General features: G+C 28.2%; 4 protein-coding genes across 5 annotated transcripts; 1 reads left to right on the top strand and 3 right to left on the bottom strand.

Moving 5' to 3' along the window:
- Window positions 1–1,285: 1,285 nt before the first annotated feature.
- On the bottom strand, window positions 1,286–27,876 carry LOC132933489 (CCR4-NOT transcription complex subunit 1-like). Its single transcript, XM_060999795.1, has 42 exons — window positions 27,312–27,876; window positions 25,146–25,361; window positions 24,906–25,080; window positions 24,736–24,840; window positions 24,211–24,371; window positions 23,834–24,130; window positions 23,581–23,766; window positions 23,395–23,522; window positions 22,720–22,960; window positions 22,376–22,486; window positions 22,145–22,303; window positions 21,919–22,034; window positions 21,329–21,594; window positions 21,040–21,255; window positions 20,804–20,982; window positions 20,607–20,731; window positions 20,338–20,530; window positions 14,200–14,412; window positions 13,983–14,126; window positions 13,719–13,898; window positions 13,391–13,618; window positions 12,900–13,034; window positions 12,667–12,823; window positions 11,847–12,106; window positions 11,379–11,519; window positions 11,166–11,321; window positions 10,957–11,097; window positions 10,653–10,868; window positions 10,379–10,576; window positions 9,528–9,679; window positions 9,190–9,465; window positions 9,002–9,107; window positions 4,756–4,884; window positions 4,458–4,694; window positions 4,231–4,377; window positions 4,039–4,173; window positions 3,690–3,929; window positions 3,461–3,616; window positions 3,145–3,397; window positions 2,727–2,859; window positions 2,327–2,461; window positions 1,286–2,226 (listed from the first exon to the last, which is right to left on the bottom strand). Exons 1-42 carry the CDS (start codon window positions 27,411–27,413, stop codon window positions 2,142–2,144), a joined length of 7,329 nt encoding a protein of 2,442 aa, XP_060855778.1. The 5' UTR covers window positions 27,414–27,876; the 3' UTR covers window positions 1,286–2,141.
- A 153-nt stretch (window positions 27,877–28,029) lies between these two features.
- LOC132933584 (uncharacterized) lies at window positions 28,030–32,920 on the top strand. The gene is made up of 4 exons (XM_060999883.1): window positions 28,030–28,367; window positions 28,440–28,655; window positions 32,500–32,635; window positions 32,698–32,920. The coding sequence occupies exons 1-4, from the start codon at window positions 28,313–28,315 to the stop codon at window positions 32,816–32,818; spliced, it is 528 nt and encodes a 175-aa protein (XP_060855866.1). The 5' UTR covers window positions 28,030–28,312; the 3' UTR covers window positions 32,819–32,920.
- A 2,149-nt stretch (window positions 32,921–35,069) lies between these two features.
- Window positions 35,070–41,507, bottom strand: LOC132936574 (uncharacterized). The gene is made up of 3 exons (XM_061003315.1): window positions 41,150–41,507; window positions 37,342–38,709; window positions 35,070–36,578 (listed from the first exon to the last, which is right to left on the bottom strand). Exons 2-3 carry the CDS (start codon window positions 38,563–38,565, stop codon window positions 35,745–35,747), a joined length of 2,058 nt encoding a protein of 685 aa, XP_060859298.1. The 5' UTR covers window positions 38,566–38,709; window positions 41,150–41,507; the 3' UTR covers window positions 35,070–35,744.
- Window positions 41,508–51,084: 9,577 nt separating this feature from the next.
- On the bottom strand, window positions 51,085–59,192 carry LOC132934325 (E3 ubiquitin-protein ligase COP1-like). 2 transcript variants are annotated; one of them, XM_061000619.1, is made up of 11 exons: window positions 58,455–59,192; window positions 57,412–57,527; window positions 53,386–53,549; window positions 53,151–53,319; window positions 52,963–53,065; window positions 52,452–52,632; window positions 52,238–52,384; window positions 51,911–52,102; window positions 51,663–51,812; window positions 51,418–51,494; window positions 51,085–51,335 (listed from the first exon to the last, which is right to left on the bottom strand). In XM_061000619.1, exons 1-11 carry the CDS (start codon window positions 58,563–58,565, stop codon window positions 51,183–51,185), a joined length of 1,563 nt encoding a protein of 520 aa, XP_060856602.1. In that variant the 5' UTR covers window positions 58,566–59,192; the 3' UTR covers window positions 51,085–51,182. The 2 variants fall into 2 exon arrangements, with proteins under 2 accessions (XP_060856602.1, XP_060856601.1); XM_061000618.1 differs by lacking the exons at window positions 51,085–51,335; window positions 51,418–51,494; window positions 51,663–51,812; ... (4 more) ...; window positions 53,151–53,319; window positions 53,386–53,549 and adding an exon at window positions 53,645–55,990 and having other exon boundaries at window positions 58,455–58,480.
- Window positions 59,193–60,234: the final 1,042 nt, after the last annotated feature.

A 60,234-nucleotide genomic window follows, 5' to 3' on the forward strand; every position in this document is an offset into this window, starting at 1 on the left:
TTTAATAGTGTAGACAAAAATAACACTTAAATAAATTATATTATGAATTTACCATACTGCTGCTGCAGTAAACGTGTGTAATATTGTTTTGACGATCGTAACATCGTGTACGAATTTCTGACTGATTATCATAACCATAAAGATATTTATTACTCTAATACGACGATAAGACTATATTGTTATGAAAAATAAACATCGATAAAATCTTATATAATTATAAATAAAATCATAGCAGTAATCATATGAGTAATTAGTGACAATTGACACTATAATTATGACAGTGGTGTATTATAATATAATTGCTATTATTTCATTAATATTGAACCAAAATTCAATATAATTATACGAATAGAAAGATTATGAGGTACTCTTAAATACATATGGTTAGGTTATTCGAAAAAATATAAGTTTATTAGCAGTTACTTTACGTTAAACCAAAAACGGATAAACATTGCTGTGTATTGTTTATGGCCGCCGCCGCGACGAACGAATCCGTGACGTCACGCTCAATCGCTTAACTAGCGAACGGACAGTCACAAACGAATTTTAGTGGTATCATTTTTTTCGTCAAAGTTTGTACTTTAATTTAAGCCTGAGAAAATTTTTTGAGTTGGATGGTCCTTTAAGGGGGATAGAAGAACGTATTATTTATAGAGTATTCTATGGACAATTTTTTCCTAACACATATGGAAGCGCACTGTTATCACTTGTGTGTCTCCACAGATTATATATTTCACATAATCAGTGCTGTCTCCATCACACCACCTATATTAAGCATTCCCATGTTATTGCTTTAAATAATGAATAAAACAAAATATTTTGTTCCTAAAAGGAACTAATTTTAACCAATTTAGATTTGAAATAATGACAAAACTACTAACTAGAATGATCAAATTGAATTTTCGTAAGAAATTGTGGAGCTCATTCCTCATTGTCCGTTAATATGGTAATCAATTTTTCAATAACTATTTAATTTTTTAAAAGAAAACCATGTATAAATACTTTAAATTAAAAAATAAATCAAGACTTGAACAAAATTTAAATCTAAAAAACTAATGCCCGCACTGAACTAAAGACTAGAAAATAGGTAGGTAAATTATTTTTAAAGAATTAAAAGCACTTTCTGAACTGGTATAATTTTATCAGGATTTTAAGTATATATTACTAAATAAATATTATGTTGTTGCCAACTGCTTTAAAGCTAAGAAGATAATATAGTAGCAACAAACACAAAATTGTATAATTATTAATTTTATTCACATCAATCATAATATTAAGAGAGTGACACGGAGTAAAATTGTTCTACTAATAAACTGAAATCAATGATTATGTTACATGACTACTAAATATAATATATCTATTTTTAATTAACATGTCACAATAATGAATAAATAAAAAAATCTAAAAAAAAAAAACAATCTAATAAATGATTTTTATTTAACACTAATAGTAAAAAAAAAAAGTAAATTGATAAAGTAATTTTATTTTAAGAACACAAATTATGAAATTTACCAAAGTGATTTAAAAACAAATATTACCCACGATTCAACTAGTTAATATTTATATTTTTAGTCTGTGTATCAAAGTAATACTTGATGTAAAAAAAAGTATTTCAAACCAGTTATATAGAAATCTATGACAAAACAAAACTAAACAATTACAATTCTGTATTAAATATTAATAATTGTCATTATAATTATTTTAAAGCCAGTTAAATATAAATATGTGTATGAATTCTATTTAAATAATAGAAGTTTAGAAATGCTATAAATATTATACTAGAAATGGGTTTAATATTTGTTCTTATTACTTTCTTTTAATAATTATAATAATGTATGGTAATTATTATTGTACTAATCAGTTGTCACAATGATTATATTTTAATTCAATTAGTAGTCTATGATTGGTAATCCCTTAATATAAACCTTAAAAATAGGGAAATTGATTTCAGTGCCAATAAATATATATCATTAAGTATAATTAATAATTAAATCAAATATATTCATGGACCTTAACACTAAAATATAATTTTTTTCTTTAAACACTGAATTTGAAAAAACCACGATTTTGGTTCAGTGTTATCTTTAAAAACTAACAATATACTTATGCTAAATATTTCAATGTATATATTTGATTTATGTTCATATGTTTGGTAAGTTTTCATCGTCCATTGCAGTAGTAGGTTGTTTGGGAACCATACATGATCGGGCCACAGATTCAAAAAGTCTATAAAATCATGTTTTATGATAAATTTTAAACATAAAAGAGAAATAAAAAAATTCAGAAAAACTATCTTGATATTCAATATTTTTCTGTAATAGCTTACTTCTCAATTTCAGGTGCACAATGTACAAATTCATGAGTCCAAAACTTGTAGGCTGGATTTTTAATCAATTCAATGAATGTTATTAATAAACCCCAAGGATGTGGTCGGTTCACGATTAATCTCTCCAAAAGAACTCTAGAAATATATATTAAAAACATTTAATAATGTATAAACATTAGTGATGATTGACAATAGAATAAACAATTCATAAATTAACTGTTGGTTCAATACAAAAAGATGCAGTATACAAATTAAAACTGAAAAAAATAACACGTTAACAGAATATTTTGAATGACAAAATTGTAATAAAATGGTTATTAGAACAAATAGATTACCTATTTAAATAAAATAAAACTATGCGCTACTGAAAAACTAAATTAAACAATTACATAATACTAACCTTGTTATTTGTTCTTGAATAACTTCACTATTGGCCTCAGCAAATAGGTATAAAAGAGTACAGCTAAAATAATGAGTATGGCTATTTGGGTAACGCAATTGATTAGCAATTGCATTCAAAAACAAGTAACGACCTAAATTAAAAATATTTAGATCAGTTGTTATTTGGATAACATTTAAAGCCCAGATTTAGTTGACAATTAAACATTTTAAATTCAGAAAACCTTCTTTATATTTCAATTGAATGTTAAACAATATTTATTATGTTTTTAAAATAAGAATTTGATTAAAGTTCATGGGTTTTGAATAACAATTTTTAAGTATTTTTTATTATTATTTAGACTAAGTAGATTCTCTTATAATAATTTTAATTATCCACTGGGCAATTATTAATAGGTATGTGATCAAAGTAAATTAACCTTCTGTATCAAGATCAACAGATAAATTTTGAAATATATCCATGTGAGCGGAATGAGTAATTGTTGAAGTATTTGGTACTAAGCCTTTGCTGCGTATTTGCTGTATCGCTTGAGTTCCAACATACAAAACAATGGCATTTAAAAGAGACAGATCATAGCGCATGCCTGGTTCACAACAACTTTGTTGCATAGTTGTCCGGATTTCAGATAAAAATGTGACTGGTGATCGAGTTTTCAAATACAAATCCAAATCCTATGCAAAGTTAACATTTTAAATAAAGATTGATTATTTGTTTTTTTTTTAATATTCAATTACTTTTTTAAAACTAATAGGCTGAATAAAACTCTGGAAGTCTGGACTGATTTTTGGTGCCACAGATATTTCTTGAAGAACATCAACTTTCAAATTTGGTGTAAATGGGTCTGGAAGACGCATGTTACGTGGAAAAGCTGATAATATTAAGTTTCTCATCTATAAAAAAATAATTATTGTTACTATATAATAAATTATTAGTATCTATAAAATTGAAAGTATTATAACTTACTTGAATACAATTAGGAGGTATTACATCACAAAAACCATAATGATACTCGCACAAGAATTCTGGAAAGTCATGTAGTAAAATGAGAAGCACTCTCAATGTTCCTTTGTACAACAGATGAACAGGTTTAGCAAGTTCAGCATTACGTAAAAATGGTGCCAGATATTTAAACAGGTCAACCAATAGTTGAGCATAGAAATTCCAGCCTTGAAGATCGTTAGTTGATGTTTGCTCATAAGAACGCTAGTAATAGTTTAATATTAATCTTACATATATGTACAATAATACAGGAAAATATAATAGCTGTTCACTCATTATTATTATTTTTTTGATTCTTTTATTTAATATTTACTTTTTGTTGAGAATTTAACCCTAAAAGACGACCAATAAATATACGATGAGATATAAGCTCCAGCCATGCATATGTGAAACCTGGAACTTTTCTTGGTCGGAGAAGATGAAAAGTATGGCAAAAAACAGCAAGTATCTAATAATAAACATAATTATTAGCTTAATATTTTGTTTAGCAATCTTTAAAACTTACTGGGTAGTTGATTGATTCAAGTACCGGATCAGGAGCATTCAAGTCAAGAAATAGAGTAATCAAAATTCTATGATATGGTAATTGATGGAAATCAGTTGCTTGAACATCATGATCTTGAAGTAAGACACCCACAACAATCCCTAGGACCTGTTAATTGTTAAAATAGGCAAAATAAAATAATCTTGTAACTTTAAAAACTAACAAAATATGGAAAAAAATGTTCATACCTTGTTCAAAAGGTTAGTTTTTGTAGTAACAGCGTTTGCATCACCCGAGTGTTTAATTAACAGTACTATGAGCTTAACATAGGCATCGATAGTATGAAAAAGTTTAGCTCGTATAGTAGAAGGAGATTGTGTTTGATCCGGTATTTGTCTATAACATAATTCTACCATCATCTGAGTACTGAGGCGGAAGAAACGAGTTATAATGTCATCGGATTTCAAAATTCCTTGAACATTCATCTATGAACATAATTAAATTAAATTAATAACAATTAAATTAATTGTTTGAAAATTAACAAACTTGTTGAATATAACTGCTAAATGTTTTGCTTGGATCTCTATTAGGAGCTGCATTGTAAATTGTCAACCATTCTTTCAGTAAAAATTCAGTTTTTTCTAATAAACCTGGTGGATCATCATAGTCTCTGCCCTAAAATTGATAATCATAATGTTAATTCTTCAAAATAACAATAAGTAATCAGAAACTAAGGCCATAAGAAATATAAATAGGTGTAAAAAGTATGAAACATAAAAAAATTGCTTGAAAAAATCAAATTTTAAACTATTGTTGGCATTAAGGGGGCTGGAGCAAGTACAAATTATCACGTAAAACAGGCCAAAAGCTAGACAAAACTGTGGGACTTGGGTTTGACGGATTTTAATTTTGAAAACCAATTGAAAATCTTCAACAACTCTTCTAAAGCATGGCCGTGAAAATTTATCATTATTACAAAAAATAATGGCGTACTTAAATATATAAAATACAAAAATTCTTATTTTTTTAAATTGTCAATATTTTATCGAAGAATTTTTATTAAGAAAATCCCCTCGACCATTCCCTTACTGACATAATGACTAATTAATATCCATTTTCAAAATTAAAATCCGTCTAATCCAACTCCCACAATTTTGTCTAGCTTTTTGGCATTTTTGTCATTTAAATAGTGTGGTGTTTATTTGACAAAATCTATAGCATTGACATGTGCCTGCGAGTGCGGAAATGTATCGGCTCGGCGAATTTGGCGATAGGTACTAATTGAAAATAAACTGCCATCATATTCCTGGAATATAATGTAAGATAAGAAAACGTGCGCCGGCGGCGGTGGGCACAATATAATAATAATTAATATCGTCTGGCTCAACTGTTTCGGTCCGCCACCGGTCGTTGGTACTTATTATTCTACGGGGAGTAAAAGTAATATTCTAATTTTGATTTTCGAATTTCGAATTTCGATTAGTCAGACGTCTGCTGTTGTTTGAAACTAATGTGCAGTCCTTATAGTGAGAGATTTTTTTTGTGAGATAAATATTTGACATCTTCGATACTATGGACAGTAAAAAAGACTGGCGTTATGGAAAAAAAAATAAAACTTTTTTATACAAAAGAAAGAAGAACAAAGGAAATATTAACTCCCTAAATAGATTTAAAAAAGTAAGTATAAAATATAATACAAATCTATTGTATTAATTAACTATTGGATGATATTATAATCATACTGAAAATTCTAAATATTAATTCAAAATATATGGTGATATTTGTATTTGGATTTTATATTTGAGTAATTAAATATTGATATAACTCCTGAGATGATGAACATGCTCTAATAATATTAGTTAATTCAGTTTTAGTATGTATTGATTTTACTATGTTGTGTGTTTTTTTTTTATAAATGAAAATAAAATTTTATTCGTTGGGTAAAAAAGCTTCAAAATTTGATACACGACTTCTAATATATTGTCACAATAGTAGTTAAAAAATATTAAAAATACATAGTCATAATTTTTTTTAAGAAGTATTGAAAGGTCGAATTTTGACAAAATACGTAAAAATCACGAAAATTTGCAATTTATTTTGAGTTAGAAATTCATAAAAATTTTTCTTTTTAAATCTAAGGTTTGAAAATTCTATACGAAATTCTTCATGAGTTTGTCTACTTAGAGTATAGAAAATGTCAGTATAAACAGTCAGTGAAAATTGCATGTAACTACGATAATTTTTTAGTCTTACACCGACACCCAAAATCGATTTTTCGTAAAAATTACCGTTTTTCCTTATTTTATTTTTTATTTTTTCTGGCGCTTTTGAAAACTACTGGAAAATTGAGATATTGACCTCTCAAATGCACCAATTATTACTTTAGGACATGTTTTACCTATTTCTCGTATCATGACTAAACAATTGACCTCATTGAATATAAGTACTACCTACATAGTAGTATAAAGTAGGTAGGTACTACGTACGTAATATAAATTTTCATTACAGTGCAATGCAAATGTAATTTAATTTGTAACTAATTTTTTTATTTAAACATTTTTTTGCACAGTATATAACAAATATAACTTCGTTTTTAATAATAATTTAAATTTATTTAATAATGAATTTTTTGAAAGGCTTTTTTTTATACTTTTACTTCATTTTTTAGAGTTCTTAGGTCATAAACGCATTTTTTTTAAAGAGATTTTTTTTATATTTTTAGAGCATTTAAATCTGAGCCCTATTTATTTCTTATACAGACATAGCCTAATAGTAAAATAAATAGGTAAAAATTGGTAATACAAATTGGCCGACAAACCGTCTTCGCTCAGAATTGTTTTAATATACAATGATATTATATCATTGAATTAAAATTGAATACCTTTCACTAAAATAACTAACTTATAACCTACTGTACAGCAGAACTATAGCCACGTATCGACATTTTTTATTCAATCAATATTTTATAAAGTTATAAATTGTTGTAGGTAAATTGTATTGGTCAAACGCCATCAACTTCTTCGAATACAACAAATTCACAAATTATACCGGAAGATAATTCAAAAAATAATGTGACATCAGTACTCTTAACTCCTCAAAAACAGCATGAAAATGACGAGTTGTGTAATGATGACCAATGGGCAAAATTAGAGGGCAGACGTATTGTAGATCTCAAACATATTTTTCAATCTTTACAGTCTATACAACACTTGGGATTTGATTGTTCATTTAGAGATTTAGAGTTTGTGAGAGAAAATAGAAAGGGATACTACAGTACATTTCAGTTTAATTGTAAAGTGTGTGGTTTAAAAGAACAAATAGATAGTGAAAATGTTAAAGGCGAAAATGTTAACATTAACATGGCAATAGTAAGTGCTACTGTAAATGCTGGTCAAGGGTACAGCCAACTCGACGAATTTTCTGCAACATTAAATATGCCAAATATGTCTAACCGATTATATCAAGAACTTCATTCGAAAATTTTTATGTATGTTCATGACATAGCCTGGAAAGAAATGGAATTAGCAGGGCAAGAAGAAAAAAGATTAGCGATCGAAAAAAAATGCCCAGCAAGTGCCAAAGATATGAATCCAGAAGAAGGAATAAATAGTAAAAAAATAAAGAGTTGTAAAATATTAGATGACAAATTGCATTTGAAAAGAACAGATAATTACTATTATCAAGTGCAGGGTCAACTTCACATTACTCGCAGAATGTATTCTTATTTTTGTATTTGGACACCGAAAGGTATATAAGATATTTATTTACTAATTTATATAAATTACTTTATACTACTTAATTATATTTATTATTTTATAGGATTTTTATTCGAGATAATTAAAAGAGACGATAGTTTTTGGAATGAAAATATGGCAACTCAGCTTACCACATTTTTTATGGACTTTCTGTTAAAACAGTTAATAAAAGATGAATATTAAAGTAAAATACTATTATAGTTTTAGTTTTAGAGGTAGGTACATTTATTTAAAAATGTCTTACCAATGATAAAATTACAATAATACCTATATTTAATCTATTGTCTTACAAAAATATAAGTGTAACGAGTTATGAAAGTTTATACCTAATAGATGTATAGAAATTAAATTTTTATAATTATTTTATAGTAATACATAAAATAATTTTATATTTTTTATAACGATAAATATTTTGTAAACCCGTTACTACTATATTGTATTTTATCAGTTTTGTAAACATTAACTAAAAACAATCATATTGTATCCCTACTATAATATGCAAAATCAGTGAATCACTAATTGTAATCACAGATACCTGAAAAGTATCAGAATATAGAATATAGATTCTATATTCTATACTATTATCAGAGTAGGCCGTTAGTTCCGGGAATACGTAATGTGGTCGATATGCGGGCGGTGAGCCGCCCGGTGAAACGAGAACGCGATTATGAATTTTACGAATTACACACTAATATTTATTTACTTCTCACACAGCAACACAGCTTAAATATAAACGCTATATGAAATGCCTAAATATTACTCCTTAAAACATATCACGCTCCAGCCACCTTCATCAAATTAGATTAATCTTAAAAAATTGCCCAAAGAGGGAATTTATTAGAACAGAGTATTAATAATAAATTAGTAAAACTCAAAGCTACATATGGGTAGTATTAAATGCATTTATCATTCAGTGTTTTTATACATGTTCAAGTTGTAGGTACTTAAAATATACTTTTAGTCAGTAATAAAATGTATACAAATCATTATTAAATTAATTATTTTAATTAAGCTCTTATTTGTATCTAATAACTCACTTGTAATAAACTATGCGGTGTATTAGTAGATGTACTACCTACCAATTGGTTTACAAGACTATTATCTGTCTGTGATGGTCTAATCATTTCCAAAAGAACTGTCAATCTAAAACATATATTTAAAACTTAGAAGCAATCAAAACATACAACTAAAATTAGAAAAAAAACAACCAAATATGAAAGTATACCCATCTGGAATAGGACGTCCAGTAAGCACAATAGTATTTAATGCTTCAATTGTAGCTTGAAAATGACTTTCATTTATTGGCGAATTAGATCTGTTATCTATTAAATAGTGTTGTAAAAATTGTTTTACATAAACTATGGATACATAATTGTTGCCATTCTCCATTGACATAGCTAAATGCATATCATATATGCCAATATTTAACATTCCGGCACGAATAAATACATCAATTGCTTCAATATTAAAACGTATTTCTTCTCTAGATTCCACAACGGCCCTAAAAATAACATAAACAAATTGTAATACATTTATTATCTTGAATGACTTAAATTAAAATACTTGGTTAGTATTTTATTAGTCCATTGCATATTGTAAGCCCGTGGATCTTGGAAAGCTCTAATTATATTAAGATGCACATCACGGAATCTAATACTCATATCCAAATCTTGGTTAGCAGGTGGACAAAGTCCTTCTAGGTAACTTTCAACGATCTAATAAAAAATATTAGGTACTATTAATATTAAGAATATATTAGGTTACATAAAATGTTTCAGCCAAAACATAAAAAGTTGCAATCTCATATCTGGGATTGGTTTTCAATAATTTTTCAGTTATTTACAATGCTTTTAAACAGGTAAAAAAACAAAATGACTAATTTAGTAGTATTATTTTCAATTTTAGGTAGTAATTAACCAGTTAAATTTAACTGAACAGATTTTTATTTAAAAAAATAAAACTGATTATTGAACTATTATCTACCAAATTCTACTTAGAACCTAAAAAAAATAAAATACTTACAATTACAATACAATAAGTGCACAAAAGAATACCAGCCATAATAATCAACTAAAGTAACCAAAAAGTTATAAGTCTCATACAAAACTAACTGATTGATTTATTTATTATCTAAATACTGATGAGTCATACTAATAATAAACACTTATTAAAATTTTAATTATTGTAATTATTCTACAACTCTAAAGAATGATCTTTAATAAAGAAATGGTTCATCAAATGTATTTGTATTTTTTTTGGCAAAAACAAGATGAAATAATTGTTGTGTTAAAAATAGTTTATGATAAATAAGGTTAAATATTTCTTTTAACGTAACTATTAAAGTTTATATTGTAGAAAAAATTCTGTATACAATATATTTGTACTATGTGTAATGTAAAATGTTTATACTTTACTTTGTGGATAATATTTGTTGCATTAACAATATCACGGGACCTTCTTAAAGAAGTCATGGCTTCTAACACACTATGAAGATTTGCTGGTTGTGTTGTATTGGTCATGAGTCTTTGATTGTTCATATACAACTGTAGAAGCACTTCAATTTCATTTATAATTTTTTCATACAAAACTGTCATATCATCAAGTTGGATTGTCTAATTTAAACCAAGATAACAATAAGTTAAAATAATACAATCAAATTAACACTTTATATTTGAATAAAAAAGTTACAGTTTTTGGCATAAATAATGATACAGCTTCTCGATCAAGTGGTAAGAATCCGGGGATGTTCCTAGCAAAATCTTCATATATTCCAATCATTTGAGGTAATGGCAATCCTATTTTGTTACGAAGAGAATCTGGTAAATATTCAGCTTGGCCACTCATTACCATTGGATCACAATAGCGACGTCCTTCCATTCTTGACACATTACGTCTTTCAAATTCCTATAGAAATAATAAAAAAAAAACTATTAATATCATTATTTAAAATGTAAATTATCATAATTTGGAAAAAAATATAAATGGTACTTACAGTTTTCAAATATTTATCAATTTCAATCACTGCCTTTTCAGTAGCAGTTTTCTGTACAAAAGCACAAGCTAACTCTAAATTATCATTTGCACACATTGTACAAGCTTGATCAATCATTTCTTTTTGATTTGGGGTTGGTGTCTAAATTAAATATGAAACAAAAATTAAAAGAATTCAAAAATTGCTTTAGATATTATTATTATGTATACCATTAAGACACTTAGAAAATGTTGTTTCAAATTGGATGTTAATAATTGCACAACTTGTTCTCGGCAGGTTATCATTGCTAAACCAGAAGTCAAATTTCTAACCATACAATGAGCTGCTTTTCGTAAATGAGATTCATCAGGGTCCATACCAAAATCCTAAGAATTAATTTTGTAATAAGTTGTTTATGTTATAATATTCATAGAGGCACATACTTTTTTGACAATATTTTCCGTCGTAGTGGCTGCTACTTTTACAGATCTATCCACAACAGGATTTAGCCAATCTTGAATTGAACGTTCAATGACAGCTTGCACATAATTCTTAAGTGCTGGTTGACTAACAAATAATGGAATCTAAACAATACAATTACCACATAGAACATTTCAAATCTTGTAATTAGTTCATGGTTAAGTTAACTAACAAATATATATTAATTGTATGGAAATTAATAAAATGTTTAATAAGTCTACAAAAATCAAGTTGTAAACCAACATATTTTATTTCAATAATAATAATTAAAAATTTTTTAAATTAAATTGCTATTCATCAGGAAGGTGAAGGTATTTTAATAAAAAGAGAATTTTACACATATGTATAGAAAATCTATATCAAAAGTTACACACAGATTACACACAATTATCATTATAATATAGTATAATACTTATACAAAAAATACTAACTTGAGAATTTATGACAATCATAGACATTATTTGTGCTGAATTGGCTGCATTGAATGTCACATAGTTATATTTAGGCTCAAAAGAAGGTAAAGTGGGAGACATTTCTGTCATACCACTTATACCAATACAACCATTTGATGATAACGATGTAACACCGCCCGCTGACACAACATGACCAACAAGTTCATCATTAAACCGAGTATTGGAATTCATTGATGAAATTGTTGAGATTATATTATTATGTTGTTGAGAAGAAATGGCTAAAAAAAAAAAAATTAATAGAATTTAAAATTATTATTTTTAAACAATCAAAAATAACATAAGTTCTAAATAATTATCAGTTTTTAATACAATAATTTTCAAATATTAGCTATTTGAGACTCTTATTTAGGCAATATGAGAATACTTCAATAAAACTGTTATCATACAAATTTGTGTTTAGCTTCTAATTAAATCAAGGTTCTTATATTTTTAACGGTTGAAGTATTTTCCTTAAATATAAATATTGTTATTTAAATTATTAGATACTAAATTATGTGTCTTAAGAGAATTAAGAGAATTCAAAATGTACTATCCAAATAATATAAGTATTAAACAAATTAGCAAGTTAAGATATAATTACTACCAATCATAAAGGTGTTACCATTGCTATTTTTTGGAGTTATAGTTTAATATTTTATTTGACATAACTCATTTATATGTTCACATTTAATAAACCTAGTTGCAACTATTTATTAGATTTTAATTAAAACATAAACATTATACGAATTAAAACAATATTATTTTATTAGTTTTAGATTGGTGTATAAACTTTAATTACTTTGATAAATAGATGTATGCTGTTGAGAAGTTGAAACTATTTTAGGTAGATCTATAACACATTGAATTTGTGGTTTTGAACTGTCTTCATCTGAAAGCTGTTGTACTAACTTTTTGGCTATTTCGGGATTTTTAAGTACATATCCTGGTTTTAAGTCCTAGAATTTTAATTGATTACTACACATATTCAAACATGCATTCAATTTTATGTTAGGTTCATGAAATTTAAATTACTTGAATATCAATGTTTAATGCTTTACATAAAACTTCAACTTCAAATTTTAAAGTTAATTTTAACTCAGGCTCTTGATGAAGCTCAGCTAAACAGTTCATTACAGACATAGTCCATGGATTTCTTGGTTTAAATACCTAAATAACATATGGTTGTATTATTTATAATAAAATAAGATAAAATAATTAACAGCGGTTTACAAGCTATACATACAATGTATCATAAAAGAGTGGCAGAAACATTAAAATTTAATTGATTAATATAATAAATTTATAGAGTTTATAGTAAAAACAGAAACAAGACAACACTAATGTATAAATTAACAATTTAATTAACTGATTGGATGCTTTTTATACTGCAAAGTCGCAAGAACGTTGTATTATAAGTATAAATAAAACCAAAATATGAAAAATAAAAACACTTTTTTTATGTGGGTTCAAAAAACTTTTTGAAAAACTTCAATATAATAAATAAGTGTGCATTTAATACATACTCTACTTTTAGCGCATGACTCAAGGACTTTAGCAATAAATGGAACTGTAAAAAGTAATTCCTGATGTCCTTTATTATAAGCTTCCACCAGTAACATTTTTAGATTAATATCATCTAGTACAATTGGTTTATTTTTGGCCAATGTGATCATACCAAGCCAGTGACCTAAATTTTTTAATAATGATCTGTCTGAAAAATTGTCCATTCCTTTGTTACTTTTTAATAATATCTAAAAGATACAAAAACAGTTGAATTACAAATCATTTATAAACGTATAATAAAACTACACATATTGTAATATTTTTTACAAATAAGTTATATATACTAACTCTGATATTTCTAAAAGTTTCCATATTTATTAAAAAGTTTAATTTTTCATTATTTAAACAGTCCAAAAAATTGGAGTATAGTGAATGGAAGTTAAACTCAATGCTGACTCGCTTCATAACTAAGTACTGAGAAAGCCATTGTAAATAATCATTGTTGATGATTTCTCTAATTTCGTCGCACTGTAATATGTACAAAAAAGTTGTTTTTTAATACAGGAATTATATTATATTCTTTTAAAATATAAGTGAAAGCTTTGATTTTACCTTAGTTTGAAGATTAATTTGGCTTAAGTTATTAAAAATGAAAGCTATCTTATCTTGAAGATTTTCCGGTGGTATAATTAATTTATCATCTTTTTCAGTTCCAACCAGTAAGGTATCAATATTTGTAGTGTTTGCAATTGAAGGCTGCAGATATAATAGAAAGTAAAATAAATTGTAAAATAGCATTATTTAAGACATTTTTATTAAATATACTTACTCTAGACGTTAATAGGGCGTTTGTGGTTATAAGTTTAGATGATGTAGATGTCATAGGAGTTGTAGTCGTTGTAGTAGTAGTGATACTTTGAGCTTTAAATATATTGTGTAAGTTAGGTATAAATGGTGGAATTGTATTGTTACTAATTCCAACCAAATCTGGGATTCGAGAAGTGGTAGGTGGCTCTTGTGAATTTTTTCCATACTCCACAAACTACGATAATAAAATAATATACATGTTTCATTTTTTTAATTAACATAATATTATATAGTTTTTATTTTTTATACAACTACAGTCGATATCATTTATAACAATGGGTAATGGAACATTAAAAGTATGTCATTATAAGTATTATGTAACTTGAGAAAAATGTTATGTTGTATTAGTTAATATTGACGTCATAGATCATAATGACTGTAGTTGTATCATCATAAATTATAAATTATGATACTCGACATTTTTTAAAACCATTTATTTATTATAAATATCTATTGAATTTTCCTTGCCTAAAACTCCTATAAAAATGTAGGTATCATATTATATGCTCCCTAGCTCAGGTTCATACAACTACTGAATGCGTATATGATACTCGAAGTGTTTGTGGCTAGATCAGAGATCGTATTTATCCATTTTCAAGCTCTGAATAAATCAACAGCTTTTAAAATTTCTTTTATACATACTAATTAATAGTTTAGGTATTATAAATAAGTGTAGTATTTGAAAAATATAAACTAGTTAAGAAGTTAATACTCTGGGAGCAAAAACTAAATTCCTAGTTTTGAAACATACTTTAAACTATATACTATAATTTTGAATACAATTTTTAGAGTAATTTGGTAATCTAGTATGTAGATAATTATGTTTAGAAACCTAAATAAATTTAATATTTAAATTCCTAAATAATTGGCAAGTTGTCTGTACAATTTGTAAATCTATTTTACCTAATATTGGGTTGTGTAAATTATTATTAAAAACTTATATTTTGATATTTTTTCTATACAGGTTTATTAGGGTGGCCCTTATTTATGAACTTTCAAATTTTTAATTTCTCACCCTCCCAATTTTTTCATAACCATACAAAAGTTATATGGGTAAAATTTGGGGATGATTAATAATCCTTGGGGATGATAATTTGGGGATGATTAATAATCCCCTTCAGGTGCCGCAAGAGGGTTGAATATTCATCAAATAGGGTAGTTTTAGGGTTATTCTGATTTAATTCATTATATATTGCATTTAGCATAAAATTGTATAGGACCTAAATTGTAGATTCAGGTACTCTCTATAAAAAACGTCCAGACAAAGTTTCTCGTTAATCTATTATTTTCTGTAAAAATTAGAATAAAATAAAAATTATTATTTTTTTCTGAAAAAAAAAAAAATCGAAATTTTCCATTTATTCTCTATATCAGCGTTTCCCAACCTTTTTGCAATGGCAACCTATAAATTTAATCTTTATTAGGTACGCGACCCCCCCCCCCCTCCCAAAAAAAAGTATGCCGTAAACAAATAAGATTTTTATTATAATCCATTTTATCATTGAGTTTTTTATAAAATACAATACGATTACAATATACTGAATAATAATAACTTAATAAATAAATAAATAAAATAAATTATAATAAAAATATAAAATACAAAAAATTAGTATAATAGAAAATTTAGTGTGAATTTTGATTTTGGACACTGTTGCATAAAATTTCCCACTGGGGTACAATTTTAGATAAGCTAATGCGCATGTCATGTGTGACATCTAATCTGTTTCTTTGTTTTGTTTTAATATTGGCCATGGTAGAAAATCCTTTTTCGCACATATAAGTGGTAGAAAAAAGTAATAGTTTTTTTATTGCATTAATTGAAAGTTCTGGATATTCATTATTTACTGCACACCAAAAATCTACAAGAGTTTCATTTTTAAATTTATGTTCATAGGTTTTATCATAAGAAAGATCGATAATCTGAGTTTCAAGAAGCGTATTGAAGTTCAACTCCTCAATAGAAACAGTAAAAGGATTCAACCCATTGAAAATCGTCACGAATATCTTTTGGGAAATAACTATTCAATGCAATTGATATTTGATTTAAATGCAATGAAATAATTGTTTTGATATCATTAACATTCACTGAGTCGTCTTCTTCTAGAAACTTGCTAAGTACAAAAAATATATCAATATTTCCTATTTCTACTTTTTTTTTGTAAATAATAATTTTTTTTTTGAACGAAGCAATTTTTTTTTATTGATCAAAAATGTCAAAATTTTTACCTTGCATTGACAAATTTAAATCATTAAGTATGGTAAAAATATCTACTAAATATGCCAACTTTATCAGCCATTTACTGTCACAAAAAAAATTCCATAATCGTAATAACTTTACGTCATTTATTCTACAATACTAGTTATTTATACTATTTATCAATTTACAACTAAAATAACTGTAATCGTAACTGCGAGTCGCGACCCATAAAAAAAATTTCACGACCCATGGTTTGGGAAACGCTGCTCTATATGATTGCTTTTACTTATTTAATATATCTCTGTTACGAGAATGTAACGAAACGTCTATAATAACTGCGTTATCTTACGACTAGATAAGAAATTAAAGAATATCTAATGGATAGGTTAGCTGCATGACACTTTTAATGGGTGTCATTATTTTCAAATGTGCGGTGTAAAAACGGTTCGCGCGCCCGCTCGAAGGTTAAATTATATCTTATCTATATTTGTATATTAAATATTTCTTATCGAGCTTTTCTTATTCAGTTATTACACACTGTCACTTTGTGCATTATTGTTGTCTGTTTATGTAGGTACTGTTCATTGTTCAATGTTCATAAATCGCGATACCGTATATCATTTATGCTTTACATTATTTTATTTACGAATAATATTTTGAAAAAAATTCATGTTCAATAAATTAATATTGAATATTTATTATAAAATGGCTTCATTGTCATCACATGTTGTTTTACGTACGCATGATGAAGTATATTTAGTTGGAAATGTGAACAACCAAATTGTTGGCAGTAAGTTACCATCTATCAAACAAGTTTTGAGTGTGCTATTTTATAATTTGAGACATGTAAAATTGAATTTGCGGGAAAGTGCAAGATTGGTATTTAAAGAAACAGTACTATTTTGGCAAAAAGCGAGAATACCAGTTCGAGATGAACAGCATTGTATTTTAAAATTGGAAAAATTATATCAAAACTTACAAGAGTTACAAAAATCGGCTAAAAGAGCATCAGAAAAAAATACAAAAAATGTCAATGAGTTCAAGGAAAAATTAAATGACTTATTTGATGTATCTCATTCAAATGCGTTAAATATGATGAAAATTGAGGAAGATAAAAATTTTTTACTAATGCAAAGACAAAAGGGAAGACTGGGATGCATGTTGGGAACTGATAGAAATTTGGCAAAAAAAGAAAATAGGGACTTTGTCAATTTACATAAATCTGAACAATGTCGAAAAAAAGCGAAAATAGAAATTGAACAAATAGGTAAGTAATTTTGATGAATTTACAATTTAAATAACATATTATAGAGTACTATTTAGTATTTTTTACTAATTAAAAGTATATTTAAATTTAATTTGTTTAGATCACACCGTACAAATAGATTTCAATACTGATGGCAGTTCAACTGAAGAAGAGGTTGACATAGAAGAAGAAGACATGACGCCAAGTCCATCATGTAGTAAGAAACAGAGAGGATCAAGAGATTTTATGACTCCCAAACTACTATATGCATTAGATAAATGTAAGCTGAGTGATCGCGATGCTGTTCACATAATAATATCAACTGCTGACGCCATAGGTAATGATGTTTCTAAATTAATAATAAATCGATCAACAATTCAACGTGATCGTAAGGTTTCGAGAAAATAAAACGATTGAACTTCAAAAAAAATTTAATTTGCTAGAAAAAGAGTCTCTTGTCTTACATTGGGATGGAAAACTTCTACCAGATATTACATATGGAAAATCAAAAGTAGATAGGTTACCTGTAATTGTTTCGTTTGAGGAAATGACTCAATTACTTGGTGTGCAAAAGCTCAAAAGTGGTACTGGAGAAAAACAAACAAATGCAATATTTGATATTATAAATGATTGGGGTATAACAAATAAAGTACAAGCTTTATGTTGTGATACGACGGCATCAAACACGGGTCGGTTAAATGGTGCCTGTATTATATTGGAACAACTGATAGGACGAAATCTTTTATATTTACCTTGTAGGCGACATATATACGAATTAGTGCTAAGAAGTGTTTTTGAAATTAAATTAAAAATAAATACTATTGGTCCTGATGTTCCTATTTTTAAAAAATTCCAACAAGCCTGGCCCGAAATTGACTTAAAAAAGTATGAAATTGGAATAAATGATGCAGTTGTAAAATCTATAGTTGAAATAAATAAATCTCAAATTATAGACTTCTGTTTACAAAATTTAAAAAAAAAACAATGTAGAGATGATTACAAAGAACTTCTAGAGTTGACTGTTATTTTTTTAGGTGAAAACCCACCAAACGGTATATTTTTTCACTATCCTGGTGCTTTTCACCATGCCAGGTGGATGTCAAAGGCAATTTATTCATTCAAAATATATATGTTTCGAAAACAATTTAAACTTAATGTTCGAGAAGAAAATGCATTTCGAGATATATGTATTTTTCTAATTACGATATACGTAGAAGCATGGTTTAGATGCCCTGCTGCAATTGAAGCACCTTATAACGACTTCATATTTTTAAAAAAATTAATCGAATACCCAGATAAAGCTATTTCTGAAACAGCTACACATACATTTTGTGGACACTTATGGTACCTTGCGCCGGAAAGTATAGCCTTATCATTTTTTGATTTTCGGGTGCCAACCGAAATTAAAATTAAAATGGTGGAAGCACTTAAATCAACCCAGAACAATGATGATACAATTAAAAAATTGTTTTGAGTAAAGAGGGTATAAAAACATTTATAAAAAAAGAATTACATGAATTTGTATAACCAGAAACAGTCAACTTTTTTTCAAGATTTAAAATTTCAGCTGACTTCATAGATTTCCACCCGGATAATTGGAAAGAAAGAGAAGACTATAAAAAAGGAATTAATATTTTAACAGAGTTATCAGTCATAAATGATGTTGCAGAAAGAGGCGTTAAGTTAATTCAAGAATACAATAGTATACTGACGAAAGATGAAAATCAAAAACAATTTCTATTACAAGTTGTAAATGATTATAGAACAAATTACCCCGACTGTAAAAAAAATACATTAATTCGTTCGTAATTAATAAATATTTTATTTGAATGTAACGTATCTAATTTACTCCATTGAACCACTTTCTATTTATTTTTAATAACACCAATATTTATGTACTTGTGTAAATAAATTTTTTTTTTTTTTAAGATTAATTTTTCCACAGAAATTAATAGATTTACGAAAAATTTTGTCGGAACATTTTTTATAGAGAGTACCTGAATCTACAATTTAGGTCCTATACAATTTTATGCTAAATGCAATATATAATGAATTAAATCAGAATAACCCTAAAACTATCCTATTTGATGACTATTCAACCCTCTTGCGGCACCTGAAGGGGATTATTAATCATCCCCAAAATCTTACCCACATAACTTTTGTATGGTTATGAAAAAATTGGGAGGGTGAGAAATCAAAAATATTTAACTTTCCTTACCCCCCTACTATATAAGGGCCACCCTAAGGTTTATATAACTTTACAATTAAAAACCCAATTATAAGTTTTTTTTTTTTTTATATGAAATATACAATTTGTACCCTGGGGGCACAATAAGAATATGGGCTAAAAATATTATGTCAACATGAAGGAGATCGTTGAAAGAAGCCACCCAGTAGTGACACTTCCTATTGACTAACTACTTTTTTAACCGTTCCAATTATAAATTAATAAATAATTTCAATCAACTTCACCATACATTTTTCTCACTGGTAATAACATTTTATATCCGTTAACATACAATGATTATTATTATTTATACTAAATAACTATAACGGACATCTTTATAGATAAAATATTTTATCATCAATAATACATTAAATATTATTAAAATATATGATATTGTATTATTGAAATTATATAAATATAATATACATACCTCAATAAGATGTTGAGGAAATTGATGAAAGTGAGGAATAGCGGTTATATGAGAACAATATTGATGATAATCTTTTAAACGATTTTTAAAACGATCCAACGCAGTTATCCCAAAGTTATACATTTTTGAATTTGGGCTCTTCTTGAGTGCATCCAAAATGAAACGGAGGGCAAGTCCCAAAGCTTTATAATTTCTTGAAAATGAAATAAAAAAATATATTTAGTTACAACTTATTGATATAAAAAAGAAAAAAGATTACAATCACTTACGAAACAAGACTGTGCTCTATAATACCACCAAATAGATGAGCTGTTGTTATAAGCTCCTTTTCAGGATACGCTGGAAAAAATCTATACTCCTCAAATAAATTTCGAAGCATGCAACAAAATACTTCCTATAATGTCAAAAGTTTTCAATTATACTTAAAAGTAAAATATGTACAGAAATAAAATGGTAGAATAATAACCCTTTCTCGTTTAACAGGTGATTCTTGGAATCTTTTAAGAGTTTCAAGTACTTCATCTATAGATAAAGAGTTATGAGGTGCCAAGTTGTAAATACGTTGAAAATAACTATTTGCTTCATCCTCAATATCTTTAGGAACTGAGACTGGCGTATTACCATCCATAAATAAGCTGTTATCAACTAAAAATTAAATTTATATATAATAATGAATTATAAAATTAAGTTAATATTTAATACTTGTATGGTTGGATTTGCCAATTACTGATGGCAAAACTTGTTGTGGCGGTAAGCGACCTAACATATTAGATGAACCCGATAATTGACTTGATATATTTGGACCCGGAGCATTTATAGATGAAGGTGTCATAATGGAAAAACCTCCTAGTCCAGATACATTACCAACAATACTTCGAGAAGGTGACCCAGGTGTTTGAACTAGTTGTCCCAAAGATCCTGAATATGAATTATAAAATGTTTTAAAATAATGTAACATAATATGTAACTTTCAAACATTTTTTTTAAATACCTGGTAATGTGAATGTAGAAGTATTTTGAGTAGCAGGATTTAGTCCAAGGCTGGCTAAACTAGTGGCAAGTCCAGTAAGCTGATCAACCATAACTTGAAGTGCAGGGCCTTCTATTTGTCCAATTGGTCTTTGATGTGTAGGACGAAAAATAGGAGTGGGCAGAGCAGCAGTGTTAACACGAATGGTAGGTGCTTTGGGCATATACATACTGGTATAATTAGATACCATTTGTATAATTGTTTCTGTTAGTTCTTGTGAAACTGTTCTGTAATTCAAATAAAAAAACTAGTATAAGCAGATAGGTAAGATAAAATACAATAACGTATAAAATCTAAAAAAAATATTAAATATATATTTATATTTAATTCATAAACAAAATAATACCTATTTATAAAACAAAAAAGAAATCTATACAGAATGCAACTTGAGTACTTGATCAAATTTAAAAATACAATACAATAAATCTCTTTAAGCATCTCTCAAATTCTTTTTAAATTTCTAGTTACTTTAATATACATATAAAATGTTTAACTATAACTAAATTACATTAAATTATAAGAAACTAAAGAAAAATTGTAATTTAACTTACCCAGTAATGTTACGTAAGCAATTTAAAATTATAAGTAGAGTTTCTGCCGATAAGGGAGTATATTTTGGTGCATTTTCTTCTTTAGCTGATGATCCACATAATTGAGGATAACGTTTCTAATAATAGAATAATTGGTTTACAATATAGTTTTAAACAATGGTTGATAGTTTATAATATTACTTAATTACTGATTACCAATAATTATAGTGTAATATGAAATACGCACCTGTATAAACTTAACACAAGCTGATACAAATCCTTCACCTTGTTCATGAATTTTATCAGTCAGCCATTTATCTAATTTCAAATATTCTCGTCGAGATGCTAAACAAGCTAAATCTATAATAAATGGAAATTGCTGAACACTCAATAGTAACGACAATGCCTGAAATTATATATATATAAAAATAATAAATAGTGTTCGTTGAATTTTATAAAAATAAATTATTGTTATCACTTTTAAATCTTGAGCAATATCTAATATCCGAGATAGTTTAACATTATCATAATCACTTCGCATATACCAGTCACTCATCGCCTGTGCCAAAGTATGTTTAAGCCCAACATTCTGAAAAAAAATATATAATAATATGTCACTAATTAATAAGTAAAAAGTAATTATGTCTTATCTTATAAAATTAATAAATTGGTTGAAGTAATCTTGAGGTCTAAAAAAAGTTATTTTAATAGAAGTTATCATTTTGAATTCATTTGATTTTAAAATAAGATATGAAAATAAATCCATATACCTCCAACTTTAAAGTGAATAATTATTCAATTTTATTTTAATATAATAAATACCTGATGGTTCCATGCGTGATGTAAAATTATAGCAGAATTACTGTGATTTCCTAAAAATATCGGCATCAGACTACTGATTATTTCATGTCTAACAATATTCAATGGACCATTAGACTCTATCAAGGCAAGTGCTAAGATATCAGGACATTTTTGAGCAGGAAACTTCAAACATTCTTGTACTTCATAATAAAGACCTCGTTCTGCCAAATAGAGCAACAAATCAACAAGTTCGATTGATCGCCTAAAAAAAATAGAAAAATTAATAGGTATGTTAAAAATTATTCCACAATATGATAAGTGGTAAAATTATATTATCAAAATTATTACTAAGTGTTCAATGTTTTCAGTTTAGTGCAAAGAAATAAACCAGTTCAGGTAATATATATTGCAGCAAACCTGCCATATTACAAAGTTTTGTGGGCAGTAAAAAAAATTTTGAACTATAGAGAATTTTGTTGAATAGAATTCAATAAATGTTGTTCCAATTTGGTTAGGTTCTCAAAAATATTTTGTTTAACAGTAGGTAAATGTGGAAGTTGTAAGTTTCACTGTATATCTTATAGTTTAAATCAAGTGCACTTGTGTAAGAATATAAAACAAAATTTTAACTAACTGACATTCTTTCAAGCACTTATTAATTAATATATTGTGAATTTTGTACTATTGAGAACATACCAAGTATTGATGTCCTTGTTATCTGCTTCTGGAATAGTTTTTAATGAATCTATAGATACTGATCTATAAGGATAGTCAGCAAAACAAAACACATCCGAACTTCGTAGTATATGTTGAATTAAAGACATCTAAAAACAAAGTATTATTAATTTTTACAAGGCAAATTTAAACAGAAAAAAAAGTAACCTGTGCGTCAGAATTTTTCCAGCGTCGATAAATCATATTTATAGGAAAGTTCTCTATATGGTACCCCGGAGAATTCAAACCAAGTCTTAAAGCCAAAAACAGAAGGACTAAACCTTGTCTATCCTTGACAAAAAAATGTTCATGATCAAGTTCTTTTATCAAGTCCATCCAAGATAAAGATGGGTTCTAAAATAAAATATGGAACAGTATAAAAATAATTTACTATTGAAATTTTAATATAAAAAAATATTACCAATTCTTTGATTGTGTTCACAAACACTTCAATATTCCATGTAATGGAATTTGAAGATATTTTGTCTATGTCATGGTCAGCGTCGTCTTCTGTCCAATACGGTAAAGGTAATTGAGAATCTAGCCCTGTATGTGTACGTATCATCATTGATATTACTTTAGCAACAGATTCAGGACCAAAAGTTATTGATGGGACACATCCATTAGTTACAGATAACAAGTTTCGTCGGCATTCATCCAATGATGAACAAACAGAATAGCCCATTTCCATTATTAAATTAGGCAATGACGGATTTTCCTGGTAAAATAACAAATATACATAATTATGAAAATCCTAAAAACTATCATGAAAAAAAATAAACAGTAATTAGTTATTACCATTATTTTAGGAATAGTAGATGTATCGGTATTGATTTTATCCATTGGGTGGTCTGGTTTATCAGAGTATATTAATGGTGCCAATAATACTGGAGCAACCTCAAGAGGAAAATCACGACGTAGATTAAGTAGTAAAACTTTTTTTACTTCTTGACTTATTCCTGATATAATAAAAACATAATTAATTGTTAACTTCATTTGATTAAAAATAAATAATAAACAATTTATTATATTTGTATACAATGGATTTTTTTAAATGATTAAATAGCAGTGTTATTTACAAAATAAATAATTTGATTGATTAACCATCTTGATTATATTATTCAATATAAGATCGTATTTTTAATTTGTTGTATTTTTTTTTTTTGCAACTTCAAAATGTAATTTAATCTATATAATAAGATGGTCAAATAATATATCTAGCACTTGGTTCTATACTTCTGTCAAAACTTAGAAGTTGAATAGTATACAATTTTAAATTTATACACATTTGATTGCTTAAATTTTAAATATTTATTTACACACCAAATAATTGATCGTCAACATTAAATACGTGGCTCAAAATCAGATGCAGAACTTCAGGACTAGAATCGTGCAGTCCACCTCCAACGACTTGATTAGAATTAATATCTAAATTAAGACAAATTTCATATTATATACTATTTACATTATATTAATTAATTTTATTCGCGTACCTGAATTGATATAGTTTTTAATAAGAAGTGGTAACTTCTGTTTAACAAATTGTAAAGCGTAAGTAGAGTAATTTGTTGACTCTAAACAAACAAGCCCAAACACAACTTCTTGAACAGGACTTAAATGCAGTATTCTACTAAGCTGTGTAAATTGCTGTATTGATGGTTTTTGTGCCTATTAATAACAAATATTAAATACATTTATCAAAATATTAATTAAATAGGTAATAGTATAAATACCTTTTGAGAAAAAAGTGGATTGTCAAGGGCAAAACACAATATTGAAGTTAGTGAAGGTTTATTCAAGAGAGTTGTACACTGGTGTGCTAGTAATTGAGCTTGATAATAATCCTTATGAGATGTATTTCTTGGTCCTTCGGTGTCTTTTAAATCAATGTGAGAAAACAGACAACGTAATAGATGTCGGTCAGCTTCAAATCCTTGTAATTGAATTACCTTAAGAGGATAAATAAAATAAAATATTTATAAAACAAATAATATATAACACAAAAAACAAGAAAAAACCAATTTTAGTATCAAATGCCACTTTATCTTAATGATTAAAATTTACTTTAGTCTATAATTTGGATCGATAAAGATTTGGTCGAACAATTCAATTCAATTTTAATTATTTCATATTTAATTTCAATAATTTATTATTGTGGTGTATAACCATAATAAAACTTAAACGCACTTGAAAATACACAGACAATATATACCAAAAATTATCAAGGTTTTAAAAATGTTCTTAATTAATAGGTACGTTTATATGATGTCGTTAAAATGGATCTCCTTAGATACTTATATTTTTACTGGTAAATAAAATAACTCAAACTATCAGTAAGAAAGTGAGTATATATAGATTTCAACGTGATTTAACTAACGTAAACATACAAATTCCATAATGAAATAAATTCAATATGTAACACAACCTAAAATTTGAATTTTTTTTCAACTTCTTCAAAAACGACATATGCAGATATAAAATAAAAAATGTAAATACTAATGCATATAAATGTTTTTAAGGGCATAATTATAAAGGTACATAATACATGTATATATAATATAGTCGTTAAGACAATTATTTTTATGAACTACCTATATAGGTAATATATATTCTTGTCCAATTAAAAAAAATATAAAATCACAGTAGGTATAGCTCACACTAAAGTGTTGGCATATATTTATTTTTATAATTATATTTAATGTTAAAATATGTAGTTAGTATAAATTTAATTGGTAGATAATTTACAAGTAATATTTTGTGAAAATACCTATCTTATCATACTTGTTTTTTTTTTTATCAGTTTAATTATTTCATCATGTCCTAATTGAATAAAACCGAATATTATTTATGCTAATTGTGTTAACCACAAGAAAATATAAAACATTTGTTATTAACTAGACTATTATATAAAATATACCTATACTTTCCGCCACAAGAGAACATTACCATATTACGTCCAAATTGTGTCCGATCCCTAGCATCCTCCACAATTACAACAGTTTGACAATATTCAGTATGTTTGGCAACGCTCAATGCTAAAATATATATTTAAACGACCTATACCATCGCAGCACAAAGTGGGGGAAATTGTGTCCTGGACCGGTCGCTGCTGTCGGTCTACATGCACAAAACAGTTATGTTCTCTCCTGGCGCAGAGTATAGTTAAAGTACAAACGTATTACTGTTATGAAATGAAATGTTGTAAATAAATAAAAACAAATCATAGGTACCTTAATAAAATTATGTTATCCAGTGGTACACATTAAATAACATTTATATACCTACAGTCGAGTCGCAATAACTTAAACCTTAAAAACTAAAAAAACTTAAAACTCAATTTTTTTCCCGCCCCTTGAAGTATTTATAAGTTATATATTTTGAGGTATATAACTCAATTTACTATTATTCTTCTAGAGGTTTGAGCATTTGAGTCCTAAACAAAATTTGGATGGCAACATGTTTTTAAATCCATCTAAATTCTAAGTTGAACATTTTCAACATAGGTATCTAGTATAATATATTATGTACTTAATAATAATTAAAACAGTTTTTCGAAAAAATGAACGTTAAACAATTATTTTCTGGAACCAAAACTACAACTGTTTACTGTTTATGAAATTCCAAACGTTGATACATAAAATAAGATTTTTTTTTTCACGAGAAAAACTCATTAAAATGCAATCACTAATGTTGTATTGACGACGCCGAGTTTAGGAAAAAAAAATGGCGAACGAAAATGCCAGCAAGGACCTAACCCACCGTCAGTCATATTCAAGCGGACGTACGTATGGAATAGCTAACTACTCCGGGAAGTACGAGCACGAAAAACGAATATTTTAAAAGCAAACGACGTATTAGGTAGGCCCCTCCCCCCCATACACGGCAAACGTTATACTCACGTCGAATATTTCTTGCACGCTCGGCTTGTAGTTCTTCTTCGACAAATTGCTGACGAGATAACTGATTTGGGCCAACGTGTATGACAATGAATCCAGGTTCATAGTTCCATGAATACCGACCTGAAAGCTTATGTTTCTAAGCTTTCTTTGTCGACGGAACGGCGTTCGCAGTGTCCAACAGTCTGGTGCACGGGAGCACCTCGTAAATGCGCTACGGGATCGGAAAGGTGCGACGGCGAGTGACGTCCAAAATGACCAGTCGGCCGGTGATTATTACATTTCGGCGCAGCGACGGACGGTCCGATTCAAGCGGTGGCTGACGAGAGACAACGGCGCAGCGTTAATGGAGGAGGTGGGCGCATTGCGCCTGCCCGAGCAATATAATATAATACGATTATATTTCAGACAAATAATTCACGCTTCACGCACAGAACATTGTAATATTACGAATAATACGACGTGCCCATACACTTAAACAGTATAATATAACAATATTGTTATAACATAATATTATATAATAATATTATGTCGTTATCAGTGTAGTTTTTTCACTCACACCAGACGCAGAGTACGCCAGTACAGTAACAATACTGTTGTAGCCAAAGCGGTGTTTGGCGGGGAGAATCCTCGGAATATTATTATGATGTTGGGCGGGTATGAGGTGGGGTGACGGCGGGAGCTACGCGTTCTTCTTATCTGGTAAAGTACCCGTCGACGACCACGGTCCATGACTTGCGCATTTCCAACATACTTGTCCTGCCGGCGGTTACGATAATAACAATATTAATGCATTTTTTGTTTGTATATTTTTTTGTATATTTTTACTGTTTACTCCATAGAGTTGTATAAAATATGTCTATGCTCCGTGACAAGTGATAACGATTGACGTCCCTCTAATTCTGTGGTGGCATATCGATTAATTGTGATCCGCGAGAATTTACTTATTTTCTCATTACAGTATTAAGTATCAAGTATTAATATTTTATTATCCTGGTAATCAGATGCCAATAGGTAGTGCCATTAGTCGTTATGTCTTTGTAGTTTTTACACAAACGTGTAAGTACTGTGTGAACTCATAATATCTAATTACCTATATTTATATTATATAAACGTTACATTATTTTTCAGATTTCTATTGCCTTTGCCCATTTGTTGTTAGATATTATTTCCAAATCATATCCTCGACTCTTTTTTTGATTTATTCTCAAGCCCCAGACATCGAAACGTATTCATTCTGTAGTTTTGTTGAGATTATTATCACAAGACGAGCCATGTCTGCCAGAGTGCCAAAGTCTCTGCAAGACGTCACAATTACTGCGAGTACAAGTACATCGGCAGTTGTAGGTGAGAGTGCCAGTTTGAGTTATTAATAATATTTGCTATTACATAGGTGTACGAGTTATTTATGTGCCACACAAGGAATTAAAAATATTTTCTTCTTAATTTTCTATCTAATAAAAATCAACTAGGTATATATTTTGTCTTGACATAAATTGTTTCATTTAAATTTAGTTAAGTCATTAATTATTAGACATTGAACTTCATTAAAAATTAAAAATTATTATTTCTTAAATAGTATTCTTTAGTTCTTAGTTATTTTATGTATTATAAGGTAGCTGTAAAATCTTACATTGAAAATTTGAAACTACTTAAACACTCAATGTTGTATAGATAAATCAACTATTTTTGGGTTAAATTGATACGTTCTATTATGTTTTTTTTGTCAAGACTAGAATTAAATTTCCTATACATCTATTATTCTCAATATAACCCTCGATATTACCAAAAAAATAATATTAAAAAGGTTGCCAATTTGGTGTCGATCTGCTGTACAGTAGGTTACAAGTGGTTCACTGCAATGGATGTGTTAAATTTCAATTCAATAATACAATATCATTGTATACGAAAAACGATTCTGAGCGAAAACGGTCAGTCAGACTATGATATTACTAAGTATATTTGATGATACTTTTGTGAATAAAGTAATTTATTTGCCTATTTGCATGAATCTTTGTTTTAAATTCTCAATCCTTAACTATTAAAGTTGAACATTTTATACATTTTTAACTACCAAAGTTTTATTGTTGACGATCAGCATGGTTTCCGGCGTAATAAGAGTACCATTACTAATCTGCTTGTCTTCCAAAATTTCTTATCTGATGCCATTAAGACTGGTAATAGTGTTGACGTTATCTACACTGATTTTACCAAAGCTTTTGATAAAGTTAACCACCAGATTTTATTTACAAAATTAGAACAAATCGAAGTATGTGGTTCCCTACTAAACTGGTTAATATATTTTTATCCAAAATAGTTATCATATTGTTTCTTACAAAGGTTATAGTTCTACTCCAATGTGTATTACATCTGGTGTTCCCACAAGGATCCCACTTAGCTCCAATATTATTCAATATATTTATTAACGATATAAAATTTCAAAATTGCTCTAAGCTAATATTTGCAGATGATATTAAATTGTTTCGTATAGTTAATTCACAACTGGATGCTTATTTACTTCAATCTGAGTAGAATATCCTGTATGATCGGTGCACTAAAAATTATCTATGACTTAATATTAATAAATGTCAGATAATGACTTTCACTAGATCTAGATCTAAATCTTACGCTACATCTCATTTAAATGCTCTATACCTAAAGAACCTCTCAATCTTACAATCCACTCCTATCTTTATTAAACCTCCAGACGTTGGAACACAGACTACAGTCTTGACTTATGTTTCATGTGTAAGCCTTTGAATGATAATGTAGACTGTCTAGATTTTTTAAGCCGTTTAACCTTTTATACTCCCACTTTTAACACTCCATCGACAAACACTTTTCGTTTTAAACATACAAGTTACTAACTATGCAAATAACATTCCCTGCAATAGATTAATGCAAACTGTTAATTTAAAAAAAAAATGTTTGTAAATTTAAAATTGATATGTTCAGCTCACCAAATTAAGACTCATTCAAATAGTATTGTAATTATTTAGTTCTTGACACTCAAAAACGCTATGTTTATTTCAATAATTATTGTACATTATTTATTATTTTTACCAATTTCCATAGACATATTTACTTATATGTCCATAATACTATTAATACTATTATTATTATTGTTATCATTAATTTTATATTCCTTGTTTGTTATACATTATCATAATGATTGTAATGTTGTTGTCTATTGTAACAGGGCATTGCCCGTTTAATACTTAATAAATAAATAAATACATTTGGTACAGATAATCAAAAATACCTGGAAGTTATGGGAGTTTACACAAGTAATAAAGAAAACTTTAAATTCTAATCCTAACATAATTTTTTTCAGTGATTGAATTATTTTTATTGATTTTTTTTGTTATTATAGAAATATTGTAGCTTTTAATTTCAAGACCGGAAATTTAAATAATTCGTAACATTTAATAAATTGAATAAAATATAATAATAATAAATTATTTTTGTATATCTACTTAATATACTATATACATATCTTTATCTTTATATATTATTGAAATGTGAGGCGATTTCTTGGGACGGTTATATCTGAAGTTCTACTGGACTGATTTTCATGATTCCTTTTTCTAATGCAGGTATTCGGTGTGCAGATGAGCCATCAAAAGAGAAAATTCCAAAAAAATAATTATTTAAATAGTTATTAGAAGTATTAAGTTTGCCGTTTTGTTACATAGCGGCATTCGTTGACGACGCCTGCTGCTGCCGGTATAACCTCCACTACTCCTACATCTATTGCAGTACTGTAGTATTGTCGTCGTCATCGGCCACCAGTTGTCCCACATGGCTCTAGACAGCTTACAATATGTATAAAATATTCTCCGATTTGGTCACATTTTAAAATTCTTAAACTTTTTAGAAATATGCAAGTAAACCCAAATAAAATTTAATTTTTAAAGTTTTTGTTACAAATTGGAAATGGTGAATACCCACTAATAAATCCTGATTCAGATGAATATTCAATTGAAATAAAACCATCGTTATTATCAAGTGATATAATAAAAGACTTATTTGGAAATATTATTTTTAATTTAGAAAATGTGTCTATTTTTTCATAATTTGCTATTCTTGTACATACAAATGAACATTGTGATAAAATAAATAATAGAACTGTCAGGGCAAGAAAAAACATTTTTAAGTTTAAATACAGTGTCAAAATAATGTGATAATTTTCTGTTTCCTACAGAATTTTTAAATAGCTTACATTTAGGTGGTTTACCTTCGCATAGTTTGGTACTAAAGCAAGGTACTATAGTAATACTCTTGAGAAAATTAAATATAGTGTCCAATCTAATGAATGGCACAAGATTTATTGTACAAAATATGTACGATCATTCTTTAGACTTGGAATCTTTAACTGGTCAAGGAATTGGTCAGCGTAATTATTACCTAGAATTGATTTGAACCCGTCAGATTCTACTCTTCCCTTTTCATTTACCAGATGTTAATTTCCAATAAGAATAGCTTTTGCTATGACAATAAACAAAGCACAGGGTCAAACATTAGATAAAGTAGGATTGAATTTACCCCAACCTGTGTGTTTAGTCATGGTCAACTTTATGTTGCCATGTCCAGAGTTAGATCTTTTGAAAAGTTAAAAATACAAATAATACCAAACAACTAAAAATATACAATGAATACAGTTTACAAAGAAATTCTATAATAATTATCCACAAATTCATTGAAATTCATTTGTTTAGAAATTTTTTTGTTTTGGGTGAAATATTTAGAGTTTTTCCGTGTATAAATATCTTGCATATACCTATCTATAATATCTATAAATGTAATTACAACTATTTGATTTTTTTAATGCAACCCAGTAGCGACGGGTGATTCAGCTTAACTGATAATTTTTGAATTTATTTATTTAACTATACTTAGTTAAAAACTTAATACATTTACTATTTTATTTTTTTTACTGTAACTCGGCAACAACGGATAATTCAGCTAGTCCTTATATATATAAAGAACAGGCCTGTTTTTATGTAGCTATTTTCTGACGACATTATTGAACTTTTTTCAATTTTTTTTATAGAGTTCCAATTACTTTTTTTATTTGTGTTAAGAGGAAAAGTTGTATTGTATTTAATAATTACTGTTTTTTAAATAATATAACAATTTTTTTGAACCATTAATTTTATACTCTTTTGTGTATATTATATATATATTTTAGGAGTCATCAGTACTACTACTCCTGAACTTAAATCACAAGATGTGTGCATAGCAGAAGGATGCAATAATGCATCTGTTCAACATCCAGAATGGGACAATGAATATTGTAGTGTTAGTTGCACGTATAAGCACTGCAAGTATGTATATATCATTTTATAACATTAATAAAAATTTGAATTAACAGTAACATATTTTATAGAGCCACATTTTTAGATTGGTTAGCAAATAATAGATATGCAAAAGCAAAAGCGTTGCAAGTGACTGTGGCTCAAGAAAACTCACCTGTTAAACCTGATGAAGAAGAATCAACCACTACATAAAATGAAGCTGTGTTTTCATTAATATATTTTTTTTGTAAATAAAACAATTATTTATGCTACTTCGCATTACTATTGATTAAAATTCAGTTATTGTGAACATTATTTTTGATATTTTTTTTATGAAGCTAATATACATACTATCCTTCCTATATTTATTTAAAAATAAAATAATTACAAAAATCTCAGTATTAATTATTTTGTCTATTTTTGTTTTGTATGTAATTAACTAGTGATTAAAGTGAGTAAAGAAATTGGTTAAATTAATCTTTTCTCAATACTTAGGAGACAAGTATTAATTGATATTTTGTATGAAACACACAACCCTCAATTTAGTTACCCTTACATAAATTGTAGAAATTTCCCAAGTTTTTCTGCACATCACATGATAACAGTTGTTCTAATAAAAAAAAATTGGTATAAATCTAATTCAATTAATTAAAATGTCTTGTTAATAATATTTAGCTATTATTTAAAAAATAAAAAGTATTGATATAGGCATTTTTAAAATGTATTATTAACAGATCCACGTTATAGCGATAATATGTAACTATGTAAGTAATTAGAAGTATTATTGTGGCTGCTACCAGTCGCGGAATGCGACTGGGAGTAAGTAACGGCCACAGCTGGATGGGTGACCACCTGGGTTCATATTAGTTAAAAACCTTGCCATACATACACATGTTTGATACATACTGTAACAACCGTAAAACAATCGTAAAAACAACCTACCGTACAAATCTTACCCCTAGTCCCTACCACAGTTCATAACCCCTACAACAGCTAATAGCCTTAGTCGCCAGGCTTAAGTTCAATAAAAAAAAAATAATATTATTTCTATCAATAAATCATAAATATAAAATTAAATATTTTCGAAATGCTTTAAATAAAATTTATAGTAGGCAACAACTAACAAAATATAATGCAAATTTAGATGCTAATTAATATGTTTGAAATATTTTGCTGCTGCATACATTTTACTACTATCGCTGTATTTGATTACATGCTATACTTATTGGTTAGTAAAGATTGTAGATCAAACAACACAATTCACATTTACTAAATACATAAAAAGTAATATTATTTGTACCAAATAAATTAATACCGAATAAAAGGTAGAAAAGAGGAACATGTAAATCCTAGTAGCTGTTTCGCAACTACAAAAATCAAATTTTCAATGATTATTATAATATGAGAAATGAGAAGTTAAAAGAAGTAAAATAAAGGTTTTATCATTTAGTTTAATTATTATTAAAATAATTTTTTAATTTAACTAACAAATTATCAGTGTTGGGTAAGTTACTTTTAAAAAGTAATTAAGTTACTTTCCTCGTTACTAGGAGATAACTGAAATTCAGTTACTCAAATAAAATTTTAATAAAATTACTTTACTTTACAAATAGAAAAAAAGCTCATAAAAAAAAAAAATTTTCAAATTTCTTGACAATTATTATTCTGCAGGCAATAATTCAACTGTTTATAGAAATACATTACCTATGGTAAAAAGGTATAATTTGAAAAAGATGTACACAAAGTGTCAAATGTCAAAACCATTGAAAACTGAATTGTGGCGAGTTAAAATTAAATATACATACATATTATACTGGTAAACATAATAATACCCGCATTATAAACAATTTTTTTTTTCAATTTGCAATAGGTACTAGGTATAATTTGAAACTGTAACGCGTTATTCTTTAGAAATTACTTATCAAAAGTAATTTTTATTACATGAAAATAATTCTAATGAAATTACGCGACGCGTTACTTTTGTTATGTTACTACCCAATACTGCAAATTATGCATCTTTAAATAATATATATTGAGTGATATTTCATAAATTATATTAAAAGATATTATATTGCCTACATTTTACCATTTTAAATAATAATAAGTTAAAATTTTTTATGATTATCTGCAGAAAATATATCATAAAAAAATAAGATACAAAAAGTAAATAAATAATAAGAATTAATGGATGTATCATGTATTATAATTTTTATGGTCACATTTATCAATATACAACAATGATGCCTCAAGTCCCCACACCACACTGCAACAGTGGCAGTAAATTGTGTCCCGACTCAATTTACCTCAACGTCACCGCTGCTATGTGTGGGAGTTTTAATATTGTGATTACAATTGTATTACATTTTTTATTACTAGGTACCTATTTATTATTTTAAAATAAACTTCATATTCTTTTTTAATTAAAACTAATGAAATAAATAATATTGAAAAAAAAATTGTTTACAACAGTAATTTTTTTCCAATTCAATAATACCATAGCTAAAAGGAAATTACACTTGGAAGTGTTTGTTTCCGTCTTACAGACAGAAAATATAATTAATTTAGAGTGAACATATTATCAATCTTTAAAGAAAGAACCTTATCTGTATGTATGTTGGTATTTTGCATGAACTAAGAGAATTTATCTTAGTTTATGGTATATTGCAATATTTGAATTTTTGAATTTTTGAGCAAGTAATAAATAATATGTTAAGTATTAGTAGTATTACAATATAAAAATGATAATAACTCACTAAATATCATACAAACACAGATAATTTTCTTACCTATAAATTATATAATTGGAAAATGTTACTCGAAACAACACAAAATTTGTTCTGCTGAATACTATTTTGTGATATTGTAAATTTGTTGGATGGAGGCAATCAAAAGGGTGGGGCTAAATGGCTTAAGCCAAAACTATTTACCCCTAAAATGTAGATAATTTTATTAGATTTAAACTTTAAATTATGATATAAAAAATGTAGCAACTATTAAATAGTTAAATTTTAACAAATATCGTGCACAAGCGTGCTTTCAGATTTCTGTACATATTTAAAAATCATTTTAGATTGGAAACAACCTATATGAATGTGGACGTGGAGTCCTTTTAAAACATTTGAATTATGATCGTAAATTATTATTCTGGTTCACATCTTGGATCATCTGAATAGTCTCCATTCATCTCATCATCGATATCTGGATTATTTTTGAAACGAATATTTTTTGAACTGTTATCATAAACAGATTCATGTTTGAAATTTCCTTTAAATTCATCAATAATTTTTTGGAAAGCTGCTTGATCTAATCCAATAGATTTAACAGAATCAGGAGTAGTTTTATTAAAAGTTGAGGTAGATTGGATTTTTGACATATCAATATCGATGTTATTTTCAGTTACACTAAAAATATTACCAGACTCAAGTATATCAGAAAGTTTTTCATTTCTTAGAAGATTATTACTTTTTTCTGTCTGTCTTTTTGATAAATTATCAGTGCTTAAAAATGATTTTTTATTTGTAAATGAATACAATTTAGAGTTTGAGCTGTTAGAGGGTACAGATATCATATGTGAACATTTCAAGAGATCGTTAAATTGTATATCAGTGTTCGAACATTTTGTATAGTACATCTTTTTATTATAAACATCAACTGTATTAGTCTTAATATATTCAGATTTTACTGGAACCGCATCTATGTTATCAATATGCCCAGATTCAGTACTTGTGGATGCTTTTTCTTCTGTGAATATATTCTCCTCTGTAGTATTTATTTTACTCGTTGATTGTTCTTCAACAAAAAGTCCTGGAGTATCATATTTGTTTTTAACAGTAGGAGTTAATAATGAACGTTTTACAAACTGATTAATTGTTGATTGAAAGTGTTCACATTCCTTCAATAACCTTTTACGTCTACCAAATACATCATTTTCATAATATTTGATCAATTCTGCCACACCATCTTTCATGCCCATCTGAAACAAACCAAAAATATAGAAATTAGTAATTCAATATTTTTTAACCAAGTAATTAGATACTTATTATTACAGCATACATTATTATTTATAAAAACCAATGATGAGAAAGAATGTGTTCACATGCTATAAACACCTACCTATTTTCAATTTTGTTATTGACAACCCGCTATTATGTTAACTACGAAAAAATACTATAATTTTAAAATTGATCTGTTATAACAAATATTTCATTATTCTTAAATTTTGTTTCAATGAAGATAATTTTAATATTATATTATCGCTTTTCTAAAAATAAATAATAATAATATTTTTAAATAATTTACTTCTATTTCAATTTGATGAACTTGTTAATTTTGAAAACAACTAACTAGAATTTGAACTAGTTCACATTTAATTTCTAGTTAGTTGGTTTTTCAAAAGAACTTTCCTGTTATTGTTAAAGTTATACATTTAATTCAAATGATAACGAGCAATGAACGTTAGAATATACTATAAAAGTATCAATTTAGTATTTAAAATAGCAGTTATTTTTAAAAAATCAAAATTATTAACTATATTTTTAATATAAATTGAAATAGGAACAGTCAAATAATAACAAATTAATCAGGTAAACAGTAGAAAGAAATAATATAATATTAAAATTGTAATAAATTAATTGTAAATAATAGGTTATTCCTGATTAATAGATGTTATCGATTACATATAGTAAAATCTGTAACTAAATAGAGTAAGTTTAATTAAATAATGTAATTAAATTTACCTCTTGAAGACTATTCTGAATTGGATCAATATTACTTGGAGAAGAGCTTTTTGATTGAATATCAAAATTTTTTTTCATAATACCAGCCAATCTTTTTATGTAATTGATAGCTTCGTCTCTTATAAGATATAAAGTGTCTTTTGAAGCAAAATCAAATCCGACATGAGAGAGCACTGCTGCTTGATTGACTATTATTTTATTCCAGTCCTTGTGTTGAATATTATAATAATTTGATTCAGAAATAACTTCAGAAAATGGTCTACTACATTCTTCAGTAATTATTTGTCGCCCTTTTTTCATTTCTGGGATTGACATTAATTCCATACATTTATTTAATATCGTTAAGTCATCAGGTGTTTTAAAAACTTGTCCAGCTAAGAGTCGCATTTTTTTAAGATGTAATTTAAGTTCAATATTGTACATTATATCAGGGTTAATAATTATTTTGTCTCCTACAAAACATTCAGAATTATTTTGAACTTCATTATTATCTTCAAATCTTACATTTTCTAATACATATTGTAAAAGATCACATTCTATTAACTTTTTTTTTTCAAAGGTATCGTTAATATGATTAGTCTTTACTAATGACAATGTTTCAAAATTATCAGTATCTTTTTTTGTTTCGATTATTTCATTCGACTCTGATATTGGTTCAAGATAATTAAATAAAAAATCTTCTTCATTAGTTAAACTATATTCTGAATGTTCATTTGATGTTCCAGGTAAACAAGAAAAATGAGAAATACTAGATGGGCTGGATAAACTAGTTGAATAAAGTGAACAATAAAAACTTTCCGAATAAAGTGAATCAGAAAAACCAGGTGAAATTATATTGGTTTCATCACAGCTTAAATCAAAATTCTCAGTTTGTTCAACAACAAATTCAAAATCTTGTTCAGCTTCTAATTTATGACCGAAAACATCATTTAATTCTGGTATTTCACTTGTATTTTCACATGATGAGTCACTTTTTAATTGTTGTGATTGCATAACTTCTGCGCTGCTTACATATTCATTATTTTCATTGCTATTATGTTCATTTATTTCCCGTAGTTCATCTTTAGTATCACAAATTTTTTCTGTTAATTCATTTAAACTAACAAATGACCCTTGTTTTTCTTCTTTACATTCATTATCTTTTTCATACTGATGTTTCATTTCAACATCAGCTTGTTCATCTGATGTATTATCGTTAACTACTTCCATGGCATTTTGTTCCATTTTAGTATAATGTTATTCTTACTGTCCTGAAGCAGAGTATTATTAAATTTGGTCTAATCCTTTTCTGATCTAATTATTCATGATTATATGATATAACCACTCAACAAATCTTGTAATTGGAACTGCTTTTCACCGAGTATCTCCCTAAAAAAGCGCAAATAAAACAATTTAGAAGTTATAATAAAAAAATAAAATTCTAAAGTCAAATATTAAAATTAAGATAAACAATTTATAACACATAAATACATAATAATTAAGTTTATAAACTCTGGAGTAATTAAATTGTTTTGGAAAATATTTTACGAAAAATAGCAAATGCATACCTAATATAATTTTGAAGAGTCTTCAATTTGCACAGTAATAAATAGACAATAGATTTGTATAGAATAACTTTTGTAAAATTATAAATTGATTTAAAATTTATTATGTAATTATATTTATTTTGGCGTATTACAACAGAAACAATTAATTTCAGGTACTAATTAAATACTTAGTGTATTTTTGTTTTTTTTTAATTTTGAAAAGCAATGATTCTTAGAATTATAACTTTTAAAAAAATACATATACTAGGATTCATTGATCACTAACCTCGTTAACTTTAAAGGAGAGTATTCAGAAGTAGACTTGCAAATACAAAATTTTCTGATAAAAATTAAAATAATTTATTTCATACACTAAACTTGACATTCAGTTATATTATATGTATAAAATATTGATCAAACAGTTAAGAAGAATAGGTAAGTATATCCGAGACAATACAAATTTATTTTAAATAGGGTTTTAAACCTATTTACAAGTACAAATTTGGTATGTATTTTACATTTTTCAATAACTAAACTCAATGAATAATTAAAGATTATAGAGTATACAGAAAAATATAACTAATAATCAATTTGGAAATCATTTTTAATAAGCAATTATTTTATTATTGCCTCAATTGTCTATATTATTAAACTCTGTTTTGTTTATTAAACCACAATATTTTGAAATAAAATATAACAAAACTATCCTAATGTTGAATTATTTGAATATGTGCCTAACCTTAAAAACTTATAATAAGTACATCATTCATTGATTTATCTATACTAATATTATAAAGAGGAAAGATTTGATTGTTTGTATTGAATAGGCTACGAAACTACAGAACCGATTTAAATGAAATTTGGTACATATATAGTTTAGATACTGAGAAAAAACATAGGCTACTTTTTATTATTAAAAAAGGGCTGTAAGGGGCTGAAATGGGCTTAAAGGGGCTGTAAGGGGCTATACTGGTTCAAATTGAAAAATTATTTTTTTGTTGGATAGTCCATTCATTGAGGAAGGTCATAGGCTATATAACATCACGCTACATTCAATTAATAGAAGTGCTCAAACAGGGATTTTGAGATTTATGATGGAAATATTTGTTTATAAATGATTGCTATTGGTTATAGGAGAAATAATTAATAGAAATAGTATTTTTTATTATTGGTTGCTATTGGTTAATCGGGCAGATCAGGTACAAGCATGCATCAAATCGAATTCTCACACATTGCCTACCAGGGTGGCTGAGTTGCACTTACTGCAGTGAGTTACACCAAAAAGGAGTTGAACAATCACATTTTGTTTAAGAGTTGTCATTTTTTACGGGCCACAAAGTGTGCAGGATCAGCTATAGCCTATATTAAAATATATACGTTCGTGTGCAGATCTCTGTGAAGAAGATAGGCTAATTTAAAAAGAGTTAAATTTGGTTTTTATTCGTCGGAATTTAGTACGTTTAGGTTAGGTTAGAACTATGTATTAATTGATTACATTAATCCGCCGTATTATATCAAAATAAACTTGGTATAACTTTGATACTTTAGAGTTAAATCATACACTTACGTACAAACCGCACCGGGTCCGCGATCTACCGCAGGTAGATTGCCTACCTGATAATTTACTGCTGCGAATCAGAATTTTCATTCCAGGCATCAGAAAAGTCAAGATAAATTTTGAACACCGTACACCGAATATTAAATAACGAATTGAACAAAGTTTGAGTCATATAGAGTTGGTACATTTAACGGGCAACGAAGTGCACAGGATCAGCTAATTTTATATAAACTAATGTCAATATTGACTAGGTAACTATTTTATTTTTTATAAACACTAAGATAGCTACCTAATATAAAATAGTTATTATTTATTTATAGTATATTATTTCCTAGTTATATTATTGAATTATAGGTATGTACCTATATTTACATATTTCAACATTATAATATTTCTCACATGAAATATAATAATATGCTTTTCTTATGCAATTTATGTGTTGAGTAGTTTACTATACATTATTTTAATAAATGGCAAATTTACTCAAACTTAAATTTTTAAAATTATTTGTTTGAATCTTTAAGTATGATTGATATATGTGATATATTAGTATGATAATTGATAGATATGCCTATTATAAAAGTGAAATGTTTGCTCAAGGGTCCATATAATAATTCTTACTTCTGAGTATATTTAAGAGTGTTAATATCATAAATACATTAATTATTTATACTTCAATAAAATGTCATTGTTTTATTAAATAATTAATAGGTTGGTATATTACCTTTATAATGTGCAAATTGCATTTGAGGTCTTAATGATATCTTGTACTCTGTGCCGATGAAGTCATTATACCTATTACTTGTATAACAACGACATTGTGAGAATATTACAACTCAAGCTTATACTTTTCGAAACCAACACTCAACATAATTAGCTATATTGATTATATTACTTATAGATAACGTTGTAATATTCTAATATTAAAGCATGAACTAAGATAATAGTTAATCACTAATCATGTACTAAGTACTAAATCGACTATCGAGATTTGAGATTCGACTAATATTCGAGACATCTAAGCTGCAGCTGCCGTAGTAGGTACCAATACCAAACAGCAAATAGTAAAGAGTAAACAAAATAAAAACGTTGTATCATTCTTAAATGTAATCATTTATTATCTATCCCTAATCCCCTTATCAGCTATCACTATAGAAAATAAAAGCATTGTTATATTCTGTGATAAAAGGTTCAGAAATGTTGGGTGGTGCGGGGACGGCAAATTGCGTTACAGTGATCAATTATAATGAGAACAGTTCATGACGAAAACATTGACATCAAAAACCAGACGAGTTACTATAGAGTAGTAATATTATTGATTATAAATAAACTAAATATTAGTAATATGTATTTATAATAAATTAATGGTAATACTTTATTCAAGTTTATTCATTACTTAAATTAATTTCACACTTGAAACTTGTAAGAAGTATTCATGAAGACATGAAACATGAACCATGATATAATACTTATAATAATAGGCACGATAATTATTATGTATTTATGCCATAGACCTTATACTAGCCATAAGGTCTATGCTGTTTTTGTTTTTAACTATGCACAAACACTGCGGGTGTGACATGCACAGAACTCCAGAGTGCAAAAGTGCGTGCACCGTAATAGGTGGAATTGAAGGGGGTACTTAGAACACTACTAGAAAGTAATGTCGTAATCAAGCCCCTCATAAGGTTTTATTAATTTCTTTAGTCATGGTTTTAATATAATAATATCTCTACTTAATATTTAATAGAAGTCTCTAGTTAGTGTTTGTAGTTATAGTTAAGTTAACGCCTGCCTCCTATACCAGCATACAGCTAATAAGGCAGAGATTATATTAAGTTGCATTTTTTACATTTATTAGGGACAATTTAGCAACAATTGTTTAGAACAAAAAATGATTATAATTTATGAGTTATGACTTGTCTAATTAGTAATTATGAGGTAAGGTTGTTAGTGAAATAATTTTTTTTTAACTCCTGTAGATAATATTAATTAAACAGTAAACACGTCATTACTCATTATAAATATATAAATGGCAAATGCTGAACACAATGATATATGCTATTTACTATTAATAATATAAATGTGTATTATTATTTATTTATTATATATTATATATATATATATATATTGATGTATATATTAATATGGACAATCTTTATTCGTAAAAATATTATGTCTTGTAAACTATTTTTCCATATTATGTTTATTTTAATTATTAAACTTATTTTGTTTTATAGATTAGTAATTACTTATTGACGACTGATTACTATTTACAAATATGACTTCCAAATTAAATATAATAATTTATTTATTATTTATTTATTTTGATTGGATTATAATTTTCAAAATATTTTACAATATACCTATAAATATAGTCCTATAGACATATTATAGTATATTATGTAATTTTAGATTCTGAGCGGAGCGATTGTATTGATTTTACAATGATGAGGGTTTTTTTTTTCATTTTTTGTGTCCGTCATCAGCGTTTGGGGTAGTAAAACTGCTTTGAATTTCTTCAATAGTATCTTGTTACGTTTGAATATCAAATTTTACAACATTCACTCGATTTCTCATGTAACAATTTTCTTATTTTGTTGTAATTCAAAACCAATAACCGTAGATACTTGAAATTTATACCATATATTATGTTTATTTTATCAATTCCTATAGTTGATAACATTTTCAATATATTTTACTCAGTTTGAGCCGCTTACGGATGTTTTCAGTTTCCAATTTTTCTATTTCTTTTTCTATAAATGTCAATAACATTTGTTAGGTGAAAAAGCATTACAAGGCTCTTCATATATTGTTATAATAATAGTTCAAAAATTTTAAAAATACATATATTTTGTCTTATAAGCATTTAAAGTTCACTTTTCGACAACATTTATCAAATTTTAAATAAAGGGACGCGGCGCATAATATCAATGAAACTGTTCAAAAAACAATTATTTTCAGTCCGTCGTCAAATTGTCCGGGAAAGTAAACGCTGGGATATCGTTACGGGGCAGGCATACCAGGGTCGCATGGACTAGTCGCTACTCTTTTTCAATTTAGGCGGCGGCAGCGTCGTCGTCGGTGTCAGTGATTGCGACGCAGACGGCGGTAGTACTGCTCGTTTGACGTTCAACAGCCATCACGAACACAGCATAGGTCCCTGTTACATGTATTCTCATTGTTCGCCGTCACTCTACAACGTTTTCACAATGTTACAACGTCACATAAACGCCACTGAATAAAAAACAAACCGTTAGACGTTGCGTGACGTTCTCAGCCACTTTTATTATTCAAATAACGTTCATTACGATCAAATAAGGTAAATAAAACATATTTGCATAATACAGTGTGATCACGATTTATGGTAACACTAAATATCTCAGGTGCATGACCTTGTATTGAACTGGGGTTTTCGGGAGGTGATAGGGAGCACTTAAATACATATTTTCAGACCAGTTTCAAATTTTTAGCTCACTCGGTACGCGCATGCGCCATACAACTTACTTTTTTTTAAATGGCAACCCCAGTTTTTTTCTGCAGTTTCAGGCAGAGTATTTTTTTTTAAGCATTTTTTGTATCAACAGTTTTTTTCTATTTTCAAAACTGACCAAGTTAGAGTAAGTCAAAATTTAGATTTATGCATAATTCGTATTTAATGAAATTTTTATTTATAACCACTGGAAATAATAAAATAAGTGCCAAATAAATGTTTAATTTTACTTTATTCAATTTCTCTAAATATTGTTTCAAAACAATTTAAACATCATTTAAATCTACAAAAATTTTTTGTTTATTTTGAAACTCAAATACAAAGTCAAATAACAATAAAATCTAAAATCTGACAAATATGACATTCCCTCAAAAATATTATTCTCTATTTTTTTTGTAATGGTTAATTTTACTCTAAGATTACTTGAAAACATCGAAAAAACGATTCTGCGCAAATGTGTTTTGTCTATGTTGCGCGTGGGTCAAAGAGAGAAAACAAATAGTGCGCTGACATCCTCTTATTCCTCTTAATATATATTCTATGTGCTTTTTCCATTTCAATTACGAACCAATAGGTATTGGTACAATTAACTTTGTCAACGCATATACACGAACACTGCAGTCTTGATATTTATTTTATAAACATAATGAATGACGAATGAACGCACATTTATTAATTTCTTTAATAGGTAATAATTGTAGTAATAATTGGAATATTGAAAATAATAATATGTTTGGTTTTATTTAAATTTATTTCGAGTAAATTATTATCAAACCAAGATTTTATTGAAATTAGAATTTAAGGTTATATTCGCATCAGGTATACCAGATGGAGGGCTATAATAGTGCGGAAAATATATGCCCGAACTGTACTACCGCGGAACGTAATCATACGGACCGTATATCGCCGGAATCTAAAAACTAAAAATTGTATTCACACGGAACGTATATCCCAATAACATATTTATCCGGAACGTATAGTTCCGGAAAGTATTTATACGGACCGTATATGGTCGGAATCTAAAAACCTAAAACTGTATTTGCTCGGGACGTATATTTCCGGAATATTTTAATTTCGAAACGTATTCATCCGGACCGTATTGTTCCGGAAAATATTTATCCGGAGCGTATACGCCCGGATTGTAAAAAACTAAAACCGTATTTTTCCGGAACGTATATTTCCGGAATATTTTAATTCCGAAACGTAATCATCCGGACCGTATAATTTTCAAAATTACCTATACATACAGTCGACAGTCGTGCACCATTAGTTATTGCGAGTATAAAACACATCTATATCAACATTAATAATGGACGTAATGAAAAGTGAACGTAATAAAACAATTTTTATTTCTAATGGTTACAAATTTCGGTTCCATAAAATGTGAAAGAATGAAGTTCAGCGGTGGACTTGCTCCTTAAGTACATGTAAGTGCTATTTGAAAATCAATGATTCCAACACAGTTATTGATAGTTTTGAAGATCACAAACACAATAAACCAAACGAAAAAACTTTGAACCAGGCAAAAACTTAGCAACAGTCTCAAACGAAAAGCTGTCGAAGATATTTCAAGTAAGACATCCAAACTTTTACATTCTGAATTACAAAGAGAAAACGTAAATACATTAACTTTGTCAGATACGACTCTTATTAAAAGAAATATATGAAATATTCGATCAACTGTCCACCCTAATTTACCAAAAACTGTAATTGAAACGCATGAAGTTATTAATAAAATAATAATTAAAACAAATACGGACGAACCCTTTATAATGGTTAATGATCACGATAATAATATTATCGGATTTTCAACAACGTCCAACTTAATGGTTTTATGTGATACAAATACAATATACGTTGACGGTACTTTTAAAAGTTGTCCTAAACATTTTTTACAAATCTTTACGATTCACGCACTTGTGAATGAAATATAATATGTCCCACTAGTTTTTTTTTTATTGCCAAATAAGGAAACCAAATCTTATTTTTATTCTTTTTAGTATACGATGGATTATTGTACAATTGTTGGTTTAACATTTTCACCAAAATATATTTTTATTGACTTTGAAAAATCTATACACAATGCCGCGCAACAAGTTTGGCCAGCAATTAATATTAAAGGTTGTCGTTTTCCCCTTGGACAAAGTTGGTGGAAAAAAATACAATGCGTTGGCTTAAGTACAAATTATAAAAAACAAAATTCGGAAGAAAGTAATTTTTTAAACATTTTTTTTGTTTTACCATTTTTAAGACCGAACGATGTTTACGATTGTTTCATTGAAGATATTATGCCAAAGGTTCCTGCAAATGAAAATATAAAATTATTCACCGATTATATTTTAAAAACATACATTGCATCAGATTCTACATTCCCGCCTAATCTTCGGGCTGAATTTTCGACAATATCTAATCGTACAACAAATAGTTGTGAATCATTTCACGCAAAGCTGAATAGTTTATTTTATACTACACATCCAAATATTTATATTTTTATTGATGCACTCAAAGAAATCCAATCTAATACATATATTCAAATAAGAAGTAATAAGAGCTATGCAAAAAATCAAAACACAACATAGAAAAGGAGAATATATTAAGAGAACAAATGACGAAGTACAAAAATAATGAAATTAGTAGACTTCAATTTATTAAGCTCGTATCATTAAAATATTTACCCGTTTAATATCAAGAGTATTATTTATTATTATTATTAGGTATTGAAAATATTTATTATTATATGTATTATGTATTATTCATTTAAAAGTTGACATTGATTACCTATTTAATAAGCATTATTAATTTACTAGAATAAATATTTTATAAGGGACTCAATTCACCGCTTTAACTTTTTTACAGTGGACTCAATTCACCGCTTTAATTTTTTTACAGGGGACTCAGTTTACCTAAAAATAATAATATAGGACTCAATTTACCAAATCCGCAGTAGACCCTCAAAATGACGCACAAAATATTTCAGTATGCATGGTTTGCATGTACAACAACAACAATAATAGCGAACAGCATATTATTATACCATGTGGCCATGCATGGATTTGCAATGTTTGTATCATTGCATTACCTGAGCCTGTAAGATGTCCGTTGTGCCGTTTAGAAAATATTACATTTCAGAGAATATTTCTCAACAATTAAAAATAAATGTACAAACTATAAAATATGTAAGCAAATATTAAATAATATTTTTAATTGTTATTAAATAAGTTTAAAATAATATGTATTATTTTATTTCAAATTCTATTATATAGGTTTTTAGTTTCCGGGCGTATACGGTCCGGATAAATAATTTCCGGGATTATATGGTCAGACACCATACTCGATTACAAATTCCGGAAATATACGTTCCGGAAAAATACGGTTTTAGTTTTTTACAATCCGGGCGTATACGTTCCGGATAAATATTTTCCGGAATAATACGGTCCGGATGAATACGTTTCGAAATTAAAATATTCCGGAAATATACGTTCCGGACAAATACGGTTTTAGGATTTTACATTCCGGACACAATATATGTTCCGTACAAATACGTTCCGGAATTTATACTTTCCGCTAGTAAATTTTCAGGAATATTATGACCTCCCTACCAGATAACTACTTTTTTAATATTTGTATCATGAAGGCAAATTACGTGTCATCACTCATCAGCAAAACAAATAATCTTTGCACGAACGTCACTGGCGGTGATTAGGGGTGCTTGGGGGGCATAGCCTCCCACAAACATTGAAAGCCCTCCAAAAATGCATATTTTTCAAAGCCCCACATCTTATTATGTAAAGCTAGACTTAAGCCTCCATAAAATGCAATTAAATGACCAACATTAATATATTAAGTAAGTAACCTATACCCATTAATATACAAGATAAAAAAATAAAGAAACTCAGAGTTTCCATCGGAACTTTGTGGTTAACCTTTAAAAATCGATTTAGATTATCATTACTTTTTTATTTTTTGAAATCTAACACTAAGATATTTTGACACTTCATATTCCAGCATAATTTAATTGATCAAGCAATATTTCATGATTGACACAATAAAATAGGTACCTTCTTATACATAAAAAAAATACCTATAACTTAATTTGTAGTAGTAATATGCCTTTTTTATAATCGTTAATTTTTAGAGGTAATTATTGAAAATTCCCCGTAGTTTTCTAAAGTGTCAAGAAACAAAAAGTGGGTTAGTGGATGTCAAAAACTTAGAACCGTAGAAACTTTAAAGTTTTACAAAATGTTAAGATGACCATTATCCATACATGATACAATTTTAAAAATGTTTTGACTTTTTTTGAGCTATTTATAGCCATGAGACATTTTTGAATTTTCTAAATATTTATTTTAAATTGTTGTTGATAAAAAATTGTTACAGGGTAAAAAAGGTTGAATATTTAATGCAATGTTCCTCATAAGTTGTTTTGATAGCAGATCAAAAATATTATGATACCTAATATACAATTTTTATTATTTTTTTTTAATTATAATATTTGATTATTTATACACCTTCTCCATTTGGGAGTCAGTACAGAACCGTTTTTTGTATACAATTATTTATCATTGAATTATATTAATTCAAATCTAATACATCCAATAAGATGACTTATTCTACAAACTACAGCTAGGTATTGTAACTATAGCAGAGCGGTACCTACTAGTCCACCTTTTTTAAAATTAATTTTTTAGATTAATATAATTTATAATGTTTCTATCTATACAATAATAAATTATATTTATTATTGTAAAATAGGTAACAAATACTTTTAATAATAAACTAATAAGAACCTAATAAATTATATACCTAGGTAACATATATAGGTAAATGTCTTTCCTTAGTATTTGTAATTATACTATTTATACTTCATACATTCTCAGTACAATATTTTATATTTTCCTTCATTTCTGAATTATAATAATACATATAATAATATATTATATTTATAGCTGGATTTAGGAGGGGGCATAGGGCCTCCACAAGATTCAATTAATAAGAGGCCCCCACAAAATAAGAACCTTTTCCAGTAAGTTTGTCAACCTTATATGGGCCCTGGGCCCTGATAAACCCTAAATACGGCCCTGATTATATTATATTATTCATTAAAAACTGTGAATAATATTAACGTGATGGTTGCAAGTAGGATGTAATTTGTAAAAAATATCTATTGCTTAACTTTTTTTCAATATTTTGTAATTTATGTTAACTTTATTAAGGTATATAGTACATTAAATATTGCGTAGGTACCTATAACTGTAGATGAATATAAATAATATAGTATTATAGACTATTCATAACAAACTATACGTGGTTTTAGTAGAAGCAAATAAGCAATGCAATTTGAAAATATATACTAATCATACTTACACCCAAGTATTATTTAACAAAATAAATTAATCATTTCAATAGGTATGTTTTACTGACTTTTGCCATTTTAGGGGCGAATAGGAACACAGTCGTGATGGCTCGTATATATTATGTATTACATTGGCTAAAATGTAAAAAACAAAATTTTCTTAAGATCAAAAACAAACAGGGAACATAAAGGCATAGTATGTGGTTTTCCAGAAGTCTGGGAACATTTTTTGCTAATTTGTTTTTGTAATTGAAATATTTAAGGTAAAAATAAACAAAAAAAAGTATTTAACTGAAAATTGTACTCACTTCAATTTTAAAAATCTCAATTATTATTTTTATTTAACCTTCAGTTGGTAAAATAGAAAAATACACCAAAAAAACTAAAAATGTTTCTATTGACACCATCTTTTGAGGAGAAAAAACAAAGCTCTTAAAAAAATATATAAAATAATTTGTTAAACAATAAACATAAAAGCAATTTGAATATACACAATAAAAAGTAAGTGTTAGATAAGACCAATATTTTGATGTATTGATCATCTATAAAGCCAAAATAGAAAAGTTTTTATGTTACTTCAAAGTTCAAAAGTGTTTCTATTCACCAGCTTTTACGGTACCTACTAAATAACTAATAAGTAAGAAGGTATGCTTTAAATACCCATAGGTAGGTAGGTAATTACAATTACTTATTATTAATTATAATAGTCACTAGTTTTTGGTGTAGTTTTTTGAGCATTTTTTTCTTTTAGGATCGACTAATGTAAAAAAATTATATTTGATTAATAATTAACATACCTAGGTACTAATATAAATAATAAAATAAGTCTAAATTCATCTGAAATGAATGTTTCACATTAAATTTCTAAATAATTTCAAGAAGTATTAACATTATACTGTTGATGTAGAAGCGTGTTGTTGCATTGCAGCCAGTTAATTATAATCTCGGATTACTGTATATTAATGCAAAAAACTTGTCCACCAAAACCATGGTTCGAACTTGACACCCCTGTTTAAATCCCTTGTTTAAGAACTTCATGAGTTGGACTTCTTATTTACCTTTTTCACAACAAAATGTAGCCTATCTTCTTTCCAGTGGTCTAACCTATCTCTATACCAAATTTCATCGCAATCGGATGAACGGATTAGGAATACATAAAGGACTTAGGTGCAAAAAATTGTTTGTCTTTTATATTTATAGATTATTCATATATTATAGTGCACGTTTATTAATAAGTTGTTGCTAAATTAAACTTTTTTTTTTCAAAGTATACCATAGTACTAACTTATTAGGTAGGACAATATTATAATAGGAACAATTTGTTTCAACATTTTGAAGTATGAATAAGCTACATAATATAAAGTTATGAAGATGGTAATTTATAATTATGTATTTTGAAATCTGATAACCGTTTAAACCAAATGTCCAGTCACCCAATCCAATGTATTGTAAAAAATGAATACTATCCTAAATAAAGCTAGTTTAAATTACCTAACACAGAATATTATGCATATTGATGCACTATTATTTGACGTTTAGGGAGATATAAAATTAAAAAGCATATTTTTTGTTTTATTGTTAAAAAGTGTGATCTTTTTGATAATCTATGAAAATTTTTATTTTTTTTTTGTATTCATTAAAATTTCTAGAATAATTCAAATTGACACATAATCAACAACCAAACAATCAATAGTTATAAATAATAAACAGATCTATTTTTTTTCTATTCATAACATTTTAGGTTGGCTGTTCAGTGTAAACTATGGTCTATGTTACATTTATACAAGTAATAAATAAACAACTAAACAAGAAATTTATTATTAGTTTTATTACAAACAATTGAAAATAAGTAAAACGACAATTATATTCATTGTAATAACTTCGGCAAAAAGAGTGTATGATATAAGGTTAAGTTTTTTCAGACAAATTTGAAATGAACTGTACTAATGCTCTCGTAGGTTTGCCAGACATACCACTGGAAATGTACAAACCATCAGTTCCATTGGATTTCATTACTCCAGCAATATCCATGTGAATCCAATCGCCGGGTGGAGCAAATTCCTGTAATATATACATTACACATAATATAGATAATATTGTTCCTATTTTCTTAATATTTTTTTTTTTATATCCAATCATATACCTTTAAAAATGCTGCAGCTGTACAGGCACCACCACCTTTTCCTTTCCCAATGTTGTCCAAATCAAAACCAGAATAACCTGAAGAGACATAAATAAAACAAACACTTAATCAAGACGTATCAACTTGTTATACAAGAATAATTAGTTTTGTGATGATGTTTTAATACAAAATTTTGAAATCAACTAACACTTATATCATGTTCATTAGAGTATCTTTTTAATATTTTTTATTAGTTTGGTAAGTACCTTTTATTAATGAAGAATAATAGTTCCATAAGGGAAATCGCCACATTCTGTCACCCGTGTAGTAGCCGGCTGACTCTATAGCAGCCCATGGTATGCTAGATGAACTAAACACTCCAGTAGCAGCTTCTCCAATGGCCACCGCCATAGCACCTATTTAACACCATAGACATATTTACATATTTTATAAGAACATATTGTGATACAATTATTCTAACCTAAATGTAATTGAAACAAATATATATATTGACCTGTTAGAGTAGCAAGATCTATAGTGATTTTTGGCTTGAACGTAGCTGCATAACAGAGAGCATCCGCAAGTATTAGTCTACCTTCTGCATCTGTATTGTCTACTTGTATAGATTTACCGTTCATGGCAACAATAACATCTCCCGGCTTTAGTGCACTACTGCTGGGCATATTTTCACATAATGGAGTCAGACCTAAAAATATAAATGTTTAATACTATGGACCCTTTAACAAAACCAATATAATAAATTACATTCATAGAATGTGTAAAATTTCCTCGGCTTTTATACATATAAACTTTTTACTCCAAAATTCTTTTTTTTACTCACCTATCACATTAATTGGGAGTTTTAATTCAGCAATTGCAGAGATGGCAGCTACTACATTTGCAGCACCCATCATATCAGCTCGCATTTCACCCATAGCTGCTGATGGTTTGATTGAAATGCCTCCACTGTCAAATGTTACTCCTTTGCCTGTCAAACATAAGACAAATGTTTGCTACTTTTTGTTTTACACAAATTCAATATTTGATTAGCATACCAACTAAAACTACAGGTTGGTCGTTTTTGGGTCCACCTGAATAATTGATTTCCAAAAATGATAAAGGTTGTGTACTGCCTTTTGCAACATTTAACAGGCCTCCCATTTTTTTTTCTTCAGCCCAACATTTGTCTCGCACTATTACATTAACACCAAGTTTTCCAAGTACATCTTGAACTTCCTAAGAAAAAATATGGTTATTTTTTACAAATTAAATAAACATCAAGTTAAAATGAAATAAAACAAAGCTTTATAAATAATTACTATATTATCATAATATAAAACAAACAACTTGGAAACAATATTTATTTGGACATATGTTTTACAGTTTTACACTTGTTATATCTTATATCTCTTAAATCTTTTTGCAGTTATTAGTTATTTGAATAGTTTTTTGAACAATATAAAACAAGAGTTATATACCCATTAATAAGACGAATACACAAATGTTTCTACTCTTAAAACATTATTACATTATTTAAGTAAAATAAAAATAAAATGTATACATTACTTTTGAGAACACAGTTGGAGTCATGTGATTAGAAGCAGATTCAGTAAGCTTTCTTGACCAATTTTGAGCATTCGATTTAATTATTCCGCGACACCACCCATCGCTACATTTTTATAAAAAGGAAAGCCTAATATAAGTTTTTACTAATATTTAGTTACTTAAAAATATTATACCATCAATTAACAAACCTGTATGTATCTTCAAATAATGATATTTTTGGAATTTCATCTTTTTTGTTCTTATACTCTTGAAATTTCCAAGTTCCCAACGTAGAACCTTCAGCAGCACTTTCTGAATCACTCATAGCAGAAACAAATATATTTTGGATACCACAATCTACAAGACTACGACAACCATCTAAAATACAATTTTTTCATTACACACAAAATTATAATTAACAAATAAATTATGTCATTGAATTACTAGCTGTTGCGATGCGAATATTTTCTTTTTTAGCATCAATTCCATCACTATTTTCTTTATCGTCTAATTCTTCTTTACCAATTCCAACCACGGCAATTGTTCCATACTTAAGATTAGTGTTAAAAAATAACCGAGATTTTCCTTTTTTCATAAACCCCTTTCCTCTAGAAAAATATAATATTAATAAATTACTACAATACTTAACTTAATTGTTTCAAATGGAGAGGAAATAAAAAAATAATCAACAAAGTTTTAAAAATTACTATTATCATATTATATAAATATATTTTTAGTAAATTTGCATACATATTTAACTGTTCATCTACATAAAATATTTTCAACACAATTATAATCAGCTAATAGTAATAATAATAAAAATATAAATTTATCTATTATAAATACTATGTAGGACAATGGACATTTGGCTTATGGAAGCACACAAATTTACAGATACTTAATATTGGTAATTCTAAATTTATCAATACAACATAATAATATTCAAACACACACTTTGTCAGCAGTGTACATATTATAATAAAACACAAAATATCACACTATTTCAAAATATATTGCATAAAAATGAGATAAATAGATGATTTTATATAAAAATAAATAATAACATTAACTAATTTAAAAATATACAGTTTTATGGTGATAATGAAATGAATCATAAAATTATTTAAGTTCAAGAACTTTAATAATTCCTTGACTATTAGCTGCCATGAGTATATTGGATGTTTGACGCCAGCAAACAGCGGAAACAAATTCATTAACGTCATCATCCCTTCGTCTATCTTTTTCTTCTTCAGATGCACTCAAAATTGCGTTATTTGCTTCAAATTTAAACGTGAATAATTTTCTTTGTAATCCTTTGTAGTAGATATATAGAGAATTATTTTCAGATCCACAAGCTATGTAATCACCGTCCGTGGCCAAGCCAACAAAGTTTTTTTCGTTAACATGACCAACAAAAGAACGAACACATCCTTCGTGGGCTTCATTGACATTCCATAGTTTTAACTGACTATCGGTTGACGCAGACACCATTTCTTTTCCATTTAAGAATTTGACATATGACACGGCTTTTTTGTGCCCTTTGAATATAGCTAAAGCACGTTTAGCATGTCTCAAATCATAATAATGAACACAATGATCAGCAGAGCCAAATGCCAGGTAAGAAGCACCAACTGGATTGAACTTAACACAACATACATTGGCTTTTGCTTCAAGACATGCAACAGACCGTTCTTGATTAAGTGTCCAAAGTTTAACACGTGCATCATCTGATCCAGAAGCCATAAGGCCAGCATCAGCCTTATTGAAATCAACACTCCAACATCGTTTTTCATGTTCACGAAATATCCTGGTACGTTGACCTGTACCTGCGTCCCACACACATACAGCCCCTTCATAATCACTACTAGCAACAGTATTTTTTCTATAAGAGTTCCAACTAACACAAGATATCTTTGAAGCAGATATCATTTCTACACAAGGGTAATGAATGTCAACACTGTCACGCAATACACAATCATATTCAAATACTTTAATGCGTTTTGTTACACCAGCTATAGCGAAATATTCATCATCTTTATCAAATTCAATACTTGATACTATAGTTGAGTTATTGAATATATCAGTGCCATAATTCAGTGTAGCTATGGGTCTAAGGGCATTAAACTTAGAAAATTTCACTAGATTTTCTCGAAACTCGTCCAATCCTTTTTCGTGATCTTTTTCTTTAACATTTCCATCTTCTTCTGCTGAGTGTCTATTACCAAACACTAATTCTTTTGCTCTCAATGAAAAATAACAATCAACAAAATCATCAAAATGTGAACACATACGTCTACGTTGAATATTACCCGGGATACAATTATTAACACTGCTTATTGGAGGAGTGTTATCAAATTTTTCATTGATATTATTGTGTTCTATATCTGTAGCAACAGGTTTTTTGGCTTCCCATTCTTTTAAAATTTTTTTTACAAAAGCCACATCTTTTTTTACTAACTCCACTTGTCTTCCAATCCGGCGCATTTGTGATTCTTTATCACATAATAACCTTTCAAGAAATTCATAGAGTAATCGATTTTGAGCCAAAGCTGACTCAGCTTCAAGTTTACGCTTACGTCGAGTTAAAAGTTCCAACATTGCATCAACATCAGATAATGTTAATTTCTTAGATTCAGCATTGACAAATCCTCGTAGTCCAGCAATTAAACCCAGTTTACTAGAGTTTTCTAATTTACGTCCAGGATTTACAAGTTTATACTTGGTTACCAATTTATCAAGTGCTAGATTTGGAAATATATCACAGATGCCTCCTGATAACATGTTACCACATTTTGGGCAAGACGAATTTGTTTCTAGACTCCTAGAAACACAACTATAGCAAAATGAATGCCCACACTTGGTGATATGTGCTTCATGGATAATATCATAGCATACAGGACAAGAATAATCAGATGAAGAGTTTGATAATGAAGTGTCAGTGGAATCCAAATGTTGACGTTTGATTGCACGTGATCCGGAGTTCTCTTCCTCCGTCATTTCAGACATGGTTTTTTTATTTTTATTTTAATACATTTTAGTATGTCGCAAACTGAAAAAATAAGAAATAATGTGTTTTATTATATATTAATATATCATACAGGCATAAATTCAAAATCTTAAAGAGGAGTTACTTGTAAACCACTTTAAATAATAAAATAATATTTCACATTAACATTAAAAGTAGCAATTTTTTTAAAACTAATAAAAAAATATATATAAAAGAAAATAAGAAAGAAAAGTACCTACCAAATTTGTATTTAATACGAATCTGTAAATATGGCTTCAAGAATATAAAATTATAAATCTTTAAAAAAAAGAAAATAAATAGTGAAAAAGTAATGAAGAATTTGTAAAATATAGTTTATAGAGCAAAAGCTAATTTGGAAGGTTAGGATACCTTTAATGCCACATTCAAAGTACTATGATTTATTATTCATGCCTAATTCTTATGACACATTAATAACTATACATAATCATCTCTTATCATTTCAGTTTACGAAATGCAAACTTAAATCAAATTGTTAAATAATCATACCAATTTATATCAATTAAAACATTATTCTAAGTAGGTAGGTATGAGGTATCTAAATTATTTTTCTCGTACTTTTCTATATGTAACACCACACGTCTTACAAAAATAAGGAAATACAGGAAATTGAAATAATTATTTAATCCTGATTGAATTATATTCCTTGTTTTATAGGTATATTAAATTGTTGTATTCAGTATTTAATACAGACATTTGATATACAGTATTGACAAGGAGTATTTACTATAATTCTGATTTTTATATACATTTTTAATGAGGTTATTCCCAGGGTTATCCTACAAAATACAAGCTATATTTCTGTGGCTGAGGTGATTAAATGTACAGTAGGTGCTGTTGTATTTATTTTGTCAATATTTTATAAATACAATTTTAAAAATTAGTTGGTATAATTGATTTTATATATTTGTAATGTTTTAAAAAAAACATGTCTGTATGGTTGTTAAAATCAAAGCCCACTGGCTTGCTTTGTCAAAAGCATGGTAATTCCTAGTTATGCCACTAAATAACTATAGAAAATAAAAAAAGGTACAAGGTACTTAGACACCGAGTTGATTATTAAGGTTTATAATTTATAGGTAGGTATGAAGAATTTGTTAATAAATGATAAGTTTGGTATAATGGTAATTTTTATTTCTAAACTATATATTTTTTTATTTTTTTATGTAGGTAGATGATTTCTTTAATCATTTTATAGTGTTGACTAAAAAATAATGGTAGGTATTTAGAAGGGAAATATAGCATAATGAAACAATGTTAACATAGATATTAAAAAATAATAATAATAATAAAGTAACATAACATAATATATTTTAGGTAATAAAATAAAATGCAGAAAAATATAGATTTAACATAAAAAAATACTTTCACCACTCTTAAAGCTATTAAAAGAACTTGTATACAAACATCATACAGGTACTTACATTTTTAATGCTTTTAAAATTGCGCCACCACTCTCTTGATTTATCTGGTCAGCTGCCGGTGTAAGTTTCACGTTATTTCCAGAATCGTCAATGTATACACCAACAACAAGTCCTCTCTGCAAAATTAATCAATTAAAGTTATGTAAGTTTGTGAATTCAATAAAAAAAATAAACGCCTTCAATTTTAATGAGATAATACATTCTTCCATAGAAGTATCTACTAGCAAGTTCTAGAAAACTAACACTTCATCTTTCATAATTACATTTTTGGTTTGGTACAACAGACTTATACATTTTTAGACACCAATAGACTTTTTTTTATTTTGTTGTAACATAGAAGATTTAAAAAAAAGTTAAATAGATTTGAATAATTTGAAAATATAATACCTTTATCAATAAAATGTTTAATTGTTGATAAAATCTTATGGCAAAAACAATATAATTGGTAATTTAAAATGTCATAGACAAAAATAACATTATCATTTCTATTGGGTTTCTAAGTACCTTACCTATAAATATATATTAAGTCTTCTACTGATATTGGAAACGTTAAAATATTAGTTACCTATTATATAAAGTACAAAATATCTAATTTAGATTTAGTAGTTCAGACATAAGATAGGTATTTGAAAAAAGAAAATTGTATTCAAAAGAATACTTAATGTGCCTCAGTCGTCACCCCTTACATTTCACCAAATATATGAGATAAATGTCTTTCAGTGCTTATTAGGTACAATCTACATACATGCCAAATAATTGAAACACGGCAAAGGTATACATACAAACAAAAAACCCTACAAGAATATGTATAGGTTGCGTCCTACAGTAGCGGATTTGATTAGTCTTCTAGCGGTGGAGGGGGGGCAAAATATCCTTTTGGTCCAAAAATTCTACTTTTAACTAGGCCTACCTATACAAATAAATTGTTATTTACAGGTACCTAGTTTATGAAATCTAGGATTGGGGGGCAAGGCCCCTATGCTCTCCCCTCCCAAAAAAAAACCGACGTGCCCGGCTTCTGAACACTCATCAGTCAACCTCACCTTTGCGCTATCGGCGTTGTCACTATAATCTCGACGTTTGACGACCGCCGGCGATCGACGGTTGGCGATGGCGGTGATGCGTGAGAGCGATGTAGATGCACGTAAGTACATGGTTGTTAATACGACGCCGGAAGACTCGAACGGCGCATTCGAACGGGCCGGATGCTGCTGGAACCGAGCCGGATCGGAACTGGAACTGATGTGTAACGGTGAGTGAGATAGGTAGGTACTACACCGGTCGTCTTTGAGGGTGCGGCGGCGGAACTAAAGCGCGTCAGCGGGTGTGAGGGTGACGGCGAAACGAGGAATAACGTGACCGCGACGAGAACGGCAAAAATCTATCGGCAGCCGACGGAACGACGATAACCGCCGCAGATGAAGATAGCGGCCCGCTAGGACACTATCTCTGTCTCTTTTCACTCGGCTCCTTGCACAGGGCCCCGTAAACGCGGACCGATCGACCTGGAAACTGTTATCCGTCTATAGGGACACAACCTATTTGCGAAGGTACAACGGTGGACGCGCGCGGATGTCACGCTTATGATATTATTTTTGTGTATTCCGTAGTCGGTAAGGCATAAAGCGGCGTGAAAAAGTAAAAGAGAGACCGTGGTCCGGCCTGAACACTGAGCGGGTTAGAGAGAGAGAGCGAGCGAGTGAGAGCAGAAAGAGAGAAAAAAATCGACGATCGTGATAAGTGATAACCATAGCTGATTATTCAACCGTATTAGGTATCTATGGTGATAACTTTGATAATAACATACACAACAACTTCGACGACGGTGATGATAACAATTTAGCGGTGGTGATCGGGTGATGTTGTGGAACGAGCTATCTAAAGTCGTGACGTATTTTAGCTTGTACAGACCACAGTCGTACTACTAAGGTCGTGGCCACCGTGGTGCGACCTTCGACGACGTGCTGAGCCAAGGCGGTATAATGGGTATATTACGTTATAGTTGTGCCTTGAGTCTTTCTTCGATAACGTCGTAGGCACGTCGAGTCGTCGACTTTAGCGTCGCCTCAGCAGCTCCGCCCCACGACCATCGCGACGACAACCGACCGCTGCCGACGCGCGTTCGGGATGGAACGATGACCGGGCCTCAACCCGACGAAAACATAATACCTAAATAATACTGCTTACTATAATCATCTATAATACTACTTACGATTTACGATTACCGTGGACATATATTTTATAAGAGGCGTCGAAAAGATAAATACGGCGCAACCGCAACTATCTCGTTACTTATTTTAAGGGGTCTGGTATAGGCAATTTGAGTGGTTTATTGTACAGTACAGCGTTGGCCGTCGGTCAAAACAAATTAAACAGTTATCATCATCATAGCTGTACATTTTCATTACAATTTTTTTTGAAAATGTAGACATTTTTTTTTTATACATTGTGTAAATTTTTATTTTTTTTAAATTCTATACAATTGCATACTTTTATCTATTAACCTCTATGAATAATTACTTCCATAACGAGTATAGACGACATATTATTATTATGATCATTGTAGTACCTAACTATTAGTTTCTTTTACCACGTCATATAATATCCACTCCATATATATTTTGGTATATAGGTCTGTAACAATACACAACAATATAGTTGGTATATTATTTCAGTTTTTTTAATAATTATGTATTACTAAACACTTAATATTACGCATTTTCAATACTATTATTACATATGGCTGTATGAGTTTATGATAAAGATGGAAATTTGACTACCTCAATCGGTATTCGTGTACCTAACTCCTGTATAAAAATAAAA

Source organism: Metopolophium dirhodum, chromosome 1 (assembly GCF_019925205.1).
Source record: "Metopolophium dirhodum isolate CAU chromosome 1, ASM1992520v1, whole genome shotgun sequence".
NCBI classification, from domain to species: domain Eukaryota; kingdom Metazoa; phylum Arthropoda; class Insecta; order Hemiptera; family Aphididae; genus Metopolophium; species Metopolophium dirhodum.

Bases quoted from the DNA above. Each gene is read 5' to 3' on its own strand.
- LOC132933489 (XM_060999795.1), bottom strand. From the start codon at position 27,413: ATGAACCTGGATTCATTGTCATACACGTTGGCCCAAATCAGTTATCTC. The intron at 14,413-20,337 runs GTATGTATATTA...TTATTATCGTAG, and splicing joins TTCCTCAACATCTTATTGAG to TTTGTGGAGTATGGAAAAAA. The intron at 3,398-3,460 runs GTAATTGAATAT...AACTTTGCATAG, and splicing joins AGCCTATTAGTTTTAAAAAA to GATTTGGATTTGTATTTGAA.
- LOC132933584 (XM_060999883.1), top strand. From the start codon at position 28,313: ATGCCAATAGGTAGTGCCATTAGTCGTTATGTCTTTGTAGTTTTTACA. The intron at 28,368-28,439 runs GTAAGTACTGTG...ATTATTTTTCAG, and splicing joins TGTAGTTTTTACACAAACGT to ATTTCTATTGCCTTTGCCCA. The intron at 32,636-32,697 runs GTATGTATATAT...CATATTTTATAG, and splicing joins TGCACGTATAAGCACTGCAA to AGCCACATTTTTAGATTGGT.
- LOC132936574 (XM_061003315.1), bottom strand. From the start codon at position 38,565: ATGGAACAAAATGCCATGGAAGTAGTTAACGATAATACATCAGATGAA. The intron at 36,579-37,341 runs GTAAATTTAATT...GGTTTGTTTCAG, and splicing joins TTCAGAATAGTCTTCAAGAG to ATGGGCATGAAAGATGGTGT.
- LOC132934325 (XM_061000618.1), bottom strand. From the start codon at position 55,947: ATGTCTGAAATGACGGAGGAAGAGAACTCCGGATCACGTGCAATCAAA.